General features: G+C 56.4%; 1 long non-coding RNA gene across 1 annotated transcript; it reads left to right on the forward strand.

The window, feature by feature from the left end:
* The first annotated feature begins 21,323 nt into the window (after nt 1-21,323).
* LOC141577771 (uncharacterized) lies at nt 21,324-27,009 on the forward strand. Its single transcript, XR_012507236.1, has 3 exons — nt 21,324-21,559; nt 21,940-22,581; nt 23,200-27,009. It is a non-coding gene; the product is annotated as an uncharacterized LOC141577771 (long non-coding RNA).
* The last annotated feature ends 26,309 nt before the right edge of the window (nt 27,010-53,318 follow it).

Raw genomic sequence — 53,318 nt, forward strand, 5'->3', positions numbered from 1 at the left:
CCCCTCAGATGTTGTTTCCACCTGGGCCTGCATCTGTGTGTGTGAGCCACGCCTCTCCTGCCTTCCTGCAGCTCCCAACAGCCCCCACAGAGCCAAGGACACAATGACCGCTGAGTCACAATAGAAAGGCCTCTTGGAGGGGCGAGGAGACCTGTGCTTGGAGCAGCCCCTCAGGTGCAGCCAGGGGCAGCGGTCAGACTGCCAGACCACCTGGCCAAGCTCAGGGCACAAGCTGGGAGCTGGTGGCCCGGCTTGGGCTCCTTCCTGCAGCCAGCTGCCCAGCAGGGCCCTGCTCCTGGATCTCCGTCAGCTGAGACATGAACACCTGTGCCAGAGGGAAACCCCAAGTCCCCAAGGCTGCACTGCCTACCTGCCACCAGCGAGTCTCAGAGCAAGCCAGCTTCCCCACTGGGCATGCTGGAGCTGGTGGCTTTGGCCAGGGTGGTCAGCACGGCCCGGCCAGGCCCACGAGCGCACGCACTGGCCTGCTCTCCCTCCTGCAGCCCTCGCCTGCCCAGGGCCCATTCGTGTCAGCAGGTGACTATTTAGGACCAGCCCCATGGGGACCCAAGAAGGACAGTACATGCAAAGCAGAGGGCACTTCCTTCTGGAATGCACCAAGGTGTCCAATGGGGGCCTCAGAAGCACCCACACTCCCCTCCTCAAAGGGCTGCATCTGTGAGCATCACTCCTTGGCAGGAGTGGGGCCAGCATCCGGCACTGTGCCCACAGGGGAGACCCAGCAGGGCAGTGGGGTGGAGGGAGACGGCTGGGGTGGAGGGGCTCCTGGATGATCTTAGGGGGAGGTGGAAGTTGTCAAACTGGCGGTTTTGAGAAGACCCTGCCAACAGAAAGTCAGAGGTCAGGGGTCAGGCAGGTTTGGGATGTGAAGAAGGCCAGGCCAGGACAGGGGGAGACAGGCTGCTGGGCCAGGGGATCTGAGCAGAGATGGAGGCTTTAGGCAAAGGCAGCCCCTACCCGACAAAGATGGGGCCTGGGTGGAGCTGGGGAGGAGTGGGGGTAGGTAGGCCAGGAGACGGCTCCGGCCCAGGGCTCACTTCCAGCTGCAAACAGGTGATCTGGAGGGATGGGGTTGTGCTGTGGGTACTCACGCCCCTGAGGTCTGGCAGCACCGGGGGATGGCCACAAGTGGCTTCCATGGGTCGCCTCGCTCCGTGGTGCCTGGGCACGTGCAGCTGCCCTGTCCAGGCACAGAATCTTGTCCCCCACGCCTTGCTGGTGGGGGGTGTCCCCGATCCCAGCCCTAGGACAGTGGCTGTGCAGCTGCCGCCCCAGTGGGAGGGGCCCTCAGTGAGGAAGGAAGCAGCTTTCTTTGCAGGAGTCTCGTGGGCGTCTCTGCCTGGCCAGCCCGCAGACCCTCGCAGAGCCCTCCCTGACCACATCGCCTGCTGTGCTTCCTCAGTCACGTGGGCTGCGGTGGTGGACACCACGGCCTGAGGGCTCAACCCGCAGACGTCGATTTCTCACCGTGGGAGGCTGGGAGCCCAAGATGAGGGCACCAGCAGAGTCCGCTCCTGGCGGGAGCCCTCCTCCTGGCGCGCGGACGGCTGCTTTCTGGCTGTGTCTGCACGTGGTGGAGGCACTTGACAGAGCAGAGGGCTCTGGTCTCGTCCCGTAGGGCACTAATCCCATCCCAGCCCCTAAGGGCCCCCTAACCACAGCCTCCTCGCAAAGGCCACCCCTCCAGATACCGTCCCGTGGGGAGACTGGGACCTCAGCGATTGGGGTGCGCACGCCCCGAGCTCCCAGCAATCCCGGGGACTCAGCTCTCCCCGCCGGCCTCTCGGGGTTGCGGCCAGAGCTGGAGGCCAGGTGCTCCGAGCCCCCACCCCCTCCATCATCCACGCCCCTCACCGGAGGCAGGACCGGCTGCCTCCGCTCTTCCCACCACGAGCAGAGCCTCCCGGCAAGGGCTTCGGGCGGCTGCCCTGGGTGCCGAGCTCTGAAGGACAGGCGGGAAGCGCCCAGCACAGCAGGCCGGGGACGGCCAGGACACCGGGCCACCTGACTCCGTCTGGACGGCTGCCCGCGCGTCAGGGGTTCTCTCCTCTTGTCAAGGGTCTCGCAGCCAGGGCTCCGTGGGCGGGGGCATCTATTCCTGGACCGCCTTTGGCATCTCAGGACCTCCGGAAAGGGGTCAGAATCCCCATGGGGTGTTATCACTGCCTGAAGATCCTACCAGATTTTGAGAACACAGGCAACACTGCAGGACAGCGTATGGCCCTTGAGATAAAACGACTTCAGAGGAGAGACGCCAACAGCCCCCTGCCGGGGCCAGACCCTGGTGGGAGGGGCAGGAAGATTTCGAGGCGACCCCCCCCCCTGCCCCTGCCCCTGCTGCGCTGGACCGGGAGGCAGAGGCGGGGCCAGGACCACCTGCCCTGCGGGCGCCACCCCCAGAGCCGGCCGCGGCGCGTGGGGAGGAGACCGCCCTCCTCTCCCCACAGCTGACCGGTCGGGGCTGCGGGGGCGGGCGCTGCGCGGGAACCCGTGCCCGCAGCGGAGTCTGCGCAGGGAGGGCCGGAGCAGGCCTGGCGCCAGGCAGAGGGGAGGCGAGGGGCAGGCTCCCTCCTGGAAGTCACGGCCGGCCGGCCTGTCAGCTTCCCAGCCATCCCTGCGATGCCCCCGCGGAGGGCCGGGGCTGGCGCGGGGCTGCCGAGTCCTGCGGGCCCCATTCCAGGACGAGTGGGGTCTGATTCCAGGTAAAGGAGTGCTGGCTGAGGCCCCACGAGACATCCCTAGCAAGAGGGCGCACAACTGTGCCTTGTTGTAGAGCCAGAGCGGCAGCAGACCTCATCCTTTGCTAATTTTTATCCGCCCGAGGGGCCGCCTGTGTGCTGGGCTGGGCTGCGTTCAGACCCAGAAGAGACCCGCCCGTGGACGATTAGTGATGTCTGGCGTGGGCACACGTTGGGGGTCTGAGAGAGGCGATTTTGCCCTCTGCCCAGATGAATACATGGGGCACCTGTCAGGTGGTTCTGCCGCAGCTGCAGCTTTGCCAAGATTTGTGAGCCCCCAGCATGGCCGGGGAGGGGGGCTTCCACAGGTGCTGCGCACCTTCACCTGAGAGCAGGTGCGCCCCCCGTGGTCCCACGTGGCGGCGCTTCCAGACCTTTCTGTGTGCTCACCTCTACCCTCTTCTGTTGAAAACACACCTTGGAGAACCCAGGAATGAGGTCCCCTGATTTTCACAGTGGAGAATAAATGGGTAAATTACTACCTCCACAAAACACACACAGTCAGAGCAGTCTTTCTCTAATTTTTCTTTTAATCCTGGACAAGCGAAACAATGCTGCCTGGAAGACCTCACCCTCCTGGGAAGGGGGGTCCTGGCTTCAGGTGAATCTGTGTCTACTCAGCGTGGTTTACTTCCGATGCCAGCAGGGGAGGCAGGGGGTGGTTTGCAGCCAGACAGGCCTAGTTCAAAGGTCTTTTTCTGTCCCTCACTAACCACAAAACTTCAGGTGAGTCCTGAATCCTCTCTGAGCCTGTCTCCTCCACAACAAACTAGGAGTCATTCGTCCATTCATTCATTCATTCATTCAGTGACTGGGCTTTTCCTAGGCGTGTTTGTTAAGCCCACTCAGCAGATTAAACGAGAAAGTATGTACCACCCTGAGCACTGGGCCCCCTCCTCCTCTCCCCACCCCACACCCCCCGACACTCTGCCCTAGAACTTTCTGCCTTCTGTCAGGAAGTCTGGTCTCCCTGCAGAGCATCCCAGAGATGTTCAGACAGCCCAGCCTCCAGCTTCCACTAGGACATGGTCTCTAAGATACCCCAACTCCTTCCAGCCAAGGCTGCTGCCCTCCCACTGGAGGCCCAGAGCCCCTCCCCTCCTCTTTGTTCTTAAACCAAGTGCACACTGGGCTGAATGTCCAAGAAAAAAGTGGCATTTATTGGTATTTTTTCTTCCACTGTGTGGGTGAACCACAACGCATCAGCCGATGGCCACTTGGGTTGTTTCCACTTTCTGACTGTTGGGAGTGAGGCCACTGTGAGCATTCGTGGCCCAGCTTCCACATGGACGCGTGTCTTCATTTCTCTCGGGCCCTGGCAGTGGGATGGTTGGGTCACGTGGTAGCAGGGCTGCGTCCCTGCGGCGAGTCTCTGGTCACTCTCCCCAGGGCTGGGGCGGTTTTACGTCCCACCAGCAGGCCTCGCCAACACTTGCACTATCTGACCATCAATTCTAGCCATCCTGCAAGATGCGAGGTGGAAAGCTGGCTGCCTCCGGCACCTTTCACTGTAGGGGTCCCCCAGCGGGGGAGGGGGCTGCTCCGGGACCCCGTCTTTGATCTCCTGACCCCCGTTTCTCAGGGACGACTTCTCCCACTGTGAGGATGTCGCTGTGATCTCCTCACCCGTGTTCCTTGTGGTTGTGGGTTCACGCCTCCTGCGATCTCTTCACTACCATTTCAGCGGGGCTCCAGAGCGAGCAAGAGTGGAAAGGGCCAGGGTTCCGTCCCAGAAGCCCCCATTCTTACAGCCAGTTTCCTTCAAGACAAATCTCTCCACATCTCTTCCACGTGGTCAGGAAAAAATTCCACTTGGGCACCCACCTTCCTCACGACGTGGACTTTATGGCCTCTCTGGCATCAGACCAGAGAGACCCCCACTCATACCCTGAGCCATGTGCGCTCCTTTCCCGCGGCCTGTGATGCCCACTCCTCGTTGTCTGGCCGGTTCCTTCCAGTCCGTACAACTCAGCTCGAGCAACCCCTCCGTGACGACATCCAAGACCCCCGGCCAGATTTAGACCCCCCTCCTCATTGGTCCCCAAACACCATAGCTTTGGCCACGTGGCTCCGCAATCTCTCAGTTACGTGTCTGCTCTGCAGACAGAGCTCAGCACATAGTAGGTGCTCAAGAAATCTTTGCCAAATGAATAAATATATAAATGAAGAATAAAGAAATCTGTAAAATGGGGACTCCAGAGAGCATTTGCTGAGTTTCTGCTGTGTGCAAAACATCATGTGATTATTGACAGGAGGGGTGAAACTCTAGGGGCCTGTCTCTGGACTCCAGCAGGTCCACACCCATGTCCCAGCTGCGTCTCTGCTGCTTGTGGGCAGGAGTGTCTCTGGAGCTTCTCTTTGGGATGAGCACACAGTAGGACCTCAATAAACGTGGTCAGCGACGAAGAGGAAGACGAGCTGTCCAGCTGCTCTGCCTCTGCACGTACCACTGGGCAATAACTGTACCCCTTTCAAAGGAAGGAAATGGAAACATGGATGCCCTCTTGTTCTTTCTTTCTTATTTTATTGAATCCTTCAAAAATTCCAAAAAGTCAAATAATACAGCAGCGGATGAAGAAAAAGTCAGCAATAACCTTCTCCCTGCCCCCCAGCCTCTCCAGGAATAACCAGAGTTTATTTTTGCTGCTCATCTGTCCTCACCTTTCTCTGTGTTCATACAAAATTCACATATGTATTTCCTATTTGGCTTCGCCATTTATCAGCAAAGAACCACTCTGAACACGTGAGCTGGCCCCTTACCATAAAAGCACTTTCGGAATGTTAAAAATTCTCTCTACACCTGAGGAATTATTATCTTTCCAAATCTGAGGACCTTCCTGTTGCCATTAGCAATATCTGCTTGCAATGTGTAAAAATAAATAGTGAGAAATTCGGGCTCCAGAATGGAAGGAAGGATGTGTTCTTGCTATAAACCCCAGCACAACCCTGTATCACCACTCAGAAAGCCCGCGAATAAACCTGGAACCTTGACTACTAAATACCTTTCTGACCACTCAGAACTAGATTCTGTTCAAGGCATGATCATGTGTTTACCAACTGAGATTCCTAAGAAATCCTTAAAAGTTGAAATCATGTGCACCTGCTGGACTTGCTGAGGTGGGGCTGGGGTGCTGGACCCTGCCTAAGTGCGGAGTCCCGCCGGCCCCTCCTGTGCGTGCTCAGGAAACCCAGTGTCTAACTGTTATCAGCCCAGGATGCGCTCGCATCTGGCCAGCCTGGGACGTCTGCTGGCGACCTCCTCCCCGCGTGCCCTCCTGAGGCTCTGCGGGGCCCTGACACCCCTGTGCTGACCGCCCTGCACAGACCCGACCAACCTGCTGTGATGCCCCGGGGTTTGGGACCAAGCAGCTGAGGAGCCTCCCAACAGGGCCGTGGGCACATCCCATGCCCGCACAAGGAGCAGAATCTCATGTAAACAGGCTGCCTCAGAGGCAGGACCCACGGCCATCCTCGCACCTGCTCCAGCTCACCGGGAATTAGGTGGGGGTGGGGACAGGTATCCTCAGTGCCAGGCGCTGCTCTATTCTCCCACCTGAACATCTCCCGTGCGGGTCAAAACTGCCCAAGTGCCAGCATGGGGCTCACCAGAGCTCCAGCCAGGAGGGAGGGTGCAAAGGGCAGGGGGCCAGGATGAGGGTCCTTCTGTGATGGGACCCCTGTGCTACTCCAACCCTCACATCCCTTCCCGGGGCATGGAATTGCTCGTGGAAACAGCTCAGGGGTGGATGAGGGACCAGGTGTCAGTTACCGGAGCTGGGTCTGCTCGGGTCAGGGGGATTCTAAGCAGCAAAAGCAAAGGCTTTATCTCAAACCAGATGTACTGGCTGAGCGTCTCACATGATCAATAGATAAGCTAAAAATTCCAGTCTCGCCAGATTATTTCCAAGAGCATTGATGCCAGAACAAGGGAGGATGGTGGCCCCTGAACAGATGGTCTGGGGGAAAGGGGGTGTAGCCTTGGCTCCTGCCCCGCTGGCCCCCAGCCTCTGCCCAAACCACAGAGCCCTGGAGGCTCTGTTCAAAGGAGCTTTCCCCCAGGTCTCACCTGCACCTCCTCATCCCAGACCTGGGAACCAGAGTGTCCCCAACACCCCCACATGGAGACCACAAGTTCATGGAGAGCTGGAAGGCCATCAGGGTCAACAGGACACTCCTCCTAGAGGGACAGGCGTCCCCAAGGCCACAGAGCTGGTGAGACGGAAGTGTACTGAGGTCCTCCCCTCAGACCCTGTCCTGCTGCTCCCTGAGGGTCTCCGGGAGCACTTCCCCAGGTGTGCACATTTCCCAGGTGTGCACGTTTCCCCAGGTGCACATGTCTAGAGGAGCTTCATCCTGCAACCACAACAGCCAGCAGTGATTCTTCCCGCTTCGTCTCGTGGCAGCATGGGGCCCGCTGGTCCTGGGGCACGGGTACAGCTGACTGGTGGTGAGTGGTTCCTCTCTGCAGGGCTGCAAAGGACCTTGTTTTGAATGGAGGCCGATCAAGGTGCTGGGAAGTGGCCTCCGGAGGGGGCCACCTGCACTGACCTGAAAACCAGCCCTGGAGGATGGATGGCTTCCTTGGTCCTGCTGGGCTGGGCTGGGTGGCAGCAGCTGGCTCCCTCTCCTCTCTGACAGCCCGTCTGACAGGGCCTGGGAAGAGCCTGGGTCCCCGCCTCCGGCTCCAACACAGCACCTGCCACCAACCCACGCAGGAGGTGTAGGTCCAGGGAGGTGGACAGCATGGGTTAGCTCAGGGGGCACCCTGCTTCCAACATGACCCAGATTCCTGTCTGGGGAGGAGCGAGGCTGGGCCACAGCAGCACAGAATGCTGCTGGGGGCGCGGTATGAGGCCTGTGAGGTTCTGCACACTCAGGGAGGGGATCCTGACAAAGCAGGTCCTCCCCGAGCCTGGACTGTGTGCTGGGCCAGACCTGGAGCGGTCGCCTCTGGCCCCTGACAGCCACGCACGGGAGCTGGGCGGGAGCACAGGCCCCGCACACCAGTGCCTGGGTGGGCGAGGAGCAGTCAGCACGCGGAAGCAGCGTCCTCCGCGCCCCGGCCAGCCGTGCAGCGGGGCTGTGCGCCCTGGCCGGCGCCGAGACAGTGTCAGGCTGTCAGCGTGCTGACTCTGCAGGGCCGCTCCAGGCTGCTGGCGGGGCGGGGAGGGCACACGGAGCCCACGCCCTCGCTCTCCCCGGTGCTTCACGGAGCCGCAGCCAGACAGATGCTGCTGGACCGGAGCCTCCAGCCGGAGCGCAGCGGGCAACGGAGGCAGAAGAGCAGGCTGCGCCAGGACCTGCTCAGACGGCGGAGGGCGGGCGGAGGGCCGCACCACGGGGGAGCGGGGCCGCGGGGGAGGGCGGGGCCGCAGGGGGGTGAGCTCGGCTTCAGCACAGGAGGCTGAAGCCCCGCAGTGTGATACCAGCTGGATCCGCAAGACACACGCAGACAGACGGCGATGCCCAGGCTGCCCCATCCCCAGGGAAGGAGGGAGACAGGGAGGGGCCCCCACGGAGGAGCAGTGGGCGCAGTGAGACGCTTCCTGAGACCTGTGGGGGAGACAAGGGAGCTGGAGGGGTGGTCTCTGCAGCCCCCACCCTCCTCTGAGCCGTGCCCACTGCCCGTCATGGTCCAGCTGGATATAGACACAGAGAGATAAAAGGGAACTGTTCTCGGGGGCATGGGGTGTGGCTCATCAGGTAGATGGGGTGATGCTGGTGGGCTCTCACCACTCAGCCCGCTGAGCACGGCGGTCACATCCCTGGGGCCCCGTGCTCCCCCTCCAGGCAGCTTCGTTCCAGCTTTACAAGAGGCCGTGGGCTCTGAGGGGCTGCCTGATTCACCCAAGGCCCCACAGGGAGGAGGGTGGACCCCAGGAGCAGAACGTGATGTTTTTCACCAGTAGTGAGGCTGCAAATCAGGGCCACAGGGTGCAGGCTCCTCCAGCAGAGGTGCTGGTCCAGACCCACTCCCTGAGCCGTGTCTCCAGACTGGGAGCCCCCAAGGTTCCAAGAGGCAGCTGCAGACCCAGGCAACGGCCGCCCCCCGCCCCACAGAGCTCCCCCTGTGTGGAGGGGGGCATCGGGCTTCGTGGGCGGGCTGCAGCGTGGGGGCGGGCTCGGGGCTGGGGCGGCTGAGGCTGCTGTTCCTGGTGGCCTGTGCAGTGGCACCGCCCCAGGGCCAGATGGTGTCCCCACAGCCGACTTCTCAGGGAGGAGCTGACACTTGTCAAGGGACTTGTCATGGGGAAGAGATGAAAGGTGTGGATGGGGGGTGCCAGGCAGGGCTGAGGCCCGTCAGGACACACTCGCTCCTCCCACCCCCTCTCCTGTGTCTCCACGGAGCAGAACTGGGAAGCAACAGGGACACCGCCATGTACAGATATTCAACCTTTTCAAAAGGAGCCCTTTAGGGAAATTTTTCTTCCATTATGAAAGTCATATATATTCATTATTAAATAGATACCAAGCAGGAAACTTTTGAAAAGAAAGCAGTCATCAAGCAGTGCCCACCCCCTGCACAGAGCCTTTTTTATGTTGTATTTCCTGACAGTAGTGTGTATATATATTTTTTCTTTTTACAAAAAGCTGGGATAAGTAAATTCACTCAACAAGAGTTAAACTGAGCTATTCAGCGCTGAAGCTGCCTGTGCCAGGGGGTTGGAAATGCCCAAGCCAGGGCTGAGCTCCCTTCTCTGGGTTCGAGCACTTGCCCGGGTCCTCCTGGTGCTCAGTCATCCGTGTCCAGGGCTGACGGGCCAGGAGGCTTGTGTGAAAGGAAATGTGTAGTGTCCCCCAGAACTGACCTCAGACTTTTTAGCCAAAAATCAGTGTCTGGCACCAGCCACAGGACATCTCTGTCTCAGTGAAAGGGGTCCCCCACAGTTCTGCTTTGGCAGGGGAACAGAGGACCAGAGGCTTTTGAAAGTCCTGCCGAGTTATGTGGGGCACTGGGTTGGGGTAGGGGGTGGGTGAGGGGAACAGGGGGGAGCTGGGAATGAGCCTGGCTCCTGGCTCGGGGACGTGGGGACCATGCCGCTCCATCCGCCGGGGATGGGACGGGTGGTTCAGCCTTGGACTGTTCTACATGCCTGAGGGATACCCGGGTGAGGGCAGGGCAGGCAGTGAGCAGAGGATGGCCTGGATCGCAGGGGACAGTTAGAGACGGGACTAGACACTTGGGAGTTTCCACCATTAGGTGGTAACAGAAGCTGTAAGACTGAGTGAGAGCCACCTCCTCCCAGCTCCACCTCAGGAAGTTTGCAAGGAGGAAAGAAGAAATGAAGAGAAGAAAAGGGAAGAGGGACTGATTATAGGACCCAGAGTGGCATGTGGCAATGGAGTGTCTACAGGAAGACAAGTCCACCACGGGCCTGAGAAGGAGTAGTCATATTTGAAAGAGGATCTGTCATTTTCAACATTTTCAAAATCAGAGAGTGATACAGTAAGGCAAGAGTGGAAATTGCCCATTGAATTTATTCACTTTTATAGGAAATTATAAAATCTGTCAACAGAGAAGAAGTACAGCTTTTTGTTTTTATGGAACAGGCCCGTGTACTCACACCCAGATTCAATATGTCATTAAGATTTTGCCATATTAGCCACAGACCTTTGAAATAAAACACCAAATACATGACTGCAGAAAGCGTCTCTGTGCTTGTTGCCTGCACCTGTGTGTGGGGTCGAGGCCTTGAAGCAGAAGTGCTGGGTTTGCCCCCAGACACCCTCACCACCACCGCAAGGGAAATGGAAGGGAGCTTGAGTGCTAGGTGTCTGAAAATCAGATGAGAGTATCTTCACCCACCAGCTCAGAGGTGCAATATGCATTCTCATCTCCACCTGGACTCTCCTGGTGGAAAAATTCTCTCCTGAAAAGTCAGACTCCAGGCCTGTACTATGAACATTTCAGGAGACCTAGATTTATACCACATGGAGTTCTATCTAAGCCAACAAGTTAACAGTTATCCATCCCAGAGCCAATCCTGGGTGTCTGGCATGAACAAAAGGGGAACCGTGCCCGGGGCACGCTCCCACAGCCAGATTCCAGTACATGTGTGCGTGTAGGTGGGCCTTCTGCGTGTGCGCTCAGGCAGTCAGCATCGCCCAAACCGGGAGGATTAGCACTCCTAAGAAATCCATGTCCTGAAACAGCCTGAAAGTAAATACAAAAGTTTTAAATGAATACTTTTTTTAAATGAAAAAACTGAAATTCTAAGTAGAGAACAAGATTTAGAAAAGAACCCAAACAAACTCCTAGAAATGACTCTCTAGGTATTTGGAATTTAAACTTAATGAAACAGTTACAAGGCAAATTATATTCAGCCACAGAGAGAATTCATGAACTGGAAGACAGATGTTATAGGTTGAGTTGCAGCCTCACAAAATTCCCATGTTCGTGTCTTAACTCCCAGGAACTCAGGGTGTGACTGTATTTTGAAGTAGGGTCTTTAGCTAGCTCACTATGTCAAAACAAGTTCACTAGGTTGGGTCCTAGTCCAGTAAGACCTGTCTTTACAAGAGGAGGCATTTGGAGACAGACGCACACACAGGAATAACCATGTGAAGACACGGGGAGGGGACGTCGTCTGCAAGCCCAGCAGAGAGGCCTCCACAGAAGCCAACCCTGCCAGTCCCTTGGTCCTGGAGCTCCCGCCTCCGGGACTGTGAGCAAATAAGTGTCTGTTGTCCAAGCCGCCTGGTCTGAGGTGCTCTGTTACGGCAGCCATGATACACTAATTACCCAGAAGACAACAGAGAACGATGACGAGACAGGAAAAAAAAAGAATAAAGAAAAGTAAAGCAGACAGAACTAAGAACAAGAAGGCCCAACATACAAACAATAGCCTCCCAGAGGGAGGGGAAATGTGTACGGCAGGAATGTGAACCAATGCTCCAGAAATGGTCCATGTGAGTCCTCAGACTTCAGAGGCATAAAAGACCCAGAGAAGAATACGTAAACCTCAGTCCCCAGCTGGACACACCGTGGTGACTGCACGTGCCAGACACCGTGAATTACCCTGGGCAGCATCTGTTCTAACTTCCGCCAGGTTTCCTTCCTCCATCTGACCTGCGCACAAGTGGGCACGAGGAACCAGTGCAGAGATGTTTGCCACAGGCGTGTGCACCGGCTCACACTGGCTCTGTGGTGTTCTATTTCACAGTAAAGAAACATCCACGGCCAGTTCAGCAAGATGTTAGCTCGCCTTCCTCCATCATGTCCTCCCTTGAAGGCGGGGTACAGCCGTGGGGTCTGGATTCCCCCGAGGTTGCTCCTTCTGTTTCCTGGATGCAGAGCAGGCAACGTGGGTGGCAGCTGCAGGCGGAGGAGAGTTGGGGACTTGTGACAGCTGACCAGAAGAGGTGTCGCCGACTCCTCAGGGGTGGCCCCTGGGCCACCAGCTCGAGGGCGACCAGGGCAAAGGCAGGAAGGGCAAAGAAGCGCCGCCGCAACAGCGCGTTTTTACAGCGAAGCCGCTGGAAGGCCCTAGGGCAGGGCCCTGAGGGAAGAAAACACAGGGCTGAGGGAGCAAGAGGGGGGGGGTCAGTTGATGGGCCGCGGGCTGCTCTGGGAGGAAGTCACGTAGACGCAGCTGATGGGCCAGAAACACAGCCAGAGAGCAGCCAGGATCTGGGTTTCCCAGGCAGAGGCCGGACGTTTCAGCAACAGGCACTTCTAGGTGGCAGCAGGGTCCAGGGTGCCAGAGCAGGACTGAGAGAGGAAAGTGGCTGGGGTTCAGGGGGTCGGCACGTCATGTCCTCAGGGAAACCGCAGCCACTCAGGGTGATGGGGGAGCTAGGGTGCACAGAAAGACTAAACGCCCAGACCCCGGAGCCCAGGGAAGGGGCAGCGATGCACAGAGTCAGAAAGTGTAGGCTTGGAGGGTGAGTATGACTTAGCCAGAGGGAGCGGCTGCTGAGACGGGGCGATGAGGAGCCTTGGGGGCAAGGAGGACCCCTCCCCATCCCGAATTCTGTGGGGTGTGAGAGGGGCTGCACTTGTAGCAGGAGGCAGAAGCTGGGTCAGAGGGAAGGCAGCACATCTCCATGGAAACCACATCCCTGGGGCATCCAGAGGAAGTGTGGGGGATGCTGACAGGAGGTCATGCTCTGCTCAGAGACCCAGGGTGGATAAGGGAGCAGTGGGAGCCTGGATGCTGGCATGGTGGGGGCATGGTGGGGTTGGCTGCTAGTGGCCAACATGGATCCCAGAGGAGCCCCCATGGAAAGGGGATCTCTGTGGAAGGAGCCCACTCCACTCTGGGTGGTTGGGCCTCTGGAAACATCCCTGGCTCTAAGACTAGAGGAATTTTAGTAAAAAGAGATACCTACTCCTTATTGAAAGAATAAAAATCAAAATGCAGAAGGAAATATTTTATATTATGATAAGGAATATGCCCTTAAAATAACACCCTCCCATAATATGAAATGGTCCTTAAAATCAGACAGTAAAAATGGTTGTTTGCCAACTGCATCATTATCCAATCGTCTGAGGGGTTGTCAATGCAGTCGTGACTGGGAAAGAAGAGGCCCGCCTAGAAGGGAGAAGGTCACAAAACTATCAGTATTTGGAGGAAAAGTATTACTATTTAAAACCTGAAAAGAATCAGTAAAACATTCAGGGCCATAAGAAGTTCCAATGACAAAGTAGGATATGAAAAAAATCCGATAATCAAAGATGTCCCCATCGGCTGTCATAGCGAGTGGACCACATTATTAGACAAAAAGCTGTCACTCACAACGGCATCAAGAACCCCAAAATGCCCAGGAGCAAACCAAACCCCGAATAATCAGGACTGCATAAAACTCTGCCCAGAGGGTTTCACTTTCAAGTGAATAAATGAAGATAAACATCAAGTCCCCGGATGGCAAGACTAAATATTGCAAAGTTGCTCATTCTTTGCAAATTAATTTACATATTTGACATGTTACCAAAAATTCTTCAGAAGGAAATGTTTTAGAATCAAATAATTCTAAAATTTATTTGAAAAAAATTACAAGAATACCTTATGACACAGGGAGAAACAGCTAAGTTTAACACATAGACTAAAACCAGAAGAATTAAACTCAGCACAACACTGATATACTAACAGAAAGACCAATGAGACGACACAGCCCAGAGAGCTTCTGGTGCGTAAAACCTTCATGAAAAACAAAGGCGGTGGCGCCTCACCTCCAGCGGGGCGCGGAGGCGGTGGTCCAATTCATGTGCTAAATCCGTTGATTAGCTTTTGGAAGACAGACTAATTTAGATCTTTATTCCATGTCATACAACAAAAGTATTAAAAGAAAATTAAGTATAAACTATTAAACAAAATATAGAATGAACAAGTACTAGTATTTATCTGGATTTGGATGGGGGCAGATTTCCTACATGCGAAAAATTGGTGCAAAAAGAAAAATCTAGTAATACATTGAAAGATGTCGTGTGTACATATAAGTACATATACGTCGAAATGAACAGGACACATAAAACAGGAGAAAGTATCTGGTGATACTACACATAGGAAATCCTAAAGACACCACCAACACCCGCTAGAGCTCATCAAAGAATTCGGTAAAGTTGCAGGACACAAAATTAATACACAGAAATCTGTTGCATTTCTATACACTAACAAGGAACTATCAGAAATTCAGAAATTAAGAGAACATAACCTCATCAAAAGAATAAAATACCTGAGAATAAATCTACCTAAGAGGTAAAAGACCTGTTCTTGGAAAACTCCAAGACAGGGATGAAAGAAATTGAAGATGAAACAAACAAATGGAAAGACATATCATGCTCATGGATTGGAGGAATCAATACTCTTAAAATGACCGCACTACCCAAGGTAATCTACAGATGCAGTGCAATCCCTATCAAGATACCAATGGCATTTTTCACAGAACTAGAACAAATAATTCTAAAATTTGTATGGAAACACAAAAGACCCTGAATAGCCAAAGCAATTGTATAAGAAGGACCAAGCTGGAGGCACCACACTCCCTGATTTCAAATTAAACTAAAAAGCTGCTGTAACCAGAACAGTCTGGTACTGACACAAAAGAGACACACAGACCAAAGGAACAGAACAGAGGTCTCAGCAGTGAGCGCACACTTTTACGGGCAATTAATCTGCAGCCAAAGAGGCAGGACTAGACATCGGGGGAAAAACAGCTTCCTCGGTAAATGGTGTCGGGAAAACTGGACAGCTACGTGCGAAAGACTCAAACTGGACGAATTTCTCACACCATATACAGAAGCAAACGCTAAGTGGATTAAAGAAAAACGTAAGACCCGAAGCCATAAGGCTTCTGGGAGAAAACGTAGGCATACAGTCTTTGGCATCAGTCTTAGAAGTGTTTTGTTGGATCTGTCTCCTCAGGCAAGGGCAACAAAAGCAGAAACAAACAAATGGGACGACATCAAACTAAAAAGCTTTTGCACAGTGAAGGGAACCAAAACAAAAAGGCCACCCACTGAATGGGGATGTTTGCCAACAATATACCTGCTAAGGGGTTAACACCCAAAACATGCAAAGAACTCGTACAACTCAACATCAAAGAAACAAACCACCTGATTACACAGTGGGCAGAGGGTCTGAGTAGACATTTTCTCAAGACACACAGGTGGCCAACATGCACATGAGAAGACGCTCAACATCATGGATCATCAGGAAGATGCCAACCAAAGCCACAGTGAGGTGTCACCTCACACCTGAGAGTCAGAGCAGCCGTCATCAAAACAACAGCAGTACTGGTGAGGATGTGGAGTAAAGGGGACCCTTGTGCACTGCTGGGGGAAGGTAAATTGGCTCACCTGCTGTGGAAATCAGTCTGGAGTTTCCTCAAAAAGTTGAAAATAGAATTACCATATGATCCAGCAATTCCACTTCTGAGTATACACATGAATAAAATGAAAACACGAATTTGAAACGATATATGCACGCCTATGCTCAGTGCAGCATTATTTACAGTAGCCAAGACACGGAAGCAACCTAAGTGCTCATCAACAGACGAACGGATAAAGAAGATGTGGTAGATGTTACTGAGATATAAAAAAGTAAAATTTTGCAATTTGCAACAATATGGATGGACCTAGAGGGTGTTATGCTAAGTGAAATAAGTCAGACGGAGAAAGACAAATACTATGTGGTTTCACTTATATGTGGAATCTATAAAACAAAACAAATGAACCAACATAACAAAACAGAAACAGAGTCATAGATGCAGAGAACAAGCAGGCGGTGGGTGGGGGTGGGGGGAGAAACAGATGAGGGAGATGAAGACGTACCAACCTCCAGTTGCAAAATAAATGAGTCACGGGCATGAAAGGTACAGTGTGGGGAACTTAGTAATTATGTAACATCCTCATGTGCTGGCGGGTGACAAGCAGACTTACCGTGGTGACCATTTTGAAATGTATAGAAATATCAAATCACTATGTTGTGCACCTGGAACTAACATAGTGTTGTAGGTCAACTGTACTTCAAAGACAAGCAAACACACAAACTCAGAAGAGATCAGATTTGTGGTTAGGCAAACGACAAACGCTGGAGAGGGTGTGGAGAAAAGCAAATCCTCCTACACTGTTGGTGGAATGAAGTTTGGTGCAGCCATTATGGAAAACAGTATGGAGCTTCCTCAAAAAACTAAAAATAGACTTACCCTATGATCCCGCAGTCCCACTCCTGGGCACGTATCCTTAAGGAACTCTAATTTGAAAAGATAACTTGCACCCCAGTGCTCACAGCAGCACTGTTTACAACAGCCAAGACATGGAAGCAACCTAAATGCCCGTCAACAGAAGACTGCATAAAGAAATTGTGGTGTATTTATACAATGGAATGCTGCTCAGCTGTAAGAAAGAATAAAATAATGCCATTTGCAGCAACATGGATGGACCTGGAGATCGTCATTCTAAGTGAAATAAGCCAGAAAGGGAAAAAATTACCATATGACATCACTCATATATGGAATCTAAAAAAAGAAAAAAGAAGACACTAATGAACTTATCCATAAAACAGAGACAAACTGACAGGCATAGTAAACAATCATGGTTACCAGGAGGAAAGGGAGTGGGAAGGGATAAACTGGGAGTTTGAGATTTACAAATATTAGCTAGTATATATAGAATAAGCCACAAGTTTCTACTGTAGAGCACAGGGAACTATATTCAATATCTTGTAGTAACCCATAGTGAAAAAGAATATGAAAAGGAATATCTGTATGTATGTGTATGACTGAGACATGACGCTGTGCACCAGAAATTGACACAACATTGTAAACTGACTGCACATCAATTAAAAATAAAAAAGACCAGCAAATAATACATCAAAACTATTTAAAGGGTGAGTGCTCTTGAGTGCAGGCACTGGGTCCGGGTTAGAAAAAAAAAAAGAAAACTATTTAAAAAAAAAAAAAAAGATTTGTGGCTCCCAGAGGCAGGGAATGAGGGGAGGGGGCATTGAATGAAGGTGGTCAACAGGTACAAATGTCCAGCTATAAGATAAATAAATACTAGAGATGCAATGAACAACATGATACAGGTAATTAACACTGCTGTATGTTACATATGACAAGTTAAGAGAGTAAATCCTATGAGTTTTCATTGCAAGGAAAAAATATTTTTTCTATTTCTTTAATGTTCTATCTATATGAGATGATGAATGTTCACTAAAATTATTGTGGTCATTTCACGACGTACGTCAGTCACATCATTAGCTCTACACCTTTAACTCACACAGTGCTGTGTGTCAATTATATCTCAATAAAAGTGGAAGAAGAGAAAGGAAGGTGCTGCCTGTCTATGTTTATATACATCAAAATGAGCAGGACTTAGAACATATTTACTGCACCTGCTAAATGGAAAAAGGTTATGAGTTGACCAGTAATAAATGAAGAAATGCAACTGGTCAATCTGTATTTGAAAAAAATAGTTCAGCCACCCCATAAGGCCCAGTTTTATAAAATATATACTAATTTGCGAGGAGGAGACATCAAAGATTTATAAAAATCAGAATCCTTGAAACTAGTGAGGATGAGATGAAACACGTACCTTCCTAACAGCCCACGGGGGTATAAAATGCATGTTCACTTGGGGAAGGAATTGCATTAAGGCATAACTCCTGGGAACTTACCTGAAAGAAATAGTTACGAGTGCACGCCAGGAAATGAGGGTAGGAACGCATCACCATTTACAACAGGGAAAAATTAAGGGAATTTAAGGGATCGTGGAATGCATCCTGTGGCTGAATGTGATACAGGCATTAAAATGCAGTTTATGAGGAGAATGTAATGATAGAAAAATGCTGCGTAAGTTCTTGAAATATGGGGCAAATGCCGTGCACACCTCGGTCAGTTGCAACCAGCTTGCCCGACCGCACGTCCGGCATCAGCTTGCGGCCAGGATTTAGTGGGTCTTCCAGGCTCAGCGCCGTCCTGCGTGGTAATACCGCCACGTCCCTGCCACGTGTGCGGGTTTATTCTAATGTCAGAAAAAACGCACATTCCGAAGGTCAATAATTCAGTCCAACGTCAGGCGAAGACCTCGTGGTGTCAGAGCTTTTCACAGCCTGTTCTGATGGACGAGGGCCCCGACCCGCACCCCTCCGGCTGCTGCAGCAAGGTCAGTGGGCGCGAGCCCCCAGGCAGGCTGGGAGGACAGAGCCGCAGACCAGACGGGGCGCAGCCCCCTACCGCACACGACAGCGTTCCTTCCAGCCTTCTCCCAGCACGTGGGGCCTCTCTGGGTCCAGGGGGCCCCAAGTTTCCGGGTGGTGCCCCGTACCCAGTGCGACGCGCCGCCACTTTGTGATCACGCCTGTCAGCGCAGCGCGCGTGGCCGGTGCTGGCAGCTCTGCTATGCCCGGACCGTGCGGACAGGGAGCGCTGTCCCTCCCGCCTCTGAAGCTCACCGAAGCTTCTGTGCTATTTGACGCGCGAGGCCCGGAGGAGGGTGTTTTCCTGCCACTGATGAGCCTGGCGGCCTCCATCGGGGCCCCCGGAGAGGACCGGCTCTCCCGCCTGGCGGCGGCCTGAGCAAGGCCCGAGCGAGGCCTCGTCTGCGCAGCCGCGAGCCTCCCTCTAGCGCCGCTCCCCCAGGGCGAGTCCACACCTGGCGCCCTGCTCGGGCCTGCCCGCCGGCTTCCTAGCGACGTGGCCGGGTGTCCAAGCAGCTCCCGGGGGCCCTGGGCCTCGTGCAGGACGCACTGCTCCTCCTGCGACACTGAGCGGTTTCTACTGTTTGCCCCAAATCGGCCCGATTACCTTGCACACGTCTGGGCGTCCGTGGGGCAGTGCCTCCGGAGCCCGCCGCCCAGCGGCGCCAGACCAGCCCCTCCTGGGGAACAGCCCCCCCCCCCCCCACTCTGGTGGGCCAGTCTGCTTCAGAGCCGGAGTCCTGCTCCGGGAGAGGAGCTGGGTCTGGAAGGCGCCCAGGGCAGGCTCCGTCCTCGGACCTCACGCCCAGCGTCCTGGGCCGCCTCCTGGCATCCCCTCCTGCTCTGATTCCAGACCGCAGGGCCTTTCTCCGGGGTCTGCACGTCCGTCCCGGGTGCGGGGCTCCGGTGGCCTCTGAATCCCGGACGCGACGGAGCGGGGAGGTGGGACGCCGGGCTCCTCCTCCCCCGGCTCCGCACAGCAGGGGGCGCTCGAGCTCAAGAAAGCCCCGGCGTCGGGGACCGCGGCCTCAACGACGGTGGGGACCGTCCCTGTGCCCGCTCGAGGCCGCGGCTTGCTTGCCTGACTGGCCTGGGTCTGACGGGGGCGGTGCCAGCTCAGGCCTTCCGTCGGCCTGAGCAGCGGAGAAGTGCCCGGGTCCCCACTCGCAGGGCCCCCTTCCCGGGGTTGCGCCCCTCCAGCCAGGAGCCCTTGCGGGAGGGAGGCCCACCTCCGCGGCTGCACCGGCCGCCCTGCGCAATGGCGACACTGTGGCCGCCGGCGGGCCTGAGCGCAGAAGGGGACCTCTTGTCCAGAGGCCACGGAAGGAGCCGTTGTGCGTTAACAGAGCGACTTCGGGCGTGAAGCAAAGGCGGGCATCCGGGACCGAAGGTGTCCCGCTGGGCACTGGCCCCTGGCGGCCCCACCCGCCCAAGGGCGGGGGACCCATGCGGGCACCCCAGGCGACTCTGCCACTCTGCCCTCAAGCGGCTCCCCGTGGCGCCCGCCAGCCTCCCCAGCCTCCCTGCGCTCCCATCATGTGGGCCTGGGGAGGGCAGAGCACGGACCGGAGCTGCTGAGCCCAGGTGCCACCGCCCTGTGCCCCCATCTCGCGGTGCCCTCGCCTACCTCTTGGCTCAGTGGGTCGCACGGGAGGCAGCTGAACCCTGCAGGGGCTTTGAGACCAGCTGAGGTCACAGCCCAGCAGTGGCAGAGCGGGGACCCAGACCTGGGCTGTCCCGAGGACGCGAGCTCCCTACCTCCCTGCTCCTCTGAGAGCTCCAGTCAGCTGGGGAGGCAGGGACTGCGTTCTCTCTAAGGAAAGCTGCCACCTGGCGGGGTCCAGCTTCCCCTCCCTTGCGAAGCCATTTTAGACAGGGAGGGTGGAAGTGCAAATACTTTGCAAAATGTGAGCTGTTGGAAATGAGTGAGCTGTGAGTTACCACCTAACATGCCCACCTCTCACGTGATTCCCACAGGACACAGGCCTCTTGTGCCTCTGAGCGGGCTGGTTCATGATCGTTGCTGGCTCGCCCACCCATACCCCCCAGAAGTGGTCACCAGTCCCCCCACTGAACTGCCATGCAGGGTGCCAAGCCTGAACTCAGACGTCTTGGATTCCCTAACACGCAAGGGAATTCCATGTGGCCCTACAGCCTCCTGAGAGCTTCGTGGTTCAGTTTGTTTTCCCCAGGATGGCTTTGAAGCTGGGAGCCCACCTGTGGGTCCCTGCCAGGCACAGAGCATTGCCCCCCCCCCCCCACCAGACACGGAGCGTCAGAGACAGACAGACGCGGAAGGAGGAGGCTGAGGAGACGGTTGGGGTGCATGAGGGAGGCAGGTCTGGCTGTGTCCTCAGGCGGCAGACGCCACGCAGAGCTCTCTCCCCACCCCTCCTGCCCCCCGGCCTGCAGGTTATAATAAATGTGCCACCTTCACCTCCAGGGCCTGGCACACACCCCATGGACTGGCTCCTGGGAACCAGTTCTGGGAGGGCAGGAGGGGGGCAGCGCTGGTGGGGTGTCAGCCCCAGGGTCAGGCCTTCCCGTCACCCCACTAGCTGTGCCGTGGCCGAGCACTGGCTCTCCCCTTGCAGTGGGTCCCTGTGAAGGTGGCATGACCCCTGACAAGGTCACCATGCCTGCCTGGCCCCAGCTGCCGCCTGCCTCCAGCGGAGCTAAAAACAGGCCCTGCTGCTGGACGCCGGGCAGCCAGCCTGGGAGGCCGCTCTGAGGCCGGCTCTGGGCCAGGCAAGGGTGTGGCCTGGGCCCCCAGCGCTCAGCGCTGCTCCCCTGACCCTGGGGCACAGCCGGCCTCCCCCACTCCCGCCAGCAGCGCAGCACTCACTGCCCCGCCCCAGAATAACGCTGTCATGTGCATAAAATGAAATGCAGGAGACTCACACATTCAAAGCCAGACGTGCACTGGACGTTTTTATTGACACACGGTGTAGAAAGGTCTGTCCCTGCATTCTCAGTGATGCTGGGCCTGCCTGGCTTTGTGATTCTGGCCACAGCTGTGACAGGCAGAAACGATGGCCTCGTTGCCCCCCTGTCACTTTCCACCACGCTCAGAACAAAAGGAAATGTCTGGTCAGAGCTGAGTGACGGGGAGGTGTCATTTCTTGCCCAGGGAGTTCATTTCCAGCCATGCATGTCCAGGTGAGAACCCCATCTGAGCTGCCCCCTGCTCCAGGCCCTCCACCCATTCATCTTGCTCACTGTGGCCCTGAGCCAGTTCCGACTGGGCCACTCATGGCTGGAAGCCTCAGTGTCTCATCCCAGCCACTTGGCCCCCCAACAAGGATTCACCTGCCCCAGGTCTGCCTTCCAGCCTAGCCCTGTGCCTCTAGCCAGCTGGGCCCTTGCTGGGCTGACACCGCCTTCCTCCTCCCCTACAGAGACCTGGCCCTTCCTAAGCCAATCTCCCTTCCACGAAGCCTCCCCGGTCCCTCCCCCAGGCCCCCGGGGGACACCTGCGACACTTACTCTCCCCCCAGATTATTCAGTCATTCTTGAGTCTCACCCCCACCTCCCTGCAGGGTCTGGTCCATCCCAGCTCCCGGGCCGTCCGTAGTCCCGCCCGCTGGAGTGAGGAGCCCGTTTTAGCCCTGTGAGTGCACTGGGCCCTGGGCTTGGCTCATCCATCTGTTGGGGGGGGGGGGGCTGTGGAGAGGGGGCTGGGAGGGAAAAGAGCTCCAAGCAGGCCTGGCTGTCCTGGGACTGAAGGGCTGCTGACAGGAGGCATCTGGTTTCCAGTGACAGCCGCGGTCGGGGGCGATGGCACCTGTCAGCATTTCTGCCTTTCAGGCTGAGCTGAGGAAGTGGCTGCGGGTCTGGGAGGAACTGGCCAGGCCCTTCCCCGCTGGGCTGCAGGAATCTGCCTGCATGGACCTGCAGCCCGGGGCCAGGGCCTCCCAGGGCCAGGTCCCGCGGTCTCATCCAAACAGACGGGCCTTGGAGCTGGGGGTCCCCTTGTTCCCATGCCAGTCGGGGGCCTGCAGACGCAGAGTGTGGTCTGCACACTCAGCATGCAGGAACACAGGGTCTGACATGTGTCCCCTCGGGGTTCACGGGCTGTGGGGCCTCGGCCAAGTCACCTGCCCTCCTGATCCTGTCTCCACGTCTGGAAAATAAGAGCGATGGTGTGGATGAGAAGCTCTCGGCACTTGGCTTCCCAGGGAGTGAGTGCACCTCCCTCTCTCCCTCCCTCCCTCCCTCCCTTCACTTCCTCCCTTCCAGCCCCCCCACCCCATTCCTCCCATTCCTCCCCTTGCAGGCGCCCTGATCCCACTGGGGCCCCACAGGGGCTGCACCATCACCAGGCCAGGCCAGGCTGGGTTCGGGGACGGGCGCTGAGGACCAGCCCGAGGGTCTGGCCTGCAGGGAGGCTGGGCAGCATCCCAGCCTCAGCGGGGACCCCTGGGCCAGGAGCCCAGAGAGAGCTCCCAGCTCCTCCTGGACACACTGCGTGTCTGCTGTGCCCTCGCTCACTCCCCTCGGAAGCCCCGGGAAGGACCTCAGAGCCAGCCTGGAGCCACCAGCTGCACACTCGGCCGGCAGAGGCCAGTGTCCTCGCCGGCCTGCTTCTCAGTGCCAGGCCAGCCCTGGGACTGTCCCACTTCCTGCCTTCTGCCCCTCGGAGAGGATTCAGATAAATCTGTGTGTGTGGTGGCGGCGGGGTGGGGAGGAGTCCTGTGATCATCTTTGCTTCCCATCTGGGAAGAGCATAGTCCCTTACTTTCTCCTTCTGCTAGTCTGTTTTCATGGGAAACCTTTTTAAAGATTTTTTTTGTCCTTAGAATACACCTCACTGAGAGTCCACACTCAGAGCACCACGTTTTTAAAGCTACGTGAAGACTCCTTGCCACCAGCTTGCTCACGGGACTCACTGCTCCTGCTCGTGTCTGAGTGGTGGGAAGCCTTCCTTATCCTTCACAGTCTCGTGTAGCAAAGCGCCTGCGTGGCTGCGGAGCGGGGACCCCCAGGGCAGCCCAGCCCTGCCCTCCCCCTGCCCCCCCCCCGCTGGCAGCCATTCCTATCAGCCTGGGGTTGCCCGGGCGCTGGTCCTTGGAGGAGATACAAGCCGCTCGCACGTGCCTCCCTACAGACCCTCCCCAGCCGTCTCTGGACGCTCTCCGCCCCTGCCGTCGCCCACACCGCGCTGCGAGGGTCCCCAGCCCTCCCCCGCCCGCCCCCCGCGGAGGCGTCACCCGGCAGCTTCCCGTGACGGCCGGCCGTCACCAAGAGCAACCTGCGTGTGGCCGTCCGTTTCCCACCTGGGCGAGGGTTCTAGAAGCCAGCCGGCGGGGGGGTCGGGGGGGGCGGGGGCCTAGGGCCAGCTGCGCTTGTGAGCCGCCCGCGAGCTCCCGGCGCCCCCGTCAGGACCCGCAGCGTTTGCTTTCCCACCCGCGACCCGCGCGCGGACGCGTCCCCGCAGCCCCACCGGCGCGCGCGGTTAGCCTTCGGCTCTTGGCCAGCCTGACGAGCGAGGCGTGGAGCCTCCGCGTGGTTTCGGCTCGCGTTTCTCTCACAAGAGCACGACTGGCACCTTCTCACGCGTTTGAGACGTCTGCATTTTTTCTCTGACGAACAGCTTGTTGCTCTCTGTGCGCGTTTTCCCACCGGTCGTTGGACTGTTTCTTTGTTACCGGTGGCTTTAGCCCTGCATCTGTGCTATTCATTGCAAATTCTTTGTGCATCTTTCGACCTTGCTTATGGTGTGTTTTGCCGAACAAACATTTTAACTTTAAGTCGGCAAATTTGTCCGTCTTTGGTTCATTGCTTTGGGACTTTGAGTCGTGGTTATAAACGCTTTCCGCTGTTCTGGGTTGTAGAGAAAGTCACCCCGTTTTTCTTTCCCAGCATTTGTGTGGCTTCATCTCGGACCCACGGGGCGTCCGTTGTAAGACAGCATCCAGTTTTAGCTTTCTCCACGCGGATCTCCAGGTGTCTCCATGCCGTTGGTTAGAGTTCATCCTCTCCGACTCCCTGAGGAGCCACCTTGACCATGATCTGCGTGTCCCTGGGCCCAGTTCTGAGTTCCCTTCTCTACCGCACTGGTCTGTTGGTCTGTAGATGAACTGACGCCACACTGTCTTCATCAGAGAAGCTTCATAACATGGATTACATCTGGTCACCTCCCCCGCACGTCTTTCCTAGGGATTTCCTGGCTGTTCCTGCTTGTTCCTTCTTCCCTGTGAAGGAAAAGCATTTACAGTGCCCAGTCCTACTAGGCGAAACCCAAGTGCCCCCGCGTCTTCAGGTCTGCACGTGCGCCCTCCTCTGCCCAGCAAACTCTTCTTGTTTGAGAAGCAGCACAAACGTTCCCGTCCCTCCAGGCACGCAGACCTTTCCTCCGTCCCTCCAACAAGCCAGGCCTGTTCCTGCCTTTGGCCTCTGCACATGTCGGCTCTGCTGCCTGGAGTCCCCGCCCTACACCTCCCCTTGGATGACACCCTCAGTCAGTCCTCAGCCCGCGCACTCCCCTGGAGAAGTCACCCCTGGCTGCCAGTGTGCTCCTCCCATCACTCTGGTTTATCTTCCTCGTGGTGCTTATCTGCATCTAGAATTATTTTATGTTACACACACCAGAGGGTAAGACCTGTGAGAGAAGAGACTTCATTTGCCTTATTCTCTGGTGAATTCTGAGCAGCAAGAGCAATGTGGGCGAAGGAGCTCCATAACCAGTGTGGATGGATGGATGAGCAGAAGGGCAGATGGATGGATGGATTGGCTGGTGGGTAGATAGATGGCTGGCTGGCTGGCTGGATGGATGGATGGATGCGTGAGTGGATGAGTGGATGGATAGATGGGTGGATGGATGAGTGGATGAGTGGATGGATAGATGGGTGGATGGGTGAGTGGATGAGTGGATGGATAGATGGGTGGATAGATGGATGGATGAGTGGATGGATAGATGGGTGGATGAGTGAGTGGATGAGTGGGCAGATGGGTGAAGAGATCAGCAGGTGGAGCCAGCCCCAGGCAGAGTTAGTCCCCCCTTCCTCTGTGCTCCCAGAGCATTCTGAACAGCTCTCCCTCAGAGCCTGTGAAAGGCGTTTAGTGCCTGTCCCCACCCTGTTTCTGTGTGAGCTCTGTGAGGACAGGAGCTGGGCCATATTGTTTCTGTCTCAGCCCAAAGGAGATGATCAGTGATGAACACAGGAGAAGTGGTGACAAGGCCAGATCCCACAGGACAGCGCAGCATCTTGCGCTCAAGTCTTTGGAGGGCATTAGTGATGCGTAGAAAACTACGGGGTTTTGTATGGGACCCCAGGGCCCGAAGCCTGACACGGTCCAGCTCTGCGGAGCCTGTGGTCCCGGCCTGCCCTGTCTGGAGCCCTGCGATGTCCCTTCACAGTGACTGTGGCAGGGGGCGCGCGTCTGCTGAGCCTGGGTCCTGGCATCTCCTTCCCCGTCCCGACGCCAGCAGCTGCTGACACGGAAGGAGAAGGGTAGGGGGGCTGAGAGGTCGAACAGATCTGCGCCTCACAGGCCAGCAGCTGTGAGCTTTGAGACTGCACCTCTCTGGGCACCGAGATGGGAATTACAGTGACTTCGTGACGCTCGCCCTTAGAGGGTGGTGAGGACTGAAAGCTCGAATCTAAGTAACCCCCTGGCTCATGTCTGGGGTGCAGTGGGGGCTCAACAGTGGGTGTCACCTCCCTTCCCTCAGCTTCCCTCTCTCCCTGTGTGCTTTTATTTCGTATTTTTGTATATTGTAACAACTGACGATATAATTCACATACTATCCATTTCACCCCTTCCATGGATGCAGTTCAGTGGTCTAGACTCCGTTCACAGAGTCGTGCCACCAGCACCACAATCAATTTCAGAACACTCTCATCACCCTAAAAGGACCACGTCCTGTTAACACTTGCTCTTCATCCCCTCCTTCCTGCCAGCCCTGGGCAGCCTCTTTCTGTCTCCATAGATTCGCCTGTTCTGGACGTCACGTATAAACGAGGTCATGCAACAAGCGGGCTTTTGTGACTGTCCTCTCTCACCCACTGTGATGTTTCCAAGGCTCATCCTGGTGAGATCAGGACTTCACCCCAGTAAGATACTGTCCCAAACAGTGCACCGTGTGACTCCACATTTTATTATTCATTCATCAGTCGGTGGACAATTGAGTTGCAAAGAAAAACATATTTCTTAAAATAGGGTGGAATTACTGGATTAAATATTAAGAAATATTATGTTTCTTGACATAATACTGTTTAAAATAGTTTTACTAACACACCCTACTACAATGGATAATTTTTTAAAATTAAAACCACCACCATAATAACGTTTTCTTTAATTCGGCTCTATGACTATTTTATGATAGCTTTCTATATGTTTATTAGTAAGTTGTAGGCTCTTAATATAAACTGTGTCTCAGGGTTCATGTACTCATTTGGGTTGTGATGGCACTGCCAGTGGCTACTGGTTAGTTGTTACAGCCATCTGATATCACACAGAATATTTTCCTTAATCTGATTTTTGACTTTTGCTTTGGTTATTGTATTGCTAACGAACTTCAAGAAATCTTCAATTTACATCCAGTTGTATCTATTTGGTTTTGTTTTTTTTTCTTTCAGTTTTTCCCTTTGCTTTTAAAATAGGAAAATTTTCCCCCTCAAAAGATGTAATATCTATGTCTGCATTCTTCAAGACTTTTATCGTTTGCTTTTTTTTTATTGAAGTATAGTTGCTTTACAATATTGTGTTTAGTTTCAGGTGTACAGCACAGTTAGGCATGTATATGTTCTTTTTCAGATCCTTTTCTATCATAGCTTACTACAGGACACCAAGTACAATTCTCCATGCTACGTACACAGTTCACCTATTTTATGTATAGTAGTTTGTGTCTGTTAATCCCAAACTCCTAATTTATCCTTCCCCTTTGGTAACCACAGGTTTGTTTTCTGTGTCTGTGGTATGTTTCTGTTTTGTAAATAAGTTCATTGGGATCATTTTTTGAGTCCGCACGTGAGTGACATTCTATGACATTTGTCTTTCTCTGTCTAACTTGCGTCACTTAGGATAATCTCTGAGTCACCTCATTTTTATTACATCTAGCTCTTTAATCCTTCTGCAATTTACTTTGAAATATTATGTTTTTGTCATTTTATTTCCTCCTCCAAAAATGTCTCATATGATTATTTATCAAATATTCTTTCTCTTTGCTGCTTCCTTACCATATTTGGTGCAGTTGCATTTGAAAATGCTTGTGTGTAGTGAAGTCTCTTCTCTCCATCCGTCTGTCTGTCCTTGTGTGCGCACCACACTGCACCATTATACAAATATACGTAATACATTTATATTATTACATTTATTATATTTATATTATATTATATTTAAATTATATTATTAAATTCACATATTAAACATGTGAATCTTGCTAGTGTGCCTGCTTTTTAAATATGTTTATGCTTTGAGTAGGTAATGGGCAAATGGCACAGAAATTAATGGACAAATGCCTTGTGTGATGGACCCATCACCCCACCGCATCCCAGTCCTTTTCTTCCTTGCATATCAGAGAGTCTCCCTGGTTAGTGTTCTAACCTCCTGGAGGATTAGCCCTCCCTTCTTTGTTAGCTTTTTGTTTGCTTTTGGTTCTTGCTATTTCTAGATAGGTATCTTTCCACATTAACTTAGAATTATTTTATAAGTTCTTACTTCTCCCAGTTCCACTTGGAATGGAATCCAGCCAATGCGGTAACCTTCCCTCCCTTGGCGGCATCTCCTCGTGGCCACGTGGTGCGTCTCCCTCTCTGTGCAAACCTCTCTTTACAGCTCATGGTAGCGTTTTCCTCATAAAGTTTAAGAATTTTCCAGCTAAGGTTTTTCTCAGGTGACTTGTTTTTATGCTGTTGAACGAAAAAAAATGCACAGCCTAAAAATTGAGAATGATGTTTTGTTCAGCAGCCTTGCTGAGGTTTCCAGCCTGGGAGGCAGGCTCTCAGCTCTGAGGGACGGCTCTGAAGAGGCTGGGGAGGAGCCAGGATGTACAGGAGTTTTGCAACAAAGACCAGGTAGTAGGACCATCGAAAGATGACTGGTAAAGAAAACCAGACATCTCAAGTTAATAAACTCAGCACTTTTCTGCATATGGGGAGATGCAGAGTCGTGGCTCACTGCAGTCATTCTTCTGACGTCCACCTGAGCTCTCTAGGGCCAGCGCCTTGCTTTTCTCCATCCTGGGTCCCCTCAGGGGGCGCAGTCAGGATAAGAAGGGAGGCGGTGGGGGTGGTCAGGGTGGGGAGGGACAGGGAAGAGAGGACAGCACGCTGCACAGGCCATCGGCCACCTGGAGAGGAGGAGAGTAAGAGGGAGAGGGAGAAGGAAGGGGGAGGGGAAGTGGGGGAGGGGAGGGGAGGGCCCGGCCCCTCCCGGGCAGAGGACCCTGACCACACCCTGGGGCCTCGTGCAGCTCCTGCTGGGATCTCCCCAGCCCCGTCACCCGAGTCATCCCCTCTTCTCGTGAGCAGAGGGAAGAAGGGGTGCAGGGAGGGAACCGAAGTGTTTGGTGCCACAGGGCCACTCCTGGGCACAGGTGGACGTCCCCGTCCTGTCTGTGAAGGCAGCAGAACACGATGCCCCCAGTGGAGGTTCGAGAAGATGCCCAGGGCCCCTGGGCTGCAAGCAACCTTTCCCATCACCCCTGACTGTGAGCAGGGCCCCTTAGGCCCACCCGAGGGGCCATGTGATGTGTCCAGTTCACAACAGTGGACACAGCAGGTCTCTGAGCCAGAGGGCCGAGGGCGGCCAGCAGTCAGGAGGCCGGACAAGGCCAGCGCTGGCGCCCCGAGCAGCTGGTGGCCTGGGGCCGCCTCCTCCTGGGCTTCAGGGCGAGGCCGGGCCTGCTGGCAAGCCCAGCTCTGCGGGGTCAGCGCCTGGCACCACATGGCCATCTGACATGCCTGGACCGCCGGTCCGCGGCCCTCAGGGAGGAGCAGGCTCTGGACCCGACCGTGAGGACAGGGCTGGTCTCAACTGTTTCACCCCTAACCACAGTCCCTCCCCCCGAGGGGCCTCCGTCTGAGCCCAAGGCCAGTGGTGAGCGAGGACCCTGCCCCTCCCCGTGGGGAGACCCAGTGAGTGTCTCCAGATGGCACAAGCCTGGAGGCGATGAGGGTTGAGGGGGTAGCACGAAAGATAAGGAACACAAGAGAGAAGGGGGTGGGAGGAAACCCTGGAGAGCTGCCTAGAAGAGGTGGCATGTAACAGCCTGGTGGATGGGCTAGATTTCAACAGCTGGTTGTTGAGAACAGAACATCCCTGGCTCCCCCTGACCTTCCCTCTGGGGCCCCTCCCCAGGCCTGAGCCCTTTGCCCCCATCCCCTGACCCCACTGGGGCTCCGCATGTCTTCCTGCTGGAGGTTGACTGGACCCAGCTCTGGACTTGCTGCACTCTTGGGGCTCAGTTCGTCTGCTTCCATTATGGTGTAAGAGTTTCGAGAAAATTCAAACCATCCCATGTGGTTTCACTTAGTTGTTGGCACCGAAGGCAGCTCTGTGTTTACAGATTCCAGAGGAAACCCAGCCCAGAGAAGATCAGAGAGGGACCCCACCTGGGAGCATGGCCACTGTCTTGGAGAGGCTACAGACTTGGGGGAGGGGATGCTCTGATGCCCAGACAGTCAGGGGAGGGCTCAGGGCCACTTCTGGGTTCCGGGTGGTCAGCCTCCAGCCCCGAGGCCCCGCTGTCCATCTGCACAGGGACGGCTGGGCTCTCCAGTTCTGCCTCTGCTGTGGGCAGATGGGTCCTGCAGGGTCCATTCCTCCTGGAGGCTCCAAGGCTGGCTCCAGGCCATCTCTCCAGACCCTCTGTCTGTCCTTTCACGAGAATGGAGTCTGATTTTTGGCACACTGCCCCGAGGCATGCCTCTTTGGGCCTCTGAGAAGCTGGACGATCCCCAAGGGGGAGCCTGGGCTCGGTGCCCACGGGGCGGGCCCGGTTCCCCTATGAATGCCCCTCCTCAGGGGGGAAGCCCCCCAGGATCACTGCTGGGGGCGGGGGTCGTGCTGGCTGCTTGGCGGGGGCCCAGCCTGCTGCCTGGAAGCAGGCCACAGCGGCGGGGGCTTCAAAGCAGACGGGAGGGAAGCCCAGGGCTTCCGTGGGGCCCCGCCTCCCACCGCCCACTGCCCCGCCCCTCCCCGGAGGGCGCCCCGCCCGGCCAGCCCCGGGCCAAGAGCCTGTGATCGCAGGGCCCCAGGCCAGGGCTCTGCCTGGCCTCGGGGGTCCTCCCTTTCTTCCCGACAGACCTACTCGGAGGGCCACCCCAGGGCAGCTGACATCTCAGCTCCAGGACTGTGCCCCCCAGCCCCCTAGTCCCCCAGGCTCTACTCTGTGGCACCTTCACCACCACCCACCCCGATGCCCCCGAGCAAGGAGCACTCTCTTGGGTGTTCAGAGCCCTTGGGGCCTGGACAGTCACTCGCCCCTTGAGCACACGGGGCTGGAGGAGCAGCCCTGGCCGTGTCACCGCGGGAGTCCATCCCGCCCCCATAGAGGCTGGCCTGCCATTTCTCCCCACAAATCTATTCCTCTTGCCCACTTCCTGCCCCAGTGGGGTGTCGGGTGTGTGGACTGGGGAGGGGCCTGGGAGGGGCTGACAGGGGTGCTGGGCCACCTGGAGGCCAGGGCGGGAGCGTGCCAGCCAGCGTCTGCCACCTCCAGTGTCTTCCTGCAGGAACCCCAGGCCCTGGGACACCAGCCTGGGACACTCGTCTCACACCTCAGAGGACCCCCTCGGAGGCCCCCCCCCCAGGTGTGGAGGGGAGGGGTTGGCCCATTTTCCTCAACAGCACCCAGTGACAACAAAGACCCTTACTCGTCTGCCTGGTGCACTGTGCTGAGCTGGCCACGTGTTTCCTGCCATCCTCAGCACAAGCCAGGGGGTCAGGGGCGCCCTTATGCCCAGGTGACGGGGGGCAGGCCAGCGAGGGCAGGGCCAGGCTCTAACACTCGTCTGTCTGACACTGAAGCCCACATGTGTTAGTTGTTGACACCACAGAACAAAGCACCTCAATCTTGGTGGTGCCACGTAACAGACACTGACTATCCCATGGTGTCCTGAGACCACGGGGTCCCACCGGGCCGTGGTCCAGGCTGTGTTCCCGTCTGGAGGCTGGACTGGGGGAGACTGCTTCCAGCTCCCTCAGGTGGGTGCAGAGTTCAGACCTATGGCGGCAGGACTGAGGGCCCTGGGTTTCTGCTGGCTTTTGCCTGGAGGCCTCAGATTGGGGAGCCCCATCCCTCTCCCACACTCACACAGTCCCTGCCACGTGGTGTCTCCACTAGATATATGGGAATGCAGTCACCGGAGTGACGCCCATCACCTGTGCATGTTCTCTTGGCTGGAAGCAAGTCCACCTTCTGCCCATCCCCAGCCCAAGGGGAGGGGGCAACCTAGGGGGTGGGCCCTAGGAGGGTTGTGGGGGCCACCCCAGGTCTGTCTGCCACACCATGACTGTGGTGCTGCCTCCTCTGTGACACAGACTCCCTTTTCCAGACCCAACTGCGGTCTTGGCCTGCTTTACGATCATGGCACCTTTTCTGGGCCCAGCAGTGGGTCTGCAGAGAGGACCTCCCGCCCCGAGGCCACTCCAGGCGGCACTCTCGCTGTGACTTCAGGTGGCCCCACCAGGCACAGAGCCCCTCCCTCTGCTGCACGAATCCTGGGCAGGTCCCCCCAGTGAAAGTCTGCCGGGGCCCCCGCCCCGCCGCAGCCTGGCTCAGCTGACCTGGCCCAGAGGGTCTCTCCCTCTGGCTTCACCTGTGCTTTTCAGAAGACCTTCCCCACCCCCGGCACCCCCTCCTCACGCCCCTGACCTCCCAGCGGGGACTGGGGCCACCTCTCCCACACTGAATGCACTACTGTCTCCACGTTTGGTCTGTGAGCCGAGACAGAGCCAGACGCCAGACGGGGCCGGGGCGGGAGCAGAAGCGGGTTCCTGTTTCCTCTCGGCCCCTCACCAGCCTCCCGCACCGTCGGTGAACCGGTGGTTGGAGCAGGTTTTCTCTGGAGGCAGGTCCAGATCCCGCCTCCAGGGATTCCAGGCAGTTTCTGGTAGCCTGGCCCCACTCCTCGGACCTCCAGGTGGGGAGAGGTCTTGGACAGTGACACCTGAGTGTTCTGGCTGGGGCGCCTCGCCACCTGCCCTCCCCCACGGGAGGGCCGCTGCCTGTCACTCACGCCGCCCTGCCCGCCCTCCTCCCGCAGGACTGGCCAATCAGACGATGCCACCTCCCTCCCAGGGGTGGAGTCCGCCGCAGCAGGGGAATCCGTGAGATGTGGTGGTGGGACATTGATGAGGACCTGAGCAGAGGAGCGTGAGGTCTTGCTTCTGCCAGGGAGACCTGCAGAGACAAGGACCCTCAGCAGCCTGGGCCCTCTCCGCCTTGGCATGAAGGAGCTTTCCTGGGAAGGGGGGAGGAAGCCAACGGGAGGGAGGAAGACCCGGGAGAGGCGACGGAGGGCCCCGAGGTGGGACGGGGCCTGGAAAGCCTCCATCAGTGCCTGGCCACTCGGTATTTCGGGCATGAGGATGGTGAGGGGGGGCCTTACCTCCAGCATCTCCTGGAGTGCGGTTGGATTACAGTGGCCAGGGGCACAGCCAATGAGAAGTGAGGCTCCACAGAGCTGGGGACAAGGAGCCACAGACTGATGGAGCCCGGCTTCAAGGGGGTGGAGGAACTCGGGCCAAGGGTGGGCCTGTGGAAGAGGCGGGACCCACCGCCCAGAGAGGAAGGCACCGTGCAGCTCAGTCTGGTCCTGAAGCCCCTCCGGCCACACTGTGCTCCCTTCCTGATGCCTCCACCATGGGTGGCCCCGTGCCTGGTGGAGTCGGGTGGCAAGTACCCGCAAGCACCCTGCTAAGGGGCCCTCCCAGCGCACAACAGCCATGCGCAGACCTCCCCTCTCCCCTCTGTCTTTCTGGGGAGAGTGGCTGGAGACAATGCCCTCTCTCTGTACCCACAGAGGGCTTCAAGAGAGAGCTCCCCGCCCCAGAGGCCAAGACGCTCCTGAAGAAGAGGTAGCAGGGGCCTGGCTGGACCCCAGGACGCCCCCACGCACTAAGGGCCAGCAAGCTGTGGCACCCAGGTCCAACCCGCAGTGCCTCTGGGTTGGTGACAGCTTACTCTCAGCCATGGAGGGAGGGTCGGCCAGCCTGTGACCACGAATCCCATGGCCACGCTGTCCCTAGGGTCACAGGGAGATCTGAGTCCCAGGCAGGGTCAGCAGCACCTTTGTGCCGTGTCTGGTGGCCCTGCCCCCTTGGAGCGGCCTGGGAGGCTATCCCCAGCACCCTCATCCGGCACAGAAGGAAACTAAGGCCCCAGTGGGGGCTCAGCTCGCCCTCCCGACATCCCAGCTCCCAGAATAGCCTGCCCTTCTGCCTCCCTCCCACGAGCATCTGGTCCAGGGCAGAGTGGGTAGCCGGCCCAGCAGGCTGGGGGCTACACTTCTGCTGGCCCTGACTCACACTCGCCATGAGCAAGCCCCTCCCTGGCCTGGCTGCCATCCCTAAGACTGGTGGGTAAGGGGGCCATGCCCGGGGTTGGAGGGGCCATGGTGACCCTGCAGGGAGAGCACTTGTAAACTGTGAAGCCCTGTGGTCCAGTGGGGACAGTTGGCCTGAGACCAGGGCCACAGGGTCAGAGATGGGGGGCCTTCGCTGCCCTCCCTGTCCTGAGCCCCCTCCCCCTCCCACTTTTCCTGGTTTAAAAGTGGAGGCTGCTGAGCCAGACGGGATTAACTCTAAGAAAAGAGGCAGCTTCTCTGTCCTCTCCCCCCAGCCTGGATCCAGCCCCCCAGGATGGTGGGCTGGCTCTGGGAGTGCGACAGGCTGCCAGGAATTCTCAGCTGGCTGGCTCCTGACTGCCTGCTCAGCCTGGGCCTGCCCCAGCACGGAGCCTGGGCTCTGTAGAACTTCCTAGGAGGACTGTCAGAGTTAGGTGCTGTCCACTCCATTCATCGTAACTGGGTGAGTTAAAAAGGAAGAAACACGGCTCATCAAAGATTCAATTATAATTAGCAGCTGACAGCACTTGGTGAGTCAGTGACCCGAGTGGGCGTCAGTTCACACTTCTCTGTTCAGGATGCGTGAGAATGAAGGCCTCCCAAGAAGGCTGGGGGCGCGCAGGGGCTGCAGGAAGAGGGCCGAGCTGGCCCCGAGGGCGACGCAGAGGGCGCGGTCTGCAGCCGCAGCCCGCAGCTGGGCCAGCCTCACGGCTTGCTGCCTGTCTGGCCCCTCGGCCACCCGCAGGCGGGCCCGGCAGGCGGGCGCACTGCTGTCCGCCCCAGGGGGGCCCCAGTGCTCTTTACCAAGGCCCCACGTTCTCATTTGGCCCCTGACTCACCCGGCATGCGTGGTCCAGGCCCGCACCGTGCAGGGAACGTGCCCTTTGGTGTCCCCTGGCTCCCCATGCGGGACCCACGGAAGTGAGAGTCTGGCCTCTGCCCTCGGTGGTCTGGATGGGAGACACTGAGAGGGGCGGGGGAGCCCCTAGGGCTGGATGAACCCCAAGCTAGAATGGGGTGATGGCCAGGGCTGTGTCGTTAGAGCCACTTGCTTGGGGGTTGGGGAGGGGTTCCTAGACCAGAGGGGCTCCCTGGGGCCTGACATTGACCAATAAAGGTGGCCTTATGGTCACCCAGGGAGTGGGTGCAGGATCCGCAGGGACAGCCGGAGGCTGTGGGTGAGCCCTGCGGCAAGGCCTCCCCACGGCAGCCACAAGCACCCTGAGACTCTGGAGATGAAGAAAGGGCCTGCGTCAGTGTCCTGGGGCAGCCGGAGCAAATGGCCACAAACAGTGAACTAAACAGTCCTGGAGGCCAGAAGTTGGAATCAAGATGTGGGCAGGACCACGCTGTCTCCAGAAGTTCTAGGGGAGGGTCCTTCCTGCCTCTTCAGCTTCTGGGCTCCGGGTCCCCTTGGCTTGTGGCCACCTCCCTTCAGGTCTCTGCCTCCATCTTCACGTGGCCTCTCCCCCATGTGCCTGTGAGTCAAGCTACCTCTCCTTTCTCATAAGGACACCAGTCCCTGGATTCAGGGCCCACCTAAATCCAGGATCATCACAGCTTGAGATCTTCAGCGTAATTGCTGACTCAGTTCAGCAAATAAGGTCACTTGCACAGGTCCCAGGGGTTACAACCCAGAGCCATGTGGCGTGTCAAGTCACTGCCCTTCTCTGAGTCTAGTCTTACTCGTCCCTGAGCTCCCTCAGAGGAATGCTGGGTGGACCACAGGAGCCCCACGCCCACCACAGCACCTGTCCCTGTGTGTAGGCATCCCCTGCACAGAGATGCCAGGGCAGGCTGGCTTCTGAGAGCCAGGAGGCAGAATTCAGACGAAGAGTTCAGATCAGTTGGGTGGGAACAGGAGCTGCCCAGCGTCACCAGGGACTTGATAGCACCCAAAGCGTGCCAGGGGCACTCTGGGCAGAAGCAGCCTGTCCGCCCCAGCAAAGCACGGCCTCCCTCTCCCCCTGGAGGGAGGCTGGACAAGGTCACATCCAAGGATGCTTCCAGGTTTCAAACCAAGATGCCCTCTCTTTCCTGCACCTCCATCCCAGCTGAAAGAGATCACAAACCAAATTAGCCAAAGATTTAACAAGAATTGATTTTAATTTAAAGCCCTTTGAGTGCTTCCTCCCCCCCCCAGATGAAAGGGGAGTGGAATGAAATGATTGCCCCAATCACTCTATCTGATCTAATTTTCTGCCCCGCGCGTCTCCTCCTGATGAGGTCAGCTTTTCTTATTGTCTCGTGGTGATTACTGCGCTTAACCTCCAAACTGCAAAGGAAATCTAATTTCTCCTTTTATTCCCGTCTTGTGCTTCTCACACAGGCTAATAAATATCCCCCTGCACTCACATTCTTCAGTCCAGGCCATTCGCAGCAGGTTCTGGAACAGGGGCCCGTGTTCAACCATTTGCCCTTCTAGGAGGAGTGATGAGGGTGTCTCCAACTCAGACATTTCCTCAAGGAGCGAGCCAGCCCTGGTTTTGGAAGAGGGCACAATTTCGACTGTGAGGAGGTCTTGGAATCAAAAGTGTGTTTGGGGAGCGCCCAGAGCGGGGTGCCGCAGCGCTTCAGCGGCAGCCTGAGTCTTGAGGCTCCCCCGCTCCCCAGGGTGCCCTCCTTGGTCCTCAGCCTCAAATCCCATTGACCAGTGGAGATGTGCCAGGAACCACCCCCACCCCACCCCCGCCCCAGACCCAGGCCCTGTAAGTGGCAGGTCTGTCTCTTCATCCCTGTCTCCCCCGCCCTGTACGTCCGGCAGCTGCAGGCTGATGCTCCCTCCAGAGCCCGGCCCTCAGCGGTGCTCAGAATCCCCCCCCTTACCCACAGTCTCGGCTCCCACCTGACTGGGAAAATCAAGGCCCAGCTGCACGTGCACCACCTTCCCCAGGGGGCGGAAGAGGGGTCCATCCTCCCAACAGGGCCTATTCCCCACCCCCCACCCCACCCCCATCACAGCCCCACTCCTGTGTCCCCGCCCTGCCCTTGTCCTGGGTTCCCCTGCCCTCGGCATTTCAGCTGCCCCAGGCGTCTCCTCTCTCAGCGCCGTCCCTCAGCCCGCGTCCCCGCTGGCCGTCTTCCCCCACCCTCAGCTCTCAAGGGCCAGCTGTCTGTGTTTGCTGCCCCTTTTTTCTTCCCACCTGGTGACCACTTGCTGAGGCCACTCGAGGCCAAGCAATCCACCCTCACCATCCTCTCTGGGACTCCCACCTGTTTGATTCCCTGTTCAAGAAACACCATTTTCTCTGCTCCCAGACTGAAGTCTGAAGTTTGGAAGCCTGGCTTTTAGAAATTATTATAAAGTGTGTATTCTGTCTGATCCAAGAGTTTCAGCTGATCATCTTGCGCCTGGAACTTAGGACCATAAAATGTTGATCTGGAAGCACCTGCCAGGATCACCTGGCCCCAAATGCTGTGGCACATGCTGTCTGTGCAGCAAGAGGGGATGGTGGCGGCTGTGATTACAAAAGCTCAAACTGGGGCCCAGAGAGGGAGAGCAACTTGCAAAGACACACAGCGCCCATGGTCCTGACCCCAGATCAGCTCTGTCCTCCTACTGTCCTTATGTCCACAAACCTCAGCCTGTGTCCATGACAGAGGCCCACTTTCTCATCCTTACGACCCCCAGGTGCCCAGGACCAGAGCAGTGTTTGCTGCTGCATTTACAACATCAAAAGAAAGGAGATTTTAAGGATATTTAAGTCTCTTTAGTTGGTGGCTCCCGCAGCCTGTGATGGAAGAGCCTTGACTTCCTCCCAGAGAGAGCGTCTGTGCGTACCTGGAATTGTACACGTTCCTTTTGATCGTGTTTCTTAGCAAGTCCCCTTCTGAGATCAAAGCTGGCGATGGGGACAGGCCCTTTGAAGTTGACTGGGTCTTTCTGAGGCACAGGTCCTGGCGGACACTGTGTTTTGCTCCAAACGAGGAGGTTGGCAGGTGGAGCCCTAGGGCCTCTGAGCAGGGCTTCTATCTTTGTAAATGCTTCCTCTGAGGAGCATTCACTGGCCACCCCTGGGATGACCACATGTAGAGGGCATGTGTGGTATCTGCACACCCACCCTTATTCCCCAGATTTGCTCTGAAAATGACCCTCTCCCCAGTCCAGCGATCCCATTGGGACTGTAAGTGTGGCAGTGGACACGTGACTCAGGCCAGCCAGTCAGCATCCCCTGTCCTCTGAGACACTGACTAGCCGGGGTGGGCACGTGACCCAGCCCGGCCAATCAGGATTACCCAGCCCCTGAGACACTGACTAGCCCCGAGGTGGACAAATGACCCAGGCCACCCATTTGAGTCCTTTGGGAGATTTAGAAGTTTATTGAAAAGAAAGTTGCTTTATGCCTGGAGCTTTCCATGGCCATCTTTGCTCACTTGGAGAGACAGTCTACCTGAGGATAATGCTACACAAGGGAAAGGAGGGCAGAGGGGGGCAAGGTGGTTCTAATAACTTTGTCTAAGCTCCTGGATCTAGCTATGCCTGAAGCTCATCCACCCTTACATTTTCCAATTCTGTAATCCAGTCAGTCATCAAATTTCCTTGATCAAGGTGTCCATCACTTGCACACAAACGCTGCCTGACCGCTAGGCATGGCTTCTCACGGAGGCCAGACTGGGAGTTGGGAAGCTGGCTCTCTGGCCTCCTGGTAATGAAGCAGCACGTGGCAGGAACTGCTCCTCTAGGCTGTCAGAAGCTCCCTCTGCCCCTCCTGGGAGGGCTGCTGCATGCCCGGCAATGTCCACCGAGGGGTCCTGGTGCTACAGGGAGCACCTCAGGTGGGCCGCCTCCAGGAAGGGAAACCCGCCTGCTGAAATGAGGTGCGCCATGAGGAGCTGCCCACCGTCCCCCAGCCTGACCCCTGGCCCCTGAACTAGCCCGTGAAGCAGTGCGGTGGTGCTGGGGTCTGTGTGTCCTGAACCTGGGAACAGGCCACAGCTTTCATGGGGTATTTTCATCAGGGGGTCTTTGAGGTCCGCAGGAGAGCCAGATGTGTGCGAGGGGCAGCTTGGCTACGCTGGCCGCAGGGCGTCTGGCCAGCTGTAACCAGCACGGAGGCCCCTAAGATGCTGACCAGACCCTCCCTGGCCAGCTCCAGTCACACCCGAATCAGCCTTCGCAGGTGAACCCGCTTCCTGCTCACCGACGTGTGAACACCCGGTCCAGGCTGGCGGGGCTCCGTGTCCACTCAGCGCAGTCACATGCTTCCCTCCCCGCCCACCTCCCCACCACGTCCAGCTGCAAATATTATTCGACCACACGGCCCTGGGGTTTGAGAGTCAAAGAGCCTGGAAATAGCGTGCGGACGGAGGAGAAGTCACGTTCCCGGGGGCCGGAGCAGAAGGTGTGGTGAGGCAGCCAACGCCCCCGTGAGGGCCCAGGGCTCGCGCTGGCTTATTTTAGAAGCAAACGCTCTCTGAACTCATCCCTCCCTGCCCCTCTCTCCACCTCCCCTGTGAAATCTATTTTAAAAGATCAGAATTTTCTTTACATCCACCTCTGAGATGTGCCACAGGAGGTAAGTGGGCCATAAACAGACGGGCGGGGGAGGGGCGGTGGGCCAAGCTGGAGGACGCGCTGTCCCCGGCTGGGGGGCTCTGATCAGTCACAGCCCCCAGGTTCACGGGAGCCTCCTGTGCCCCGGGATGCGGGTGGGGAGACGGCAAAGAAGCAGCGTTCTGGGGGTCCAGGCCCCATGGCGGCCTCAGGGCCCCCACACCTGTCTCCCCCACACACAAGTCGGCCTTCGTCAGGAGCTGGAGCTGTGGGTGGTGGCGCCCCGTATGCCAGCGGTGGGAGCCGGCATCTGTGTGTCTCTGCCCTGCATCGGGGCCCCTGCCAGGTTCACTCCAAAGCCAGCTGAGCAGGCCTGTGGGGGTGACCGTCGGGGTGACTGGGCACCCACCTGGGCTCTCCATCTGGGCCTGGAGTCTGAAATCCTGACTGATGTGACCTCAAACCCCAGCCCAGCCATTGCCCCGCTGGCCACCCTTCAGGGCTGGAACCCCATTCCTTCAGTCGGAAGAACCCTAGCCTAGGCCTGGGGGGAATGGCCAGCAGGCTTTGGGGCTCAGAGAATCTACAGAAGGCTGTCGAAGTCAGCCTTGGGGGGCCAGCGGGGAGGAACATGGCCCAGGGCAGCTTCGCCCAGAGGACTGGGTGACTGCACAGTGGGGTCTCCTGGGAGGGTCTCCTTGTCCCTCCACCTGAGAGTCCTATTCAGGTCCCACCTTCTGGTCCAGCTGGCACCTCATGACCCACCCCTTGGCCAGGGAGTCCCTGATGCAGCCCCCACCCCTCCACCCATTCATCCCATCCAATGGAAGCCCGAACAGAACTCGGGTGCTGGAGGGAGGGCCGAAGGGGCCAGAGTCTTCCCACAACCCGGCACTGGTCACCTCAGCTAATTCGGGCAGGGGTCTGCCCAGGCCTGGCCAAGTCCTGTTCAGACCTCACAGGTCAAAGGGCTGACAGCCCAGTGCAGGGGTGCACTGAGATCCCCCTCGAAACCCTCACTGCTCCTCCTCCTCAAAGGAGGCCCTGGGGCAGCGAGGGGGCGGGGTGGCCACCCTTTCCCCACAGACCTGCTCCTCCAAGCTGACCGCCCGCCGACCGGCGGCCCCTGCAGGCTCGGCCTGTGGGATGTGGTGCCAACCCAGTTCGAGGTGGACAGTGCCTGCAGGCTAGGGGACAGTGCTGAGATCCGGAGCGTCCGGCTGCATTCCAGACTTCTGTAGTCAGCAGAGCCCTGGCAGCGCCCGGCCCCACCACGTGGCTCCGTCCCTGCGTCTGCTGCCTGTTTCCTGCAGGTACAAGACCCCGGCCTTGGCCTACCCCGGGGGCCCCGGGCCCCTAACCCTGCCAGGTCCTGAGTCTCAGGGGACCTTGCTGAGCTGGATGCCTGGTTGGCTGAATCGCCATCTTGGCTGCTTCCTCCCTGGGCCCACCTCTTTCAGGAAGCCCTCCAGGATAATTCCCCCACACTGTAGTATCTCCCTGTGAACTCAGGAACTAGGGCTGATCACACCCGCTTGGACTTTCTCCGTCCCCTGCACACAAACACACACACACACACACACAGCGCTTTCCCGCCTCCTAACTACAGTCACTGCTGTGTGTGAGTGGTGACTCTTCCCGAGCCACACTCGTGCTGACAGCTGGCACAGGAAGGAGGCTCCAGCACCCCCCAGCTAGCCTCTCAGGGCCCCAAACCCGCCCCGCCACGCACTGCCTCCCAAAACCCAGCCCCTGCGCCCCCAGGATAGTCCCCGGGTGAGTCCAGCTCCTGGCAGGCACCAGTCCCCTGCCCCTCCGCGAGTCCAGGCGCACAGTAGGGATGCGCTTGGAACTTGGTGAGTGAGCCCCCCGCCTTGGGGCTGTCTGGAAAACCCACACAAGAGACGGGACACTGGAGAGTGGACGGGCCAGCGGGACAGGGAATGGCCGTGCAAGCAAAGTGGGCGGGCACGTTCCTGTGTTCTCCTGCCATGTGGCCACGCTGGTCCCAGCGCCCCAAAGACCAATCAAGCATCCTGCTTTTAAGAACTGCAGTCCACCCTCCCACTTCATTGCTTCAGTTGGGGGGCTCTGAACCCACAAGGTGCCTGTCTGAGGCCTAGAGAGACCAGAGTATGCCCTGGGCTGGGTGCTCTGGGCACTGAACCAGAGTCTTCACCAGCCAGAGCCGGGCAGCCTCCTCAGGGGACACCTCCTGGGTCCATCCTGAGCACCCTGGCTGTGGTCACTGCCCAGGAGAACCTCCCAAAGCCTCCTGGCTTTTGTGAGCAGAGGGACAGCCCTGCCAGCGGGGCTGGAGGGTCAGATGCGGCCCACCTGGTCTCGCCCCTGCCCTGGGCCTGTGCTTACAGGCTGGCAGGCCGGGCAGCAGCAGCGGACGTGCGGTGTCCTGTGTCCTGAGCTCAGTCAGTTCTGGGGTGATTCGGGGACAGCGAGAGCCTGCAGTGTGTGTGTGTGTTTGTGTGTGTGTGTGTGTGTGTGCGCGTGTAGCAGCGTGGGACGGCGGGAAGGCCAGCGGCCGGGGCCTGTGAGTCACCCTGACAGTCCAGGCGCGAAGTGACAGGACGAAGGCCAGCTTAGCGGAGCCCCAGACTCTCCCACAAAGGGGCACCTGCTGCTCCAGGAGCCGACCCTCCCTGCCACCACCTCAAGTGCCTGACCGGCGTGCTAGCCAGCGTCGGGCCAGGAGAGCCCGGGCCAAGCCTGCCGCGTGGACCACTCGTGCTGGGGCCTCAGCCCTGAGGCCCAGCACGCATTGGGACCTGGGTCTGCAAAGCTCCAGGAGGTGAATGTGGGGCCCCCACAGCCCTCACACCCTGAGACCCCACAGGAGGGCCAGCAGGGAGGGTCCAGCACCCCCTTGCCGGGCCGCCTTTTGTCTCCTGATGAAAAGGTGGCATCTGAGTGGGCGGAGGCAGGAGGGAGGGCCAGGTTGTGCTCCGGCCACGCGGCAGCACCAGCCCCTCCAAGGCCAAGGGCAGACAGCCGCCTGGCCCAGCCCCACGCCGGGGCCCTTCTGGGAGACGGAGACGCGGTCTATTTTTGCTCTCTGACAGCACAGCAGGGGAAGTGCTGTGACTTATGTCTGCTGCCCACGGCGTGGCCGCAGAGGCAGCTCTGTGCCCTTGGACTCTGCGCCACCCCCACAGTCCCAACTTGAGACGAGGGTGGGCGGGGCAGGGGCTTCAACAAGGCCGCCCCCTCGGTGGACCCAGGCACCCAAGTCGACACCCCTCAGAAAGCCCCCGGGGACCCCTGCCAGCTGGCCTCCTGAGCCTGACAAAGCCTGACGCCCCCCGAGGTGGTTCTCACACGCCCCCTTGGGGCCCTCGCTTCCTCAGGCAGCATCACCCTGTTATGCGGGGACCCCCAAGGCCGCCCCAGCACTCCGCAGCCCCAGGAAGGGCCAGCCTTGCAGGCACTGCTGCCCCAGCTTCATCCCCACCCCACATCAGGGCCCGAACCGCGCACTGGCCTGGGCCCACTGCCCCCCAAGGCCTGAGCAGAAGTGAGTTTGCCAGCAAGTGAACACGAGCAGAGACATGAGGGCTTGGCGGAGGGGCAGACCTTGAAAGACCCAGCCAGTGCAGGGCGGTGACGGCCGCTGGGCTGGTGGCTGTGACAGCTGGCCCGGGGCCAGCGCCGTCCCCCTAGGCCTCCTGTGCCAGGTAGTAGCCCCCTTGTGGCCATGGCTCAGGCCTGCCGGAACCCTCACAGAGCCCCAGGAGACGGCCAGCCACCCTCCTTGAATGACATGTCGCTGTCCCCACGGCCGGCCAGGAGCCGTGCTCCTGCCACACCGGGCGGGGCCGAGGACACACACCGAAGCCCCCATGACCCTGGGTGACCCCGAGGACCCCAGCTGAGGTCTCCGAGGGTTGTTCTACTGCCGCTTCCTGCTTGGAGTGTCCCAGGCTTGTCCCAGGGGCTGCCCCATGGAAGCCCCCGCTGGGGTCATCGGTGGATAGCACGGCCACGTCTGGGCCACGTGGCCCGGGCAGCCTGCAGCTGTGTTCCCACAAGGGCTCTGCAGCAAAGGCCCCCTCTGCCCATCAGACCAAAGCCTGACCCAGGGCTCATCTCCAGACCCCTCCTCCGGTCCAGGGCAAGGGGTGACCCTTGCTGGTTTGCAATGGCCACCTACTAAATCGGGCCACAGGCAGGATGGCACACTTCACATCTGGCACCCGTTCAAGGTTTCCAGAAACAGAAAGGCAGCCACGTGTCTGTGTTTATCATTTTCCACCACCAGCAACCTGAATGTGGAAGAGGCAGCTCCCACTCCAGTCACCAGAGCTTTCCTGGGGCTGGCGACACACACTGTGGCAAATCCAGACACTGGCGTGTTCGTCTGTGATTGAAACCGGTGCCTGGGAGTAAGCTGACTGCCAGGTCCCGACATGACAAGTGCTCTCAATATATCAAAGAGGGACCAGGTCAAGTTACAGGACACTATATATACACGGGTGACCTCAACTCCATCACTTTGCTGGAAGTAACTTTTACACAGGGCATAATTTATGCACGTTCAGTGCAGTTTGATGAGGCTTAAGAACTGAATGTCCCTCCATGACCACCTCCATAGCCAAGACAAGGAGCAAGTCCATGGCTCCAGAAGGTTCTCTCAGGTCCCACCCCTACCAGCAACCCTGACTGATTTCTGTCACCATCCATTAGTTTTGCCTCTTCTTGGAGTTAATACACACAGAATTATACAGGAGGCACTATTTTCTCTTTTTTCACTTAACAAATTCTGAGTGCACACCCCTTTTCATGGCCAAGTAATATTCCACCGCGTGGCTACAGCACTGCCTTGCTGATCCAGTCTCCTGCTGAAGGATATTTGAGGGCTTTTTGTTTTTCAGTTTTTAGCTATTATTCACAAAGCTTCTATAAAAATTCTTCTACAAGTCTTTTTCTGGACATGTATATTCCTTTCTCTTGAGGAAATGGAATTTCTGGGTCATAGAGTAGACGGATGTTTACTCTTATAAGAAGCAGTCCAAGTTTTCCCGAATGGCTCTGAATTCTACACCCCAGTGGTGCTGGAGCGTTCCAGCTGCTCCACATGCTCACCCATGTTAGGTGGTGCCAGTGTGTTTTCATAACTCAGCCGCCTGGTGTCTGAGAAATGCCGGGTGGCTGTCCCTGAAAATTAGTGATGCCTAGTGATTCCTATTTTTGTTATTGACTAGTAGGGATCTTTATATATTTAAGGTGACGCTCCTGTGTTAAGTGTAGTTTCTGTGAATCTTTTCCCCCAGTCTGTAGGTTGCATCTTTAGTAAGATTGCATTTTTAACCGTCTCTTTGCATGAGCAGATGTTAATAATTTCAGTGACGACTAATTGATCCATTTCTGGTCCTTTGGGGCATACTGCCCTTTGTGTCCTCTCTGAGAAATCCATCTCCTCTGTTTTCTTTTACAAGTTTTATAGTTTAAGCTTTTTACAGTGTAAGGGTCTATGATCCAGCTCAAAATTTTTTATGCAGTGTGAAGTGAGGGTTGAGGTTCATTTTTTTCTTCTCCATTTCTCCATTTGTTCCAATCATTTGCTGAGAAGAGTCTCCTTCCCTGAGTGCACAGACCCTGCTAGAAAATCAATTAGCTGTGGTGGTTTCCCAACACCGTAATGCATGAAATGTCGCTTAATCGTACACTTGGAAAATGGTCCATTCCACCTCATGTGAATTTCATCTCAGTTTGAGAAAACAATAACCACCTATCTGTGTAGCCTCAGATCCGGGCACGCAGTGTTTGCAGAGGTGGTGAGGACGTGCATCCTTGCGTTACTCCTGACGTTAGTAAACCACCCAATGTTTAATATTTGTAGTGAAGTTGTGTGCTTCTGCAGACGCCTCTGTCGGACTGAAGGCTTCCCCTCTCCTGGCAAGTCTGTGAAATTGTGACCACACGTGGATGTTGGGTGCTGTCAGATGCTTTCTCTGTGTCTATTAAGGGGAACGTATTTTTTCCTTTTGTCTGTTAATGTGCTGAATTGCACGATTGGGTTTTGATGGTAAATTAACCTTACGTTCTTGTGCTAAAGCTCCAGGTCCTGATATATTACTCTTTTTATGTATTCCTGGATTTGATTTTCTGATTTTTAAAAAGTAATTTTGCATCTGTGTTCCTGAGGATATCGGCCTGTGATTGTCAGCTCTCCTCATGTCCTTGTAAGTTTGGTTTTAGGATCTTCCTGGCCTCATAAAGTAAGTTTAATGTGGTCCCTCCTCTTCAATTTTCTGAAAGAGTTTATTTTTTTTTCTTTACTGCTTGGTAAAATTTAACCATGAAGTCATCAGGGCCTGGAATTTTCTTTGTGGAAAGGTTTTTGATGACATATTCAATTTCCTTAATATATACAGGGATATTCACGTTTTCCATGTCTTCTAAATGTCTGTATTGGTAAAGCAAGTCTTTGACGGGATTGTTCACATCACCTGACTTTGTGGATAGAGAATCTGGGTTTGACAGTTTTGCTTTCAATACTTTGAAAATGTGGTTCCGTTGTCTTCTGGCTCCCGCTGTCTCTGGTAAGAAGTTGACCATCATGTGTGTTATTTCCCCCTGAATGTTATGCGGTTTTTCTCTGGCTGCATTCAAGTCTCCTTTTATCGTTAGTTTTCAGCAATTTCATGATGGTGTGTCTGCAAGTGATCTTCTTTGCATTTATCCAGTTTAAGGTTCTTTGATCCTGAATCTATAAATCTGTGTCTGTGGCGTTTTTTTTCCCCCCCACCAAATTTAAGGGAGTTTCTGGCTTCTTTTTCCTATATTTTGTCTACCTCGTTCTCTATTTTCTTTCTTTTGTAACTCCCATTACAAGTCTATTAGTCTGCTTGACAGTATCCCACCGGTCACTGAGGCACCGTTATTTTAATTTTTCTCTTTCTTTAAGTTTGGTCATTTTTAAAAAATCTGTCCTTAAGTTTACTTATGTTTTCTTCTGCCATCTTCAATCTTTTGTTATGCCTATCCATTAAAATCTTTCATCATATATATATATGAAACATCTCAGTGCTAAAATACCTAGTTGGTTGTTTTTATAGACTCTCTTTTTTGTTGAGATGTCTTCCATCTGTTCACTCACTATGATCAATCGTCCCGTAATTCCTTGAACATATTAATAGCAGTACTTTAAAGTGTTCTTCTGCTAATTCCAACATCTGAGGCAAATTGGGCGTATATATATCACTGGCTTGTTGTTTGGTCCATGTTACTGCATGTTATTGATGATACATTGTTCAGACTCTGGGTTCTGTTATCTTTCTCTGAAGATGATTTTCTTTCTAATAAGCAGTTAATTTACTAGACCACCACCTTGAACTCCCAGAGGCTTCACTTAAGCTCCTTTGGGGTGAATCTATTTTTACTTTTCCTTTGGTTTTAGGGAAAGTTCTTAGTCCTGGGACGTAGTCTTTGCTCTTTAGTTGTGACCCTCCTGGGATTTCAATGAAAAGTGCAAGGTTTTTGCTGAGCCCCTGTAACTGCACAGGATTTCAGCTCCAGATTCTGGCTCTTCTAGGGTGGGCAGCAGCTGAAAAGTCTACTCAGTTCTTCCAATTATAATTTCCCACCAAACTCCTTCAAGTCTGCCCTACTTGTGTCACCAGGATTGAGAGGAGTTATACAAGATTTGGGTCCACCCTCTGTGGCTCTCCATTCTTTCGGACTTCCCTGCATGTTAGGGTGCAATTTATAATCAGAGACTCATCTTCCAGACAGGTCTTTCCCAATTCTTCTTTCCATTTTGGATGTGCGGAAGCTGAGTTTCAAGGACGTCCCTGTCTTGCCTGAGGTAGCTCTCAGCCCCTCTTCCTCATCACCTCCCCAGCTGGGTCCCACCCCCACCCCACCCCCACCTGGGAGCACAAGTCAGACACAGGGATGTAGAGAGCTCAGAGGTTGAGAGCAGAAAATTTAACACTTGGTCAGCTTTGGAGAGGCCGAGAGTAGGTAATACAATGAGGGAAATGTTTTAATGCAGTGATGTGATTTAATACACTTGGCTCGGTGGGTGGCTCTGACTGTATTCCCCAAGACACAGCAGACAGATTTTCTCAAACACCTATGAATCATTTAATTACATCTACCTGGGAGACTTGGTTTGGGGCATTAAAACAGATCCTGGACCAAAAAGAACATCTTGAAAATTAAATTTTTTTTAAATGTTGAAATCATTCAGGCCAGGTTCTTTGACTAATAAAATTAGAAGTTGATCACCAAAAGAGGAAAACAGAACAATGCCAAACCATTTGGGAGCTGTCAGAAACCCTTAACTCTTTGCTCAAAGAAGAAATTAAAACCTGTAACAAAACTGATAAAGTCATGAAAGCTGCAAGGCCACAGACCAGAGCTCATGGGATGAGGCTGAGATTGTGATTAGAAAGAAATGGAGGTAACTGAGTACGAAGCATAGGGATGTCAGTTTAATAAGTAACGAGAAAGCAAGAGAATATAGCCAGCAAAGACAGAAGCAGGTATTACTAAAACAGAGACTGAAGATAAATGGTAGAACTGATACACAAATCCAAGAGCAGATGCTTTAAAAATAAATGGAATAAAAAATAAAAGAGATAAAACCATGACAAGACTGGTAAGTAAAGAAAAAGACTGAAAACATAAATCTACCTTATTGGGGAAGGTAACAGTTTTAACCAGATACAGAAGAGATTTGTTTTTTTTAATTCTAAGAGAAAGTTGTGTACAACTTTGTAAAAAGCAATCTGATAATATCCACAAACTACGTGATTTTCTGGGAAAATATGAATGACCAAAAATGACTGCTGAACAGATAAGACACCCATAAAGATGGATAATCTTAAAATGTGGAGTTATTGAAAAAGTTCCCCCAAAAGACTCCCTGTCCAGTCACAGGTATGTCTGTGATTTCAGATCAAATGTACTCATAATACCAAACCAGGCAGAATACAAAAAATTAAACTGAAAACATATTTCCTATGAAGAAGTCTAAAATTTTCAAGTCAAAATTCATCAGTTTATTAAAATAATTAAGTACTCTGAACAAGTTATAAGAATCCTGTGAATTGACTGTACATATACATTTAAATTAACAATCACACCTCGAGGGAGCTAGAAAAGGAACGCTGAGTGGGGACCTCCGAGAGGGGTGCGACCCTCCCTCCGTCAGAGGCTCGGCTGTGGAACCCGTTCCCCGGCCCCGCCCGAGCTCCCCGGTCCCCACAGGGCGGGGCTGCTTTTACTTTAAGTTATTGAATCCACGAATCCAGGGACCCTTTCTCTCGTTGACCAGATGGTTAAACTGAAGCACTGATTTTCATCTCAAGGCCCCGGCGAAGGGTCGGCAGTTCCTTCCGAAGACTGGGAGCCGCGGAAGCCCCCGGCACTGCCTCATCGGTGTTTTACACACAGACACGTGGGAAAATGAGGTGCTGACTAAACGTGCACAATTTAGCTAGCTCGCTTCCTGCCAGTGAAGAGCATTTTCTTAATTAGGTGATGGATCACTTTGGCTTTGGCGTTTGTGGCTTTTATTCGTCCATAAAAGTCCGCCTTCATTCTGTGAGCGGCTCCGTGGCACGCGTCCCGTGCAGGAGGCCGGGCGGGCTGACCCGGCGGGCTGAGAGGGGAGCCTCCGTCCGGGGGTCCCAGGAGCAGACGGGCAGCCCTGCCCCGCGGACTGGAGGAGAACCTCCGCTCTAGCGGGTCAGGGTGCGGGAAGGGACCCAGTGGACTCAGGTTTGTGAGGACCGGGGGCCCGTCCTCTCTGAACTGGAGGGCACATGGAGGGTCCATGTGAGACGGTGGCTATCTCGCTGGCACTGGGTCCTCAGGTCCAGGAGGTGATGTGTGCAGCCCGAGCCCCAGGTATGCCCAACCCCCTGCCTGCCGGCCCAGGACAGGCTCTCGGGCTCTCCCGGGGCCTCACACACACTGCCTGGCCCTCATGAGCTGGGGGCCTCTGGGCACCTCTGCTGGGGCGAGTGTTACAGGGTGACCTGGCTGGTAATCCAGAGGTCCCCTGAAGTGGGTCCAGCAAGCTCTGTAGAAAAAATGTCTGTACAGGAGCTGCACAAGGTGTAGCACCCCTCCCGGGGGTGGGGCTCAGGTCGAGGACCAGGTCTGACCTACCCCTACCCTCTCCATGAGCCCCAAAGGGGCAGGCTCCCAGTCCAGTGCTCCAGGGCGGGCGACAGGCCTCCCCACTCTTCCAGGCCCTGTCTCCCGGACCCGTCTCTTCCTGCAGGCATCCAGGTGAGGGAGGGCTTCCCCTTCGAGCCCCCCCCCAGCACCACACCCCCGTGTCCGGGGTCCATCCTGGCTCCTCCGAGTGCAGACGACAAACTCAGGAAACTCAGTTTACCATCCTCAGCTGCTCGGAGCCTGGCGCTGGGACGGGGGACTGGGTCCTCCCACGCAGACGGCATGTCAGGCCTGGGGCCGGGATTAGGGCACCTCACTCCAGGGGATGACGACCTCGGGTGAGAACTGTGGCTGGGAATCTAGCTCCGCCGCGTAGTGTGACTGGGACGGCGGGCTGACTGCATGGCTGAAGGCAGGATGCACGAATGAACGAACGACCACCTCCCTCCGCAAGGTCGCGTCTGGAGGCACCTGAGCCTGGTCCTGGGTCAGAGCGCACAGGGAGGGAGCAGAGAGGACCTGAGGGTGCAGGTGCCCCCCACCAAGAAGAGGAGGGAAGGGCCAAGCCCAGGACTGTCCACGAGGGCACAGGTGACCTCTCTGAGAATGCTGTGACCTTGGGGGCAGGTGACCTGTTGCCACGAGCCCCACAGACCAGTGACTCCGAGGGAATCACTGACCAACCGCGGCCTCCTGCGTATTAACACCTTCGGGGCTGAGGAGCACCTGCGGGTGAAGATTCCTGGTGAAGACGGGCGATGGGGCAAGAGAGGAGGCACCTGCGACAGACCCCGCGCACAAAGACCAGCATCCAGGAGACACGGACTCCCTCAGATCCCCGGGACGGAGTCTCAGAAGGAAGAGCGACCAGCGGGGCAGGAGGCTGGGAGCGGGAGGAAGGCCGGCGCCCAGGACCTCCGGGAGGACATGCTGAACGCCGCAGGCCCGGGGCAGCGCGGGGACGCAGCCAGAGCCGCCAGCCCGGCCGGGGTTGGCCGGCGTGTAGACGACCGGCGTCACAGGCGTGCGGGCAGGTGTCCCCGGCTCAGAGCCCAGTGCAGAGCCGTGAAGAGGCAACGTGACAGCTTCTACCCAACTCAGCACGGACCTGCCTTCCACCTCGAGGTTCCACTTTAGGGATGCGAACAAGGTTGCTCACCACTGTCCCTGGTGTCTGTGACATGTCGGGACTGTGCCCACACTGGGGACATGGCTGTGAGCGAAGCAGACAGAGTCCCCAGCCCCGGGGGACGTGACCTGGACAGACAGCTAGAGTCAGAGGAGCTGGTGGGCGTTAAGTCAAGACGCAGTTCCCAACCGGGCCTCCCAGACGATGACATGCAGATGTCACCATAGACATGGCAGGGACAGTGCATCTGCGCACCGGACACGAGGGAGGGAGGGCTGCCCTGATGCAGAGACCACCGAGATGGGCATCACATACAAGCAGCCAGCGTGCACGTGTTGTGCGACTGGTGAACTAAGACCATATTGCGCACTAACATCCTCAAATTCGTCCTTGCAGCAGAGTGAGGACACCCTGGGAAGACAGCGGGGCTGGGAGGGGCCGGCAGGTGCCGCGGGTTTCTGTCTGTGCACCTTGCACAGACGGACTTTCGCAGTGAGCACGTGTCCCTCTCGCTCGGGTGTCCCTGAGCCCGCAGGCCTGGTGCTGAGATCCAGGGCTTGACCTGAACACTGGGCCGCAGCCTGGGCTGCAGGGGCCTGGCCACCCCCGCCCTTCGAGGCAGCCCGCAGGCTTCCCCTGCGTTCTGATCGCTCGCCTGGAAGCCCCTGAGACAGGTCTGCGCCCCTGCTTTGCCTCTCACTGGGGGCCTCGCCCTCCGGGGCCCACCTGCTGGCCCTGGGGGACAGCGCTCCGACCCCCTCCAGGCCACAGGCTGCTGCTCAGGAGCCCCTGCGCCGACTTCCCCTCCTGGCTGTGTCCCTGCTCTAGACGTGAAACACCCGCCAACTCCGAACGGGAAGCCTGCTCCGCTGAATCGCGCAGACCCTCGCCCGCAGCCTCCCCCGCCACCCCCCATTCCCTTGGAAGCCTCGATTCTGCCCGGCTTCCCATGCGAGCCCCTCGCCGGGGCCCGCCCCCCACCCCGGCTCGCCGGGCTTCCCCACGGAAGGAGCTGCTTTGACCTGAGTTTTTGTTGTTCTGCAGAGTGAAAACGCTCCGTTTCACTGAAAGTCTGTGTCCTCAGCAGAATTCTCCATCAAAGTGACTATCACTGGCCACCTCTTTTATTTAAAGAAAGTTGCAGCAGGGGGTTGGGGGTACATGTTCTGGACTAGTTTGTTTCGGGGCCCTCCTCCCCCACCCTCTCTCTCGGGCGGTGCAGGGGTGGGACGGGCTCCCTCCTGCAGACCCTGTCCTGCCGCAGCCTGGACCCACCATTCATGGGGGCGGAAACAGGCCCAGGCAGTGGAGGGACTTCCCAGAGGCGACTCCAGCCGGAGAAGGGTGCCCAGCACCTGCCAGGCGAGGTTCCCAGCCAGCTCGCGGGCTCCCTGTCTCTCCGTCTGTCTGTCCCGCTCTCTCCTTCCCTTCTTCTCTCATTTCCTGAGTTCCTTGGGACTGGGCTGCAAGGACTCCTAGATGAACGGACCCAGGCCAGGCCTCAAAAAAGCCCCGGCCCATGTGGACTCAGGCCAGGGTCTGCCTGGGGGGGCACAGGCTTCGCCTCAGACACCAGGACCAGGTGCTCCAGCGAGGACCCACTGGGACCTGCAGGGGGGGTGGGGAGTGTCCAGGCTGGGGAGCAGCACTGGGGCTGGGGGCCCAGAGTCTGGAGCTGCAGGTCTGTGGCCCCTCTTTCAAGAACCCCCTCTTTTTTTAGCTACCTTGAGCTCTCATGTCATTAACACATGGAAGGTGATCAGTTATGGTGGGAACTGCTTTTAACCAGAACAGTTGAACTCAGCAGAGACTGCTATTCAGTAGGTTGGTCAAAATTCAAACCCCCTTGGATTTGTGGCCACGATTAACAGAAGAGGGAAGGTGAGAGGCCGCAGCAAGCCTCTGGTGGAAGCTGGGCCTCAGCCCGTCCAAACCAAGCCCCTGCTGTTCCCTGAGCTCCCACCACCCATGGGCTCCAGAAACCACACTTCTTTCTAGCATCTTCGACACACATAAATGTCCCTTCTTTGGGTCGTTTGTGGCCTCTGCATCGCATGGCTTCACGCCCCGAGCACCCTGCTGGGGGAAGTGAGTGCACTTTTGGCGAGTGCCGTCCAGCTCTGCGCACCTCTCAGTGTGCAAAGCAGCTGAGATGCTGGCCCCGGGCCAGCGGGTGACTCTGGCCCAGTGGCCCTTTGGCCAGCAGTGCTCAGGGTGGCTGGCCCTGCAGGGCTGCGGTGTGCGCCTGGGGCCTTTGCAAGGAAGGGGAGAGGAGGAGGAGTCCCCTTCCCGGAGTCTGTCCTTCTGGCCCTCCTGGGCGGGCTGTGCCGGGGGACAGCTGTGGCCACCAGGACTGCAGTCCCCAGAAGCAGCTGCGGCCAGTGGGGGAGATGCCTCCAATTGCGTATCATCAGCCCGGCTGCCCAGGGAGGCAGGAGTTCCACCAGGGCACTGGCCCCCCCGGAAAGGGCCGGGGCAGACCAGACTGAGTCATGGTGGCCCTGAGCTGTGTGGCTGTGGCCAGGGAGGCCCTGGGCAGCTTTGTTCTCCAGCGACCTGAGCTTTGGACCTGGAGCCAGACTGTCCTGAGCAGGTCTGGCTGCAGCGTCCAGCAGTCGGTTCTGGAACTTG

Source organism: Camelus bactrianus, chromosome 5, assembly GCF_048773025.1.
Source record: "Camelus bactrianus isolate YW-2024 breed Bactrian camel chromosome 5, ASM4877302v1, whole genome shotgun sequence".
NCBI lineage: Eukaryota > Metazoa > Chordata > Mammalia > Artiodactyla > Camelidae > Camelus > Camelus bactrianus.